Source organism: Cajanus cajan, chromosome 8 (assembly GCF_000230855.2).
Source record: "Cajanus cajan strain Asha chromosome 8, NIPB_CcT2T_4, whole genome shotgun sequence".
NCBI classification, from domain to species: Eukaryota; Viridiplantae; Streptophyta; class Magnoliopsida; order Fabales; family Fabaceae; genus Cajanus; species Cajanus cajan.
In genome coordinates this window covers 1,518,642-1,588,796 of record NC_138524.1, presented here as the reverse complement: position 1 = coordinate 1,588,796, position 70,155 = coordinate 1,518,642, and the positions used below count along the sequence as shown (strand labels likewise).

At 30.6% G+C, this 70,155-nt stretch overlaps 7 protein-coding genes and 1 non-coding gene across 19 annotated transcripts; 3 read left to right on the top strand and 5 right to left on the bottom strand.

Annotated features, from left to right (window-relative positions):
* Positions 1–1,906: 1,906 nt before the first annotated feature.
* On the bottom strand, positions 1,907–11,861 carry LOC109798465 (GPCR-type G protein 2). 5 transcript variants are annotated; one of them, XR_003804118.2, is made up of 13 exons: positions 11,332–11,861; positions 11,049–11,257; positions 10,588–10,838; positions 8,535–8,613; positions 7,866–7,954; positions 7,011–7,103; positions 6,071–6,097; positions 5,841–5,927; positions 4,865–4,936; positions 3,479–3,609; positions 2,539–2,690; positions 2,365–2,427; positions 1,907–2,272 (listed from the first exon to the last, which is right to left on the bottom strand). XR_003804118.2 is itself a non-coding variant. In XM_029271269.2 (13 exons), coding segments are annotated over exons 1-12 (1,407 nt in total). In that variant the 5' UTR covers positions 11,547–11,861; the 3' UTR covers positions 1,907–2,272; positions 2,377–2,425. The 5 variants fall into 5 exon arrangements, 3 of the variants coding, with proteins under 3 accessions (XP_029127102.1, XP_020214363.1, XP_020214362.1); XR_014428430.1 differs by having other exon boundaries at positions 1,907–2,265; XM_029271269.2 differs by having other exon boundaries at positions 2,377–2,427.
* Positions 11,862–14,631: 2,770 nt separating this feature from the next.
* On the bottom strand, positions 14,632–16,688 carry LOC109798708 (disease resistance protein RPP13). The gene is given in 5 exon segments (XM_020359072.3): positions 14,632–15,316; positions 15,319–15,459; positions 15,461–16,010; positions 16,012–16,145; positions 16,148–16,688. Coding segments are annotated over 5 exon segments (1,524 nt in total). The 5' UTR covers positions 16,526–16,688; the 3' UTR covers positions 14,632–14,995.
* Positions 16,689–18,017: 1,329 nt separating this feature from the next.
* Positions 18,018–20,946, bottom strand: LOC109798768 (growth-regulating factor 4). The gene is made up of 4 exons (XM_020359159.3): positions 20,515–20,946; positions 19,484–19,838; positions 18,392–18,798; positions 18,018–18,308 (listed from the first exon to the last, which is right to left on the bottom strand). Exons 1-4 carry the CDS (start codon positions 20,720–20,722, stop codon positions 18,301–18,303), a joined length of 978 nt encoding a protein of 325 aa, XP_020214748.1. The 5' UTR covers positions 20,723–20,946; the 3' UTR covers positions 18,018–18,300.
* A 4,969-nt stretch (positions 20,947–25,915) lies between these two features.
* Positions 25,916–25,994, bottom strand: LOC114915937 (small nucleolar RNA snoR117). Its single transcript, XR_003804201.1, has one exon. It is a non-coding gene; the product is annotated as a small nucleolar RNA snoR117 (small nucleolar RNA).
* A 6,701-nt stretch (positions 25,995–32,695) lies between these two features.
* On the top strand, positions 32,696–40,672 carry EMB2279 (pentatricopeptide (PPR) repeat-containing protein). The gene is made up of 9 exons (XM_083062910.1): positions 32,696–33,957; positions 35,541–35,732; positions 36,156–36,237; positions 36,344–36,535; positions 37,206–37,319; positions 37,884–37,974; positions 38,048–38,205; positions 39,154–39,585; positions 40,194–40,672. The coding sequence occupies exons 1-9, from the start codon at positions 32,855–32,857 to the stop codon at positions 40,602–40,604; spliced, it is 2,775 nt and encodes a 924-aa protein (XP_082919036.1). The 5' UTR covers positions 32,696–32,854; the 3' UTR covers positions 40,605–40,672.
* A 2,381-nt stretch (positions 40,673–43,053) lies between these two features.
* Positions 43,054–55,831, top strand: ORC3 (origin recognition complex subunit 3). Its single transcript, XM_020358546.3, has 17 exons — positions 43,054–43,213; positions 44,009–44,227; positions 44,374–44,545; positions 44,721–44,890; positions 45,002–45,132; positions 45,490–45,763; positions 45,888–45,962; positions 46,512–46,579; positions 46,659–46,752; positions 47,709–47,917; positions 48,307–48,376; positions 50,387–50,472; positions 51,782–51,871; positions 52,800–52,875; positions 53,543–53,670; positions 54,476–54,652; positions 55,607–55,831. The coding sequence occupies exons 1-17, from the start codon at positions 43,139–43,141 to the stop codon at positions 55,710–55,712; spliced, it is 2,220 nt and encodes a 739-aa protein (XP_020214135.1). The 5' UTR covers positions 43,054–43,138; the 3' UTR covers positions 55,713–55,831.
* A 2,990-nt stretch (positions 55,832–58,821) lies between these two features.
* LOC109799295 (DNA ligase-like protein) lies at positions 58,822–61,832 on the bottom strand. 7 transcript variants are annotated; one of them, XM_083062737.1, is made up of 9 exons: positions 61,622–61,832; positions 61,452–61,523; positions 60,338–60,462; positions 60,158–60,246; positions 59,961–60,056; positions 59,773–59,867; positions 59,661–59,701; positions 59,476–59,550; positions 58,822–59,035 (listed from the first exon to the last, which is right to left on the bottom strand). In XM_083062737.1, exons 2-9 carry the CDS (start codon positions 61,498–61,500, stop codon positions 58,925–58,927), a joined length of 681 nt encoding a protein of 226 aa, XP_082918863.1. In that variant the 5' UTR covers positions 61,501–61,523; positions 61,622–61,832; the 3' UTR covers positions 58,822–58,924. The 7 variants fall into 7 exon arrangements, with proteins under 7 accessions (XP_082918863.1, XP_082918864.1, XP_029127246.1 ...); XM_083062738.1 differs by having other exon boundaries at positions 58,822–59,046; positions 59,476–59,559; positions 61,622–61,830; XM_029271413.2 differs by having other exon boundaries at positions 59,476–59,559; positions 61,622–61,830.
* Positions 61,833–62,644: 812 nt separating this feature from the next.
* On the top strand, positions 62,645–64,569 carry LOC109799036 (protein CDI). Of its 2 annotated transcripts, none has more exons than XM_083062729.1 (2): positions 62,645–62,960; positions 63,313–64,569. In XM_083062729.1, exon 2 carries the CDS (start codon positions 63,351–63,353, stop codon positions 64,089–64,091), a length of 741 nt encoding a protein of 246 aa, XP_082918855.1. In that variant the 5' UTR covers positions 62,645–62,960; positions 63,313–63,350; the 3' UTR covers positions 64,092–64,569. The 2 variants fall into 2 exon arrangements, with proteins under 2 accessions (XP_082918855.1, XP_020215102.2); XM_020359513.3 differs by having other exon boundaries at positions 62,651–62,954.
* Positions 64,570–70,155: the final 5,586 nt, after the last annotated feature.

Below are 70,155 nucleotides of genomic sequence, written 5' to 3'. Positions count from 1 at the left end.
TAATTATATTTAATTTAGTTATTATATATTAAATATTAACATTAAAAAGTGGAAATATAAAAAAAATAAAGTAATACATGTTTATAAAATTATAATAATAACACTTTCATAAACATTAATAAAATAATGTTACAAAATATAATTATCATAATATATTTTGTTATTATTATTATTTATTATTATAATTATTATTATTTTCATTTTTATTAATATTAATATTATTATTTATTATAATTAATATTATTATTATTTATTATGATAATATTTATTATTATTTTTATCATTATTTATTATATTTTTAATAAATTATACTTATTAATATAATTTTATTGTAATTATTATTAATTATAATAAATAATATTATACTCATTTTTAATCCAAGGGTAAAAGTGTAAATTATATATTCATCTCTTAAATTTTTATTTTTTATCTATCATTAAATTTAAACCAAATATTTAAATTAATTTATTTTTAAATTAATTTTTTATAATTTTTTTAGTTAAAATCTATATATTTATCTTTTAATTATAATAATTATAAACTTTTTTTAGCCTAAGGGCAAAATAGTAATCTTTCACAATTATCAATTAAAAAATTTATTTTTATTTATCACATCAATCATTTCATTCACAAACTTTCACAAACTTTCTCTACACTTTCTACTCACTTTCCCTTAATCCAAACAACCTCACTTTCTACTCACTTTCCCTTCAAATCTCTCCTTTTCCACTCCTTCTTTTCCATCTTCAAATCCAAACAAAGCCTTAAAGAAAATGCATGAAAGGTACAGCGTGCACGTGTGAGGACTGTGAAACGCGTGTTGCGAGTTGCGTGTGAAGTGACCGGGAACACGTGGGAAAGTTGCGTGAGGGTTGCGTGGGGCAGGAGTAACGCCGCTGTGGCAGGCCTCAATGCCTCACATTTTGCGTATATCTTCAAATTATTTTCTTGCCATATAAGTAACAAACAACGAGCGAGTATATTTGGGCCAACATGTGCGAAAGGCAAAGGGAAATGACCCGAGTTTGAATGTTGAGTTGTGACTCGTCCGATCTCACTAGTCCGGTTCGGTATGAAGGAACTTTTTGCAAGTTTAAATTTAAATCTATTTTATTTGAAGACATGTTCAGTTTAACTCAGTCTTCTTTTATAAAATGTAATTTAATATAACTATATTATATATTAACAATACAATTTCTTGACTTCTTAAATAATATTTTAATTAACATGATATAATGTTTATAAAATTTATAGTAATATTATTTATCTTATTATACATATATTATAAAATATACATTGATTATTAGTGTCAATAAATCAAGTTAACCGGATCCTATCCTAAATATTTTGAGTCTCGATGAAATCCACAAAATTAATCTTATCAAAATCAGACTAGACAGGGGCATGGTAAACAAATTAGAATTTAAGGCCACTTAGGGCACTTGCAATCTTTTTTTTTTTTTTTTTTCATTCAATCTTCATTAAGCACTAGCAAAACACATACACCAAGGCAGCAAACTAATATCGTGTTTGATGTCGCATTTTAAATTTGACTTTTAGAAGCTTATAGTTATACTACTCATCTCACGCACGATTCCTTCTTCCTAAATGAATTTTTAAACCCGCTATGGCTTCATGGATTTCACTTGTGTTATTAGGCACTGGGAGGGTTGGTCACTAAAATCAAAGCAGATTCCTTACTGAGTAAAGATATGTAGGATGATAACACAAAACAACTTATCATTCTTTTTCTTGCTGGACACATTACCGCAAGATGACTTCATATTACCAATTACATGTGAAAAAAGTCTAGACACTCCAATGAGTACCTGATGATCTAGAATAATATGCATATACTTTTAAGTAATCTCGCTTAAGAAGTTGGAGAAGAAATATACCAACATCATAAAAGAAAAAAAATTCAAGACGAACTGCCAATGTATTTGAGTGGAAATTTCAACCCCCGATAATCCAAAATTACCAATTATCTATAACTATGCAACTCTTCTTTAGGTCCATGGTACCGATCCCAAGGGCCAAAACTATCCACATCCAATTCATTCTATGCTTAACAACGCATAAGCAAATATACATTGAAGATATTGCCCAACAATATTTCTGTTCAGAAAAGTCCACTTTCGATAGAAAATCATCCAAAAAATGGGTATTCTAAAAGATTTAGCAGCATGTGCATCTATTGATATAACTATAACGATATCAACCCCTTCACTGGTGATTTGCTCCAGCATCAGATGTTCTAATCAGCTATTCACTGGCACATAAAAATAATGAAAGACCTCTATCAGCTATCAAATAAATTCAAATGCATCCATCTGGAAGATTTAAACATTAATGTTCACTAGCCTGGTATCAAACCTTCCGTGGCATTAGGAACTATACATGCATCTAGCGGGTGTGTTTCTTGTTCTACATTGAAATAAATAAAGAACATGGTAAGTAATTTATTTATCAAGTAGGTAGAAGTCATGATGCTTGAAAGAAGATTAACTGAGATTTAAGTGGCAGAATTACACTCACAATCAATTGGATGTTTGTCAATTTGGCGAGATGTATAATGCGCAGAAAGTAAAAGCAGTGAAAGGAATGCACTAGCCACAAAAATTGCATCAAACCATCGGTGATAAAAGTCAAACTGAATATCACCACCCAACACCTCAGTTATAATAATCCTGCCAAGAGATTCAAATTAGACAACATGAAGATAAATACCTGATGATCTAGGGAAGTTTAATGAAACAAGGTTTAATTAATCTTTTAGTCCTTATATCCATGCTAACTATTTGTTTCAGCTCTATACCAAAAGACTCTACATTTTAGTTTCTATACTAGCAATTTCTTTTTTAAGTTTTAGTCCTTGTGCCTCCATTTTGTGACGGTTTTACACAACCAAAAAGCTAACAATACCGACTAAAACTTAAAAAAATTACCTGTACAGAGACTAAAAATGAAAAGTTGACACAGATGTAGGGACCAAAATATGAAATAATAACTATATTTCTGCATGACAAATTTGCATCAATCAAGACAAGCGCTACAAACTAACAGGCCCAAACTTTAGTCCACAACTACTTTGAGTTTAGTTCTAAACCATGAAAACTATTCTACTGATTGTATAGATATCATAGGACTATTGATGTAATGTTGTTCATTCTTCCATTTCCATTTATCTTCTCCCTTTATTGCTTTATTATGAGGATGTCAGGAAATCTCATGGACAATTTGATTTTAAAAAATGTTTTTTCAAACTAAAATGCCATGCCATCATGTTCTCACTTCTTTTGTTGACAACTTTTTGTCAACATTTCATTGTACCTCTCTTACCTTCATATTGATGTGTTGATATCTCCATCCATTAATAAAATCTAAAATCCAAAATTCTGATTATTCTGGACAGGTTTCTACTTTCTACTATGCAAATAATTTAAAACATAATTAATGAATAGATTACTACTTATACCTGTATTCAGTTGCTAAGCTTTTCCTGATTAAAAGAATAGAAGATACAAAATACATTCCCATTATCTCAGACAAAAACAGAACTACATTGCTTGAAGATCCACTTCCAACTCTTGAAACAGCAAAAAAGAACTGCATGCAACCCCAAAAATGGAAGTTAGTCACATTTATAACAAGTCAAAAATACAGATTACATACTGTATCACTTACTATATTTAGTGAAGCCAAACTGTACCTGGATGCATGATATAGGACTAGAAAAAATCTTAGCATAACGCTCAAATACACAAAATAAATCTCAAATCAACCACAACAGTAGAAACTTCCTTCAAATTATACTCAAAACTGAAAGAAGATTTTTCGTGGTTTACACCTAATAATAAAGCTTGTCCAGTCCAAGCACAAATCCTTCTAAACTAACTATAACCCATATGACATATAGTAACTTGCTATAACTCTAGTGATGTAGTTCTACCATAATTATTCCAAATGAACCTAAAAGCAAACAAATAGAATTCCTAAAAGAAATTACTGTGATAATTATTTATCCACAGCCAATACACTAAAATGTAGTTCTGCAATAAAGAACCCGAAGCACTCTAATTGTGGATTCTGTGTTTCAAGCATCATATGATGATATCATTGTGTCCCTTGCTCGAAAGTTTTCTTCTGTTTGAATTGGAAGTAGATGTTGGAGATTTATGTCATGTGTTCTTCTCTGGGACCACATATGACTGACTGAAATCAATAAATGAAAGTTCTTCATGTTGGATGGCCATTATTTCAGTGCGATGAAGATGGCATCTCAGTTTCAGTTGAAGTGGACATTTTGACATTATTTAGGTATTGATCACAGGCTCACAGCCACTTATTTCTGTTGGTCCATATTTCTACCGGAGATTGCCGATTAGCATGTTTTCTACCTTTTTTCTTATGTAGTAACAATCATTTTAAATATTAAAAAAATTATATGCATTGCAAAAGAATATAAATATTGTTTTAGACTTTGGGTAGGTTTGCTGTTGCCTCTGTTGAGGTAGGTAGATTATACATTTACTGATTAACATACATGCCAGTAAATTATATTGTTTATTCTTCCATGGCATATTGATTCTTTGGTGGATCATCCTAGATTGTAAGCCAAAATCAGGGGCTGATACTTTTCATTTGTGTTTGTGAATTGTGATGCAAAGTCATATTGCTATTATACATAGATTAGCTTCCTTTTAATGGAAATTGTCAGTTCTTTCCTCAGCAGCTCAACTGGCCGACCCTCAATGAAAGCGCAGATTACCAGATTGTAATTTTATCAAGAACACTCTTCAAGTTCTGTTTAACAGTAAAGCGTACTAATATAACAACCACCATTTGAAAGCAGCATGAATACCTTCATCAGATTTGTTAAGAATCCACGCACTGATATCACAACCAGCATTCCGATGAATAGCAAGGAAATGTACTGCACAAAAAAATGCAGAACAAATTAAAATAAAAAAAAAAAACCATGCAGTATCATAAATAAGTTCACAACAAATAATTGAAACATTCACAAAATATAATATTCTAAAAACCTGCTATGTTCTTTATAATTTTTTTTAATTACAAATAGCAAAATATCTACCGAGTCAACTTTTATGGAAAAATCCAAATACAAAAACAGCAAAGACATGTGATGAGCAAGTAACTAGTGGGAACTAGAAAGTACAAATGTGATCTTGCTAGAATGCATTCAGTTAATCAAATAGAGGGATTTGTGAATGACAGAAAAATTCACGAACAAGAAGAATTATTAGGGACTAGCACGCATTAGCACATAAATAGAGCATATTTGATTAATGAATTCCCTACTTTTCAACAAGTCTATTAAATAAGTTGAAAGCTATTTCTGCTTCATCATCTAAAGTGTCGATGGTGATCAGTGACCTCAATATAAAGTTCTGATTACTGATTAGAGAAAGGATCAACCAAAAGTGGACAAAGAAAGTTATCAGACTCAAAAGCAGCAATAGTAAACAAGTCCAAAGCAAACTCTTGAACTTTATAACGTAAGAGGAATTTAATGAGTCATTCTCATAGAAACATTAAGATATTTATTGTTAAGATTTAAGAGAAATTAAGGCAGAGAAAATAGAGTAAATAGGGTGCTCTAGCTTAACTGTAATCACTCTCAGTACATATATTTATCCTAATGATTTTAGGACAAGTACATGCAGTATAATTAGAACAAGCCCAACTCAATAAACTCTATATATAATAATGCCCATTTTGATCTTTAAATAAGAATGCACACAGGTTCGGTGTCACATTGAAAAGAAAGCCACCATTTAATTCTAGAAAGTAATGGCAAGCAACTGGACTCTTACCTGTGATAATAAGGCTGCATTTATTCCTATATCAAAGAACTGAAGGAATATACTTATTATCCTTGTCACAGGATCAACTGAACCATCCTGCCGTAGAAACAAATTATCACCGAAGCACATTAACAGTTTAAGTGTCAGCCCAAAAGCTAGGAAGAAGTAATTATATTAAGATATTTTTGACAACAATGAAAGATGATCAAATTAAAGAATCGTTGAGGAATACAATTTACCTGTTTGAAAACAACACTTTGCAATGACTGCCAAAAGAAAATGATTAAGTTAGCCATACTATCTACAAACTAAAAAATAATAAGAAATCTCATTTGCTAGAGAAATGAGAAAATACTATTATCATCAGACAGACCTCACACACTGACAAAAAATATCATGTATTAAGTCAGCCTCAATCAAACTTTCCAACACAGGAATAGAATCCATAATAGAGAGAAGTAATACAAGCTGTGAGCTTATAAAACTGCATGGTGTGCCACGATAACTGATTACATGCAAAAATAAAAATAAAAAACATTATCCTACTTCCCTAATTACCTATTAATTGCAAGAGAAAAATGACCTAGAAATAGCATTATTATCTAGTATAGGTTGATCCTCCAAGAAATATATGTGATCATTTCCTATTATTATCACAAATTATTTATTACTGTTACTATTGTTTGAATTAAATTTAAAATAGAATAATAAAGAGATAGGACAAGGAATCTTTCTTAAAAGACCAAAACAGACAAGAAAGTTAAATTCATCAAACTCCCGCTATTCAGATGTTAAACACAGAAGGCAGTTTAACGTGTCAAGATTCCTAAATATAGAAATTAGCATGTCACATTTTCAGCCAACAGAATATTTTGGTAATATTACGAATCCCGCTTCACAGGCTTTATTTGGGTACAGATTTAATGAGTCAGATTCCTAATATAATTAGCAATTTACTCATAGTCTTGGAGAATGTTGCAATCAAACAAGTTAAATATTAGTTTTAGCAGCATCATTCAGTAAATGAATTTCCAGATTGATCATGCAATTCTTGCAAATAATCTATACCTTAAGAAAGCTCCAATCCACTGGTTACAACCATTAGCTTTACTAAGAATTATCTTTACTAAGAAAGAGTAATTATAACCTATAAAATATTGATTCTTGACATCACAATACCTTGATCATTTTATACACACAATATACAGAACAAGCGTAGCCAAGCAGATTCTGCATGTGTCCTCTCCAAGTTCGAGAATAAGCAGCAGCTTCCTGCAAAGTGAGTACCAGTTTTCCCAACAATCAGATTAAAGGAAAAATATAAAGTGTGACAAAGTTCAATCACATTATATTTTGATAGAAAAAGAACTCAGCCATTTTTTACGATTTACACACATAATTTTATCATTTACTATAGCATATACATTTTTAAAAAAGAAGTTGGTCACACTGTTTTTCAGTTTCCTAAAGGAAAATGCCACACTTTTTGGTGAAGATAATCATGGTTCGTGCTGGATTACCATTGGTCATCAATTTCACATCCAAGACAGGTTTCCTCCTCACCCTGATATAGATATAAGGAGAGAGAGATTTGTGAAATATTCCATCCTAGCACCATATTATTACCTTGTTGGCTTTTGATCTTGTTGAGAAACATTATCCATATGAGGAACTTAAACCTTGTGGCAAACTTTACATTCCCAAAGGGGTTTAACAAGGAGAAACTTCTTTATATTGGAATAGTGATTGAGAAGGATATATACACACACACACACACATCATTATCAGTAGAAACAAGAGACCAAACTCTTCAAAAAGGAGACATAATTGTTTCATTTATTCTTTAACAAACTTTCCACACAGGCCATTAGCATTTTGAAATGTAATAAAAGCACAACACATAACTATATTGTGCTGAATTTACTTCAATAGAACAAGGCATATAATATGAGGATTGATTAAAGGGGTACAGGAAATTAAATATGACTACATACACAATTCTAAAAAGTAAGGGTAATCCAACATATAGTAAACCTTTGCTTGACGAAGCTCATAGATTTCCAAGAACAATTGCTTTGAAAGCTCTTCTAAGGCCAGAACTTCTGCTTCCAAGCCTTTAATATCTACAAATTCAACAAAATAATAGTTTAAAATTTGTAATTAATAATATCTCTAACATAATTACAGAAAAATAGGATTAGATGGTTAGAAATACCACTATTAAAGAAATTAATTCACAATAAGTATTCAAATAAAATAAGAAATTCACTTATAACCCCTCAAGTAACCAAATTTTGCTTCCGAATTCCAATCAGATCTAAACACACTATCATACAGATTAAAGACAGGGGCAACCCAATTCTCTTAATATCCAATATGGAAATCCCTATAAAATATTCATTAGCCATTAGCCACTAAGAAACCACAAACACTTTTCTCGAAGAAGTTATAATGGTCAGTAAGAGAATTTCATTGAAAACTCAAGCATTAGTGTCCAACCATACGCACCAAATCACTGCATAAATTCGCCCTCATTATATAATTATCAAAAAGGATAGATGCTTTTCAGCCTCCGTCTTGCTACAGTACACAGCCTTTACTTGCTTTGTTGATCATATAATTCTGAACACTTTGGCTCCCCAAAATTTAAATTTCAAAACTGAAAGGTTCAAATGGGCTTTTAAAGAGTAAAAGAGAACTGACCTTGCTCTTTTTGATCCTCATGCACGGATCGAACAACCGTACCAACAATTCGTTTAATTAGAGACCTAGCATTTAACTTCTGCAACAAACAAGTTGAGATAAATCAAGAAAATGGTAGGAAAGAAAATGACAAATAAAACAGGATAATACCACTATGCCTTGACAAACAAAGTAACAAACCTTATATGTTTTTCATACCCAGGAATCATGATTCCTAGGAATGACTATAATTTGTTTGGTTGGTCATAAAAATTCTTTGGAATATTTATATATGTTTCTTAGGAATCAAATATTTTTACGATTAGTTTTAATAGAACTTTACTAGAAATTTTAATTATTTACCACATTAATGAAGGTAATGTGATATTTTTACCAAAGTAAAAGGTGTCTTTCAACTTGGGAAAGTTAGATTGTCACCTCTCCCATGAGAACAAATTTGTGGAAAACATAAGTAAAAAAGATTTCAGGAAATAATGTTTTTCTTTGGAATGTTATTTTTTAAATAATAAACTAAACATGGAAAATGAACATGCTTACTTCAGATTCCTAGACAACTAAAAACTTCTTGTGTACCAAACACCCCCTAAGTAATAGCTTCCCCCTCTAAGGAAAATACACCTTTTACAATTCAAATCAAATGAACTTTACAAAATTTCTTATAATTTATGAAACTAAAGCAAATATCAACATATTTATTTTATATGTGTTACAGATATTGTGAATATATTACAGATATTGTGGATACATATATTATGGTTATTATCCTCACTATCAATTAGGGATATGATTAGATTAGTTTCCATAATATTAGAGATTAGTATCTCTATCATTTATTGTATTCACTCTATAAATAAGATTGGTATGTGTACAACAATACACACAATTCCTGAATCACAACAATATGTAAATCATTAATTGTTATTAAGGCCATAGTTGTCAATCTTGTATAGCAGCAAGTAGTGGCCAACTATGAAAATGCTATAGCAGGATAGCCTGTTTTAAATATTAAATACAAAATATATAATTTATACTACACATATAAATACTCAAAGCAAAAAATGAAGAAATTCATGATAAATAATTAGTCACAGTTTACACACACAACATCGAAGTAGGAGCAATAAGTGCATAGCAATGAAGTCAGAAAAATAAAAATAAAAAAGATGATGGTGAAATTAATAGAAAAAGGAGAACATAACAAATTACACCAAATTTAGCAGAATGTGAACTATGGAGTTTAAAGGAAGAAGAAAAATGGAAAGTCCTGTAAAGTATGAAGGAACAGATGTCAAAACAGAGATAACTTTTTGTGGAATGGTCAAGGAAGAATGGTTTCAAATCCTATTATGTTTCTAAAGCAAAAAAATGCTTAGAAAAGAGGAAAGAGATCTCAATTTAACCCAAAAAGACCTTAAACAACATTGTTTTAGGGGTAAATATGAGTTTTTGGAGCTTATAACATGATAGTGTTGTTGCTATAACATGCGAAAAGCTGCTATTGCAGCTGCAATGGCCACTATTTGAATCCCATATTGGCCCAGGACTACTACTCTGCTACCATTTATAGCCCGCTATTGACTACTATGGTTAAGGTACACATTCACAAATTCCTTTTTAAATATTGACTTGTGCCATACATGGCACTTTTTGATGGTTGACACTTGACACAAACAAGGGAGCTAAATTTTATGCATATATGCAAATGAGGGAAAAATCAATAACTTCAAGGGAGTCACTATACCCTGATACTAGTTACAGGATACAGTCATGCTCATGGCCTCCATTTGGTGATCTACTAATTGTAGCTTTGAGGGAATTTATATATCTAAGAATATAAATAAATTGAACTACTTTGTTGCAATCTGAAGTCACTTCGGCTTACTATGTGTACTCTCATTTTTTTCCCTCGGGTTTCATGTCTGCCCAAGGTGTAGTTTCTCTCCTTTGTTTCCATTAACATATTCTTTCATCAAATTATAAAGGTGCGGTAAAAAAAAAAAAAATTCCAATCATCATCATAAACAAGTTGAAAGGAAAAAGATAAAAACGTAACCTCTTCAGATCCTTGCTTGTGCTCCATCTCCATCTGGCAAAGAATAATTTTCTTTTTCTTTGATATGCAAGTCTCAATCGATTGCATTAGCTGTCTCTCCAAGGCCTTGATTTCAGTTTCCTCAATCTCCCTGATGAAAAGTGATAAATAACTGTACGGGAGGTTTACTGCCCCAAAACCGGACAGGACAGCCATGACAGTAACACCAATGACCCCAATTCTACTCACCAGTTGAGGCATGGTGAAGAAACCTGAAACATTAAGAGTATGTTTGGATTCACGTGAATTATGGTTGGATGTGGATCATCAGAAGTAACAATTAGTTGCTTTTGCATCAATTTTGATGTAATTCTTGTTTAACCATAGATCGTGGATGTGAAACCAAACATGTACAAATTTGGAAACATGAAATAAGAAATAAACACGAGGAAAGAGCACGGGAAAGTGAATTAGTAGTATACCTTTATCAGGGGAGGGCATTGGAAAGTGAATGCCCATGCGCCAAAAGGCATAGAGAAAAGCAAGCAAGAAGAGAATTGCACCAAGCGCAGCCCTCTCGGTTCTGATGCCGCTGTTTTTGAGCATCAAGTAACAGTGGTAATAAGGGAGGAGGAAAACGAGCAACAGAATCAAGCAGAACAAGTCCACCTTCCAGTTCACCACTCTTGCCCTGCACAACAAAATAGAAACAAAATCTAAAATCTGAGAGTGGTTACTTGAGTTTGTTAGGGTTATGTTACATACTCTTTGGAGAGAATGGGAATGATTTCGAAGAGAACGAGCTGGAGAAGATTGCAGGAGAAGGCGAAAACGACGCTGAAGATGATTTGAACGAGGACACGTTTCTCTTCGTACTCTTTGTAGAGACGACGGTTCAAGAACCAGAGACCCGCCCAACCCAGCAAGCACAAGCATCCCACCACCGACGCCCCTTCCAACATTCCCCTTACCCAACCCATCTCTGTCTCAATTCAATTCACTTCTTCTTCTTCTTCTTCCACTCAGTTACTTCTCAATCAAATCAACAACCATCGCATCAGATCCACTGCTCCAACCAACGAGCCCTCGCTCGCTCTTCTGATCTTATCTCGGCTACAATCAACAACAACAACAATATGCGATGCTTTCAATTCATCAACCACCGATTCAAGTAAGTTTAATCACCTCCTTCTTTTCCTTTTCGTTGTCCAACTGCATCAAAGGTTCATACACTTTCCCATCTCAACTCCTTATTATATTTTCGTTTCATTTATTTTACTAATTGTTCATACACAGTCCTATTATTTTATTGCAAACTTTTAAGTTCGTTTCTTATTACCAGTTAGAACTTTAATAAATTTATTTTCTCTTGAATATCGTATCTTTCCATACAAATTAACACTGGAATAAACTTATTTGTATTTTTTAAAATTTAAACTGTTATTTATCAAAAGCAAATTATTTTCTTCATTTCTTAATTTGATTCTCTATTAATAAAAGCTTTACACAGTAAATCAATAAATAAAAAAACTTATTTATAAGATTTTAAAATAATTATTATAAAAATTAGCAAATTTGTCATTTATGTTAGATTGTAATTGAATAATTATATAAAAATTATTTTACATTATCAGTATATTACTATTAAATCCTTATTAAAAAACCTAATTTAATCTTTTAATTTTTTAAAATAATACAACATAATTATTTCTATCAAATTGAAATTAATGATGTTAAATTTTTATAATATAATAAGAAAAATTAATTATATTAAATGTTATTTATGTTATGAATCTTATGATTTAACTGTGACATGCATGTGATATTATGTTCATAGGAATATTCATTAATACATAATTCTTATTAGTTTATTTTAAATGTTTTAGATTAAGCAGAATTTATGAAACTAGAAGAAAATATGTTTTCTTTGATGTTTTCTTTGTTCAACATTTTATTATAGTTGATTAGAAACATAAAGTTAAGTACTTCTGCAACAAATATTGTTTAGAATTGTATATTTAAATTTAATTAAATGTATTGAGTTTATTTTAAACTTTTTTTTTAACAATGTTTGTATGAATTGTAATACTCATGAAGGTCTTACATTTTTTTGGCTATGAACCAAATTGAACAAATTAAGTAAATAAAAGACTTTAAAAAGTAACTTAACCCCCATATTATATGAATTATTAAAATTCATCTAGTAGTTTAAACTTTTAAAAAAATATACATAATCTTAAATTTAAACATTATTATTGTGGTTTCTAAAACTCCTATATTATATTGAATGTGAATGTTATTATAGACTATCTTTTAATAAGATTATCTTTGTTTAATTTTATTGAATGATTGTGTTTTTAGAAATTTTTCTTAACTTATAATATGTTTTTTTTTTTTACTTTTACTAGTTGAAGAACATTTCAACATGTTTTTATAAATTTTTCTTAATTTTTTTCCCTTTTAATGATTATTCTCATTTTAATTCTAAATTAAATTTCAATAATTTGAAATAAATTATTTATTATAAAATTAAAATAGAATTATATGGAAAAATATTTATTTACAATAAATTTTAATTATAATATAATTTTTATAAATAAAATACTTATTTATTATAATTTTTATTATATAAAATAAAAAACTATCTTGTATCTTAAATATGCTAAAATTATTATTTTATTTTATATAAAAAATTATCATAAATAAATACTAAAAATATTAGATAAAATGCCGCTAAACTATAATTCTATCATAAATAAATGTTAAAATTTCATAAATTTTTAATTTTTGTCAAAGAACTTGATAGACAATTTTTAATGAAATCTCCTCTCTTAATCATGTTTTTTATTCAGAAGATTTAAATTGAAAATATTGTTTAAAGGAATCGACTAATATCTGATTTTTAATATTACATAAGATAAATATTTATTTTATATAATTATAACTTATAGTAAATAAATATTTTTAATATATAAATTATAATAAATTAAAGTTTTAATAATAAATAAAATATTTTTAATATAAATTATATTTTAAATTTATAATAAATACTTTATATTATAATATAAAATTATTTTTCATTATTGATAATTTTTAAACAAATATTAAAATTAATATAAAACTAAAAGTAAAATAGATAAATCATAGGAGATGAACTCCAAGCGTGTGGTTCAGCGGTAGGGGTTGATCCACGCTTAAGCAAGATCAGGGGTTCGAATCCTGCCTTATGTATGCAGCCACGTTAAATCTTGGGGCCAACTATCCCACCCTTTCAGGTGCCTCCAACGTAGCGAGGAGATTAGTAACTGCTGTCGGCGGTGGATACTCCAGGGACAAACAAAAAAAAAAAAATCATAGGAGATGAGATATTGAAAAAATAAATAATCTCTAAAAATACTCCTATAAAAACCAAAGAAAAGAGAGTAATTTGGTTTATAAAATACTAGTTTCTAGCATTTTTGTCGACCAAAGAAAGAGTAAATTTGGTTTGGACTTTGAAATGTTAAGATAAATATTGGAAAGAAAGTGCTGGAACTATATATTCATTGAACCTATTATACGAGAAAACCAACAAACACTCCAATGGACTACATCTTACATCCAAAACTAAGAAAGGCTTTTCGTAAGTAAATTCATCAGCTTCATAATATACATATTTTGACAAGTTTGGCAGAGTCACTATACTTCATTATTCTAAGCTCTTAAATGCAAAACTAATCAATCTCAAAAGCTTATGGACCAATTATAACCGAACACTAAAAAAAAAATTAATGAGCATATTAACGCAAACTAGCTCTAGTTCTAATAATCGTTGACAATGACTACACAACCTTCCTTTATTTTCAAGTTCTCTGCTATGGCCTATGGTAGACGTTAAAATTTTTTACAATCGCCTAAGCTGCACTTTTCTTAAGGTAGGCAAAGACGGCAATAGAGTTGGAAAACGAAACAACCTAGGACAGTCATCGATTATCAGACTTTGAAGGCATAACATTTCATCATTGCTTAAATTCCACTCTTCATTATTCCACTCTTTTGATTTATAAAAATGACCCAAATAAATAACATAAAAAGTGGCCCGAGAAAAATAACAGAAAGAGCATAGACACATAAGAGAAGCTATAATTTTTTCTTCTAAAAATTCTTTTATTTCATTTTCTTGAAACAACTTTTTCTGTCTTTTAATTAAAAAAAAAAGTTTTCTAACATACCCCAGATAAAAATGAGGTTAAACAACTCCATTGTTTAAGTACTATGGGAAGAAGGTGGACCTATAGCCAGGACGATGCAGGAGGACTGATGGAAAAAGTGGAGGTACTCTATTAAAATTTTCAAATTTGACTTTGTTGTTATGGATGTTTGTCACAATCATCTTTAATCATATAATTCTGTAGTATTCCTTGTCTTCATTTCTTGGATATTGAAATCGTTATGTTAATCTCCAATACTCAAGAGACAGGACACGGCTCCACAAACCATGAGCTCTATTCCTTGTTTCTTGTATAAATCTTTCAGCAACCCATCGATGCAGCAATGGCCCAACAGGGATTTCAAAGTCTTCAGGGAATATCCCAGGATAGAGAAAGCATGGTTTTAATCTCCTTGGATGCAGCAATGGCCCAACAGGGATTTCAAAGTCTTCAGGGAATATCCCAGGATAGAGAAAGCATGGTTTTAATCTCCTTGGTAGGTTGTCGTAGCTGAGTTTGAGAACTATATCCTTCACTTGGGTCTCATCTCGAGTAAGATATACCAGTTGACATGACTTACCACTTTAGACCATTCCCTGTATGACTTTTCCTTGTTGGCTAGCAGTCCCGTTAATACAACAATTGAGAGTGGCAAACCGCGACAACTTACAACTATTTATTTGCCTAGAGGCTCCAGACCAAAAAGAGCACTCTTCGCCTCTAAACACTTTCCTAGAAAAGAGCACCCTTTCTTTTTCACTGAGAAATTGAAGGTAGTGAGGAGGATGAAGACTAGTATGCAAGGCCACCTCTTTCACCCGACTAGTGATCAATATTCTACTGCCTTTGTTGTTGTCGGGAAAAGCATCTCGCACCTCATCCCAATCTTGTGTTTTCCATAGGTCATCGAGGACCACTAGATACTTTTTAGTCTCCAAGCATTCCCGCACCATTTTCTTCAACTCTTCTTCACTCAAGCTAGAAATGTCTTGCTCTTGAGTGTGTTTCTTACCTTTCTTTTTGCCTCTACTTAGATACTCAACATTTGGCATCAGATTCTTAACAAGGCCAAGCAAAAGCTCCTTGGCTTTGTAATCATTCGACACGTAAACCCAGACGTGGCAACTAAAGTATTGTTTCACTTTGTTGCTGTTATAGACCTTTCGAGCAAGGGTGGTCTTACTCTTACCCAAACCCCCCATGCCAATGATGGAGATAACAGTACGTCCCGAACCACCTTCCAAAAGCTGCCTTGATGATTACATTGGAGTCACGGACAAAGCCCACTACATCTTCCTCCTCCACATTTCTTCTTAGCTTGTGGAGTGATAGCACCCTTCCTTTCTCCTCTTATTCTTCTGCTGCAGATTCAATATTACTTTCTTGAAACTGTGTTTGATCTTGTTTTCACGTATCTAGTTGAGAGTGGTTATGATCTTGTCTATTTTCTTGGATACGTCATGGAGCAATATTGCTTGGTCGAAGCTATGGAGCAGCCTCCTCAGTGTGGTTCTCCTTTTATGAATGGCCACTTTGGCAACATACGTGTCAATGACATCCTCAGCTTCATGGGCCACATCTCTGATTTGGCTCACCACTGTTTTTTGAATGTAGTTGTTGGTCTTTGCGGCTTTGAGGAAGTCGTGGATCATTTGGAGCTCATTCTGGAGGGACTTCACCTTGTCCTCCACACCACTCAACAACCCAACTTCGTGTGCCACCAGTTGGGACTCGTGATCTAAAGCGAAGGAAACTACGTTGTCTACCATTTACAGCAGGGGGGGATGTATGCGTACTTGTAGATACAAATTTAAGGTTGGGGTTGGTGAGGACTCGGGAAGAGATATGATATGATATCCTCCTTCCTTGGATTGAAGCTTGCAAGCACATACTATGGAATCGAAAATATATGGTGTGGAGAGTAGTTGCAATAAGTTTTTTTACAAAGACTTGGGGTTAAGAGTTCTATTTTCTTTTTTTATTTTATTCTTGACAGTTACTTCGCTACAGCCATTTTTATTTTTGCAGTCTTGGCATATACGTTGCAACAACCATTTTTGTTTTCGTATCTTGGCATTTACCTTGCAACAACCATGTACAAAATTCAACTCCATCTTCCCCTTAGCTGCATAATTGCACCTTCCATTCACTTGCCTTAGAATATTCATAATGATACATTCATTTGCTCTAGAATATTTGTAAATGTTCAACCCACTTTATATATATATATATATATGAGGAGGGTTATAATGATATTGGTATAATTTTTATTAAGTATTATACCACTCAATAACTTTATATTAAATTTGAATTTTAAAAATTCAACCGTTAGATTGAAAGTTCATATCTCTTAGATCATATATACAAAAATTTATATTAATCCAAGATTATTTGATTCTTCATTCTTATAAAACAAAATTGACATAATATATTCATTTCAAAATATACTAAAATATGAACACTTTGATTACTTTCAAGTTGTTATTTAATTTTAACAAAATTTGATATACACATATAAAGTGATATGAAATTTCAATCTAACAGTTGTATTTACAAAATTTAAATTTAATATAAAGTTATTGAGCAGTGTAATATTTAGTAAAAGTTACACTGATAATATTATAACTCTCCTCTTTTTCTCTCTCTCTATATATATATAAAAGTATGTATTTTATTAGAAGTATTGTATTTGAGATAAACCTCGTAAAATCCAATTACACCTTCGCGTTAGGTGCTTCATTGCAACTTCGTCCCATTTGCAATAGAATATTTATAATGCTACAACAATCAAATAGAATAAAAAATATAAGCATCCTACTTCTACAATTAACTGGTATTAAGTGTAGAAAAACCAATTCCAAAAGCCAATGTAAGCACTATCCTACAACTTTATCTTTTGCGTTTTTGGACTTCCCTAAATTTACTTGATAAAAAATTATTTTGGTTTCCTAGGAAATTTTCACACCGCATGGATTGATGGGAAACTAATCCCTTGATGTGCAGAAGGATTCATATTTCTCGCAAGTGACATCATTACAAACCTTTGCCCCTCCATCTAAAATGAAGCTTACAATTGCCAAGGATGAAACAATTTTCTTCATTTTCATCCTTGTACCAACTTTTTTTATTCATGTTGTTCCTATAGTGCAAAAGTAAATAAATCAGTTTGAAGGTTTCACCCAAACCAACGAAAAGGGAAGCCCGTGCAAAGCAAAGCAAAGGACATTTGAAGTTCTAACTTCTAAGGGATGCACTGATTCATGAACAAAACCACTAACTTTATTCAGCATAAATTAATACAGTACTAAGTAATTATGTTCGTTCATTAGATACAAAACCAAGAATGTTCCGAGGTTCTACAAATATCCACCAACAAGATAAGATGTTGGTCTTGCTTACAACAAGAAGCCGAGGATCCATAAAGTTGTACAACAACTCAGCTTGAATAACAATACTTGAACATGGGATTCCTTTGGACCACTCATATACTACTAAACTCGTTGGATCCTTTCATAACATTGCACTGAATCTTGAAGGACTGCCCTCAGTTATCTGCAACGATATAATTAAAAGATTCAGCTATACCATCCATACTTAGAAGCTGAAACATTACCTAAATTGAATCTCATTCTTACCATTTGGGGACTGAGAGCTCATTGCAGAGAAGTCAGAAGACATAGACATAGGAATGGATATTGAGAGTTGAGTTGTCGAGAAGGCTGTTTGGTTGGATCTCTCATCTTCCAAACCAGACCATGGCTCCCTACGTTTAGGCCATTCATTAAAAAATGGTCGAAGATGCTGGCCCTCCTTAACATGTTCTCCCGATGCATATTCCCCCGATAAAAATGAATTCTGGGGATAATCACTATGCAACATGGAATCATTACTTGACTTTGATGTAGAAAAAGAGGAAACTCTGGTTGACATCAAAGGCCATGCGTTTTCCAACTGTGATTCCATTTGGAGAACCTTGTTGCTTCCTGAAGCTTCAGAAAAGAAGCAATGCTCACCCCCCTCAGATTTAAGTCCTTGAAGATACCTGTTTGGTTCAAGTAAAATTGCTCACATGGTCATATTTAATCATACAAAAATTTATCATTACAATAGAACAAAAATGCCTTATTGGCAAGCCAAGTAGTACAAATAAATAATCAAGATGGTGATTACATGAAATTAGCAAAAAGAAAAAATTGAAGAAGAAAAAGAGCAGTAGACTAGACAAGGTCACCACCAATGCTATTGTAGTTACAGATGTACTATTATTCAATGAAAGCATAGCTTTTGAGGCCTGGTGATTTTGAATAAACTCACATTGAAATTATATGATGGAAGCAACAATGAATTAAAGAAAAAAAAACTTATATTGTTATAAGATGAAAATACTAAATTAAGGCCCTAAGCTGGATGAAATGAAACACAAGCAAGAAAAAAAAGGTCCTAATTCAGAGGAATAGAAATAATTGTCTTACATTCTGCAACTTACGATTTCAAAAAGAACAAAGTAATATGGTTGTGTGGAACAGAACAAATTTCCCAACTATATTCAAACAAAAGCGTGAAGAGAAAGTGTGAGACACCCTTCTTTTGATAACATTGAAGGAAATGCTATTAAAGATATTATGGCCTTAATTAAAGATAAATTTTCTGTTCTATTCTTTATTGGTGAAGTATTTTTCAAATCCCAAGCAAACAACAGGTGCGAAATATGGTAAGGATTTCAATACCTGTATTCTTTACTTGGAATCGCATAGGGAATGGAATCTAAACGATAATTGGTTTGGTCGGTTCCGGAATCAGTACCCTGGAGATTACAAAAGGCATTTGCGGGAAGGTTCTGAAAGTTTAGGGTTCCACTGCTGCCACCGGTGACAGTGAGTGATGTCACAGTTGAAGATGATTGTGTCAAAGTTTGTGATTCCACAGGCTTTCTTGAACGGTTGCGGCCACGGTGCATGTGGCGCTCGCAGTACTTGGAGTCTGGGTATGCTTCCTTGGAGCACCTCCACTTTTTCCCATCAGTCCTCCTGCATCGTCCTGGCTCTGGATCCACCTTCTTCCCATAGAAGGAACAATAACTCACTGCAAAGTTAGTCATGCACAGCTATTTCATTACCAACATTCCAAACACACCCCAGACCTTAGTGAACAAGAGACATTCATTTGGCAGCAATAAAGACAAAATGGAAGTATACATAGCTAATAGGCGAAAAGCTGGAGATAAGGAAAGAAACCAATCAGCCATTCTTCTGTGTCAATAATTGCATCCATAAAGGTAAAAGAAAATCCCTATGAAAGATGACTTATATGATTGCAAATGTATTAAGTTAGTGTATTTAATTGCAAAAAATCAAAGGAAAAAAATCCAAAAATGGAAAGATAACATGTTCTGGGTCAAGCCACCTTCTTAAATAACAATCCAAGAAACAAGCTTCACACATCCTTACCATAAATAAGCCCAATGGGTCATTCAGGGTTATTATTATAGCTACCGTAGCCATATGCAGTCTTTAGGGTTGAAAGAAAAACATTGATGTTACTTGCACATAAATGGCATCTTTACTTGCGGTTACAGACAAGGCAACACCAAATTAAAAGGATCCCTAACGAATGCCGAATAAAGAATAAAACTTTTAAAACTCTTATGTTTTTGGGGCACAGAATACTTGAGCTTTAAAACATGGGCATAGGTAAATAATACCAAAACGAGTTCTTTGTATAGAAAAATAGAAAAGCAAAGCAAGATTTAAGAACTCACGTGTGGGATGGTGAAAGAAGCCGTGTGAGAGAGAATCGAAGCTCTTCTGAATGGGGAGCACGAGATCAGGAGGCACAGGAAGACCCGCAACCATGTACTTGAAGATCAAAGCTTGGTGTTCCAGTTCCTGCCACTGAGACACTGTGAATGGGGACCTGCCATAACTGTTACTCAAACCCATCAAAGTCCCTCCGCCACTGCTGTTCATGTTTTCCACTACTCTTAGTCCTACTATTAATAACGCAACAACACTCTTCTTTCGGTATCCAAATCAAACATAGTCAGACCCAAAAGATAACGAGATCACACTCAGATCGAGTTTTGTCGGAACCATTTGGGTTTGTTTGTTGTTTCTTTCCTTGTGACACTGCGCGCGTGTCGATTGTCTTGTGTTGTGTCCGGATGGCGATGCTCCAAGTTTAAGTAAACTAGCATTCATGTCATACTTAACATTCACTGCTTCCAATTTCATCTCTTATTATTTATTTATTTTATCAACCCAATTTCCCATGGCTAATTTTTTATGCTCAATTTTATCCAAGACTAATCTCTATTTTTTTTTTTTTTTTTTGGTTAGAATGTTCTTCCGCTCACATTTTTACATTCACAACTCGAATTGATTAAGTGATTGAGTAAGAACTATTCATATTGACAATTTTTTATATTTTTTTCTCTTATTTGGTCAGATATATATTTTTGTCTTATAGTTTGTCTTTAGGAAAGTTTTAAGAAAATAATATAACTTTTTTGTCATTAATGGTATAAATTTTAATATGAAAAAGTCCTTAAATAAGGAATTAAAATATGATTTAAAGAGTTTAATTGAAGTATATTGATAGTATAAAAAAATCATACAATTCTTTAATTACATTTTTTTATGTATAATTTATGTAATAATTATTTTAAAAATTATATTTAGAGTCATTTTTAATAAATCAACAATATAATATTAATAATTTTTAAAAAGTAAACTCTTATTTAAATTGATGAAATATCAATAAATTGGGGGTGCTTTGGAATAATAATTTTTAAAAATAAATAAAAACCTTGAAAAATAAAAAAATTATTTTACACATAAAATTGTATATAGATTTGGCTTATCTAAAATTAGAAAAATGTACTTTAGAAAATAAAGTATAATAATAAATGTTTTATTAAAAGATTAATGATTAATATTATAAAAATTTAATTTTACCACAATTTCTTGATGAACATTATAAGTAAATTACACCTCTTGACTTTAAAAAAGAGCCAAATCCATATAATTCAAATAGAGGAGGTGTTTATTTTTACTCTTTTTCCTTTTGTTAGATTTGGTCATTTACTCATTTTGTTGCGAGCATCATCTACTTTTATTATGCTACCCTTTAACGGACAGCAACAACGCGTGATGGGCTGGAGTAAGGTCGGGCCCAGTGGCCCAAAGCACCAAGTGACAGATATTTTTGAATTTGGCCACCGTTGGAGGAAACCATTCACTAGTTGCCGGAATGCGGGTAACATTCGATGTGGGGCTCAATCTCTTTGAGATTGGAAAAAAAGAAAAACAGAATCGTAAATGTGGTCCAAAGCAAAGCAATGCAAATGCGTGGAATTCCAGTTTTAGGCTTCTTGGTTCTGTATCATTGCCCATGTACCCTGTACCTGTAGCCGCAGGAACTATATTATTGGAGATGAATGAACTAAGGAACACATAACTACAGAAGAACTCAAGCAACGTCTCTTACACCTCATGGTCAAGGATGGTTTAATTATTCATTGGTTGGTAACCCATACTTCATCATACATGGTCCACACCCCTATGCCCTATCTTCCACACCTACTATCCCTTGTGGTTCCTGTTTGTGTTTTGTCTTTCAAGGGTGTACTGAATAACAGAATACGTAGATAAACATTAACTGATTGCATTCCTTAAGAAACAAATGTTACATTTATATGGCTATGCTAAGGAGAAAACTTTGTTCCAAAAAACAAAACCTACTCTAACAATCTCTATGATTTATAAGAAATAAATTTCTGAGTATCCATCCATATTTTGGTTCAAGCCAAAGAAAATTGTCTATGCTAAGCATGACAGTTACAGAACACATCACAAAAAGTCATGTTGTTACATTGCTTCCTCGTATATGAAAATAAAATTCTGAATTCAGTCAATTGTAAGCTTGGAGGGTTGCCACTTGCCAGGGTGCTTAAACCTAAAAGTATTACAATGGCAAAAGTCGTAGGGACAATACAATTTAAGGAATATATACTTGCCGAAACTATATCATTTTGACTATTGGTTGTTGCTTCAAAAAGTTTGTTGTGCTTATGTCCTTGATATCAGATCACGTGTAGATTCTTACTTTTGTCGGTCATTTTTTCACCATCACTATTTGGATCTCGTACATTTTTTTTTGTCAAGTATCGTGCCGTGGCTTGCTTCGGTTGTAATCAAAGGCATTTCTTCATTTCATGATTTGGGTAAACTCGCAAAACATCAGGGATGGAACCCTCGATTCCTTTTACTTTATTTAACTATTATTAATCTCAATTAATCATGTTGTTGATTGATCAAAAAATTATTTGAATGGATCAGAAAATTAATCATGTTGTTAAGTATCTAAATTTGATTTTTATAAAATTAAATTCTAACACATTAAATAAATAGTTAATTCATATACTTATTTTTATAATTTAATCATCAATTTTAAATATTGAATTTTCATTATTTATTCTTATGTAACTACACAGAAATAGTGAAATCCTTATTTTTTTGTTAACTTAAAACACTTGAGTTCATCATTATTTATCAATGATATATATATTAATATATAAAGGAAATATACATTTTAACAACTACTTTGATTTTTATATTTTGTTAAACTATTATATCTTTTTTATTTAAAAAAAAGTATTTTTAATCAAATTCAATACCTTAAAATTAATAAGTTAATTATAACATCAGTTACATCATTATATTTTATTAATTTATTTTAATTAATTTTTTTTTTAATTGAGACAGAAAATGTCTCGATCCACTACATATAATGTAGATGTCATTTTTTTTACATAAAGTTTAAAAATACTCATGTAATATATGAAGAAAAAAGAAACTATCAAACAATATAACTTTTTCGCCAATTTTTATTTTTCTTTTTTGACATTATCCTTGCACAATTTCTAGATCTACTCGTGTCCAGAATTCAAATTAACTACGAAAAATTATGGTTTGGCTAATTAACTCAAATTGAATCCACCACGCCAATGAAAACCTACTGAATTTGGTCCAACTCACAACAAACGCGAGATAAACTTTGTTTTCATCTTTTCATTCTCACGATGATGAATTTTCAACACGAGTCTTTTAATAATAATAAACCACTTGTGATAACAGTGCTCTGTATATTGAATGACATAAAATGCTATATAGGCCAAAAGGAGACATTTGATGCAATAAGTAACGAATTATTTCTCATAGAATTCTTATGTTCATATTGTTAATTCAATGTTAATTTTATTTACAATGTTGAGAGTTTAAATATTAATTTTGTGAGTTTTTATCTAATTACCACCTCGACATTACAGCCACGACAATCAAAATTTACTTAAAATGGTGCTACTAGGATTTCATTAAAATATAATAAAATAAAACTTACCACGCCATAGTACCAATAAAAATACGTGTTCGATTTACTATTTTTCAGTTGTGTAAGAAACAACGTAGGGTCACTAGGTTCTCAACCCTATAGTTCATTAGTTCTTACGGGTATTGAGTATTGACTATTGAGGCAGCCTATTGATTTTGCTATTTATTGCTTACCTATATCCTTTGGATAGGGTCCGAAACAATAATATTCGTAAATTCAAATTTTGCGACTCGAGTTCTCAAGTAGAAAAATAAATCCCTTATTCGTTACAACATTCTTAAAAACCAAAGGAAAAGTAAATGGAGATTCTATGTTTTAGTTATTGCCATTTTTCTTTTCCTGTTGTGTAGAGTAGAGTAGGAGCAACTCTAGTATATGGGTGCTTAAAAGATTTTCTTAACTTTAAAATATACAACTAATTCATAAAAAAAATCTTAATATACAACTTCAATATTTTTGACGAAAAGACACTAAAGAGTGAGATAGCTGGCCCCAAGATTTAACGCGGCTGCATATAGAACGCAAGATTTCTGGCCCCAAGATTTAACGCGACTGCATATAGAACGCAAAATTTGACTAACGTGTATATGTTTCAATATTTGGTGCGTATTCATAAAATTGTATAAAAACTGATATTCCTACTATCATTTGTAAAATATTGTACTTTTATCTATCTCACGTCGCGTTATTTATAATTTATTATATATTAAATTTCTCTCTTTCTCTCTTAATAAAACAAACTATATTATTGTACAAACGTCCGACCATTTATCATAAATATTGATTAGATTTTATAATTGAACTTTAAAATAGAATTTATTTAAAGATTATATATTTATAAATAACACATTCGCTACAATACTAAGTTGAATGATGAAATCATATTATTATTAATATTAGTATTTTAATTCAACAATGATAAAATCATTTTAATAAATCTAATTATTTTTAATATTTAGATTGAAAAATAAAAACTTAAGCCAAGTCATGAGAGTATTTTGAATTATTTTTTTACTTCTAATTATAAAATTATTATCTTGTTTTCACCTTACTTATTACTTTTAAAATTCATTTAATATTTCTAGTATTTATATAAAAAAAATGAATTGGGAAAACATATTCCCGGTTAACGGTACAGCGCCCTAATAATAAGTTTGATTCCTATGTATATCCAATTAATTTGTTACATAGATCTGGGCAATATTTGAAGATAATATCAAGTTTGATTCCTATGTATATCCAATTAATTTGTTACATAGATCTTGGCAATATTTGAAGATAATACCAAGCAAATCATAGCCGCTTGAGTGATTCTAAACTTAACCTAATCATCATCTTTACCAATAAGGTCTGAAAAAATCATTGCAAGAACTTGAGCTCATCATTTGGTAACTCATCTAATAAAAATTTAAAACAATAAAAACATTATAATTAAAAATTATGTGCCAAAACGATTCCACACAAAAACAGAGAAAGTGTATGAGCATCTGAATGCATGAGCCTAAAGAGACCCACACTAATATCTCAGCTCAAATTTTTATCGGCAACGTACAGCGCTGAAATCGCTATTGAATAAGCAACACAGAGACTCTAATTTGTTGCCTTTTCATTAACAAAAGGCAATGACAGGAAAATTTTCGATAAAAACCAAATAACCTGAAGATCAATCTTAGATCAACGGTCCACAATACAATTATGCCATCGCTATAAAAAAAAATTAAAAAGAAAACATTTTTTTATTCCAAATTGATAAGAGAGCAACGCGGTAAGGGAAGCCTCAGATTCAATAATTTGAGCATTCGTCAGAGACAGAGTCTCAGATGGTACGGACAAATTGATGCATCACAGGCCAAAGACAATGATCGCAATGAACAAAGATTTAGAATTAAACAAAGAAAACTAAAGACGGAATTCACCGCTGTGGAGCAAGCGCATACAAAACAGAAGACAGCAGCAAGTAGCGTAGCTGTAAAGGGATGAGTTGCAGATTAAATAGGCGACAATGAAATGAAACCCTAATTCTCTTTGGTGAAGTTACCATTTTATCCTTCATTCTTTGTTCTGGCCCAGCCCATATCCAGATATCTCGTTACCCGTTGTCTATGGGTATTCAAGGCCTCGCGATAAAGCCCATTGTTGGTGGCCCAAATTAAGACTACCTCCTTGCCCCGAGGCAATAAATAAATATAGATAGATCTTAGTTTTTCAAAATGTTAAATATAATTTGGTTTTTATATTATTATAAATATTCATCGTATTAACGAATATTTATATCCTAGTTATTTTATTTTTCCAAAGTATAAATCAAATTTTAAGAGCACGAAAACACGTCTAAAACAACTTAATTAACGTAAGTAATAGTTTGAAATATAATTTTAAAAAAAATAGTTTCAAATTGATTGTTTTCGTTCTTTGCCAGTTTTCTAATTTAATACACGTCTATAATTTTTTACATTAGACGCTGAATATTTGTTTAGTTCCTATAATTTTATTTATTTTATTTTGTAGTTTTTATAGTTTAAAATAAATATTTTTAAATTTTATACTTATAGCTTTTTAGTCTTTATTGTTAATATTTTTATAATATTCTTTTTTTATTGGCGTAATAAGAATATTAATTTAACTTTTTGTATTTCTTTTGTATCATTATTTATTATGTTTATTATTGAAATACTTTTTTTTATTCTTATCAAATTGAAGACCATCAACACAAAACAAATAGTATTATTAGAAATAAATTAACAATAAAAACTAAAATAATTTAAAAAAATTATAAGCTAAAAACCTAATTTGGTCCCTTATAATCTTTTTTTGTTTCAATTTAGTCCCTCATTAATTTTTTGTCTCAATTTGGTCCCAAACTAATTAATTGGTTTCAATTTAGTCCCAAATTAATTAATTGGTTTCAATGTGGGACTTTCCGTCCAAATTGTTTTAACGGTGTTAACTTTTGGTCACGTGGACGCCACGTAGATGCATACGTGGATGCCACGTGGATGAGAATTTTTTTTAAAACACCTGGACCCAGAACGGCCCGTTCTGAAACCGAAACGGGCCGTTCTGGGTGCACTTTTGGTGTGTTAATTTTGCATCCGGAACGGCCCATTCCAGGTGCAAAATTAACACAACGAAAATGCAACCAGAACGGCCCGTTCCGGTTTCAGAACGGGCCGTTCCGGTTTTATTTTATTTTTTATATATATAAAATATTAATAATTTTATAAAATATATATTATTAATTATATTTTAATTATGTTATTATATCTAATAAAATAAATATATTAATATTTTTTATATTTTATTTTATTATGTTTATTTTATTAATTTTTATCATTTTATTCTTTTAATCTTAAATAAGTTGTAAAAAATTATAAAGTGATATTTAAATATTTCTTCAAACAGAAAGAGAAAGAAAACAATTATTACTTTATTTATAAGATAATTATATTTTATGAAAATAAGTAATTTTAAAATTTTTACCATAAAAAAATATTTTTCAAAATTATTATATTTTTTAATAAAATTAATCAAGAATATTGGTTTAATTGCATTTTTTATCTCTCAAGTATTACAATTGTGCAGTTTTGTGATCTCCAAGATTTTAATTGCATAATTTTAGTCCTTAAAGAATTACAATTGCGCGATTTTGGTCCTTCAATTTTTAATTGAACAATTTTAGTCCCTCGAATATCATAATAGTATGATTTTTGTTTCTCCCATTAAAAATTAATAATTTTAATATATATATATATAATGTTTTAAAATTAAATAATTATTTATTTATTCAAATTAACGTATATTATAATTTTCGATATTATATCAATAATATTATTAATATATTTATAGATAAACTAATAATTTGATAAATATAACTTGTTATATATTAATATACTTTTACAAAAATATAAGTATATTAATTAGAAATATATATATGATCTTATATATTTATATTTTTGTAAAAGTATATTAATATATATTAAGTTATATTTATCAAATTATTAGTTTATTTATAAATATAGTAAAAATATTATTGATATTAATTTATCAGTAATATTAAAATACTAATAATATATAAATTTTATTTATTTAATAATAATAAATATATATCATTTGATACATTAAAAAAAATAATATACGTTAATTTAAATAAACAAACAATTATATAGTTTTAAAACATTATATATATATATATATATTAAAATTATTAAATTATTAAATTTTTAATGAGAAAGACTAAAATTGAACAATTATGATATTTAAGAGATTAAATTTGTTCAATTAAAAATTGTGAGATTAAAATTACACAACTATAATCTTTTTAATGACTGAAATTACTCAATTAAAACTTTAGAGATCAAAATTACATAATTATAATATCAAAAACACAATTTGGAACGGGCCGTTCTGAATCCAGAAAGGCCCGTTCTGAGTCCAGAACGGCCCGTTCTGAATCCAGAACGGCCCGTTCTGAAAGTAGAACGTGCCGTTTTGTTTTTAGAACAGCCCGTTATGCGTCACTGATGGTGTTTTAATTTTGCAACCAGAACTGCCCGTTCCGGTTTCAGAACGGGCCGTTCCGGTCCAGGTGTTTTCAAAAAAAATTCTCATCCACGTGGATGCCACGTATGCATCTACGTGGCATCCACGTGGCCAAAAGTTAACTCCGTTTAAATAATTTGGACGGAAGTCCCACATTGAAACTAATTAATTAATTTGGGACTAAATTGAAACTAATTAATTAGTTTGGGACCAAATTGAGACCAAAAATTAATGAGGGACTAAATTGAAACAAAAAAGATTATAAGGGACCAAATTAGGTTTTTAGCCAAAATTATAAATGTAAAGACTAAAAAATTATCTTAAACTATAAGAACTAACAAATGGAAAAATGTAAGTATGTAGACCAAAAATATCTATTTTAAACTACAAAGATTAAAAGACAGGTAAAAAGTAGTTAAGTAAAACACACACCGACACACATACATATATATATATATATATATATATATATATATATATAATTACTAACATAAAATTTATAGTAATAATTTAATTAATTTAAATGATTGGACAAGCAAAAGGCAAAGTTTGTTCAACAAAATTGATTGAATATGTAATTTGATTGTTCAATTAGAAATGTCGAGCATAAAACATTCACTCCTTCAAGCTTAGTTTTTGAAAAGAGATGTGGAATATTGATTCATCATAAAACACTTACACTTTTTAAATTTAACATTTGAATGCTCTATATTATCTTATCAAAGTTTATTAAGTATAACGATTACTTTTATGATTACTATGAATTATTGAATTAAGCAAATGTCTATATTTTATAGACTAGTTATTAAAGATTGCGAATTATTTAATTAGTTAAGTCCTTCACAAAACTCTCACCTTTTAAGTCTTAATACTTGAATAATTATGAACTATTCATAAGCCAAATTGTATTTACTAAAAGCATGTTTAGATTCACTTAGAGACGTTTTTTTGGTGCCTTTATACTAAAAATAACCTTAAGTTGATAAATATTCAAAAACGTTTACAATTTATATTGAAATAAACTAAAAATAAATACAACTTCCTTTGATACATCCTTTAACCACATAAAAATAACTTATTATAATCTTATATGTTTTAATTGTTGATAGATAGTGATATGAGATAAAACAGATATTTTGTTTCATTATTTATTTTATAAAAAAAATGGAACATAAAAAAAAAATACTAATTCATTCTATTACTTAACCTCGATTTTGTTTTCCTAAAGTGCACTTAATGGAACAAACTTTTACATTATAAAATATTTATTTATCATTACCATTATAAATACTAAACTAATATTTAAATACACCATTTCATTATTCTTTAAATAAGAATAATTTTACCTAAAAAAAGAAATAATATTTTAAATCAATATACAATAATGAACAATGATTGATCGGTGAATAAAAATACTTTTTTAAAAGCAAAAGTATTATCAAACATTTTTATCGTTGGTTAAATTAAACTTTTATTGACAGTAAAACAGTAAAACCTGATGTATACACGAAAATATTCTTAAAAATAATTATTTTATACAAATTATTTTTAATTTAATCTCTCATGTATAAAAAAATTAGGGTAAATTTTAGGTTATATTATAGTTTTAGTTATTTATCTTATTTTTTAAATTTATTTTAATATTTTATTATAAAAATATTTATTTTAATTTTCCATCTATTATATTTAGATCAATTAAATCTTATTTAAGATTTTTTTTTAAATTTTGTGACTTAATTTTAAATTAATTTTAAACTAATTTAATATGTAAAACTCATAACAATAAATTCACATATTTCATGAAATTTAATTGTTGGAATCTAAAAGACTTATAAATACGATAAAAAATTAAGTGTAAAATATATTTCATAAGTGATTTAAAAAATAATGTGAAATTATATTTTTTTAATTTTTATTATAATAGCTGTTTGTTTATATATTCTCTTTTCCCGTTTTAGGCTAAAAACCTATTTTGGTCTCTTATAAATTTTTTTTCTTCAATTTAGTCTCTCATTAATTTTTAGTCTCAATTTGGTCCCAAACTAATTAATTAGTTTCAATTTAGTCTCAAATTAATTAATTAGTTTCAAAGTGGGACTTCCGTCCAAATTATTTAAACGGAGTTAACTTTTGGCCACGTGGATGCATACGTGGCATCCACGTGGATAATTTTTTTTTTTAAAACACCTGGAACCGGAACGGCCCGTTCTGAAACTGGAACGGACCGTTCTCGTTGCAAAATTAAAACACCACCAGTGAATCAGAACGGGCCGTTCTGACACCAGAACGGGCCGTTCTGAATCCAGAACAGGCCGTTCTGTAACCAGAACGGCTCGTGCTGCTTTCAGAACGGCCCGTTCCAAAATTGTGAATAAAATATTCTTTACTTAATTGTGTTTTTGATATTATAATTATGCAATTTTGATCTCTAAGATTTTAATTGAGTAATTTCAGTCCTTAAAAGATTATAGTTGTGTAATTTTAGTCTCACAATTTTTAATTGAACAATTTTAATCTCTCAAATATCATAATTGTGCAATTTTAGTATTTCTCATTAAAAATTTAATAATTTTTAAATTTTTAATATATATATATATATATAATGTTTTAAAACTATATAATTGTTTGTTTATTTAAATTAACGTATATTATTATTTTTTTAATGTATCAAATGATATATATTTATTATTACTAAATAAATAAAATTTATATATTATTAGTATTTTAATATTACTGATAAATTAATATCAATAATATTTTTACTATATTTATAAATAAACTAATAATTTGATAAATATAACTTAATATATATTAATATACTTTTACAAAAATATAAATATATAAGATCAGATATATATTTCTAATTAATATACTCATATATTTTTTAAAGTATATTAATATATAATAAGTTATATTTATCAAATTATTAGTTTATCTATAAATATATTAATAATATTATTGATATAATATCGAAAATTATAATATACGTTAATTTGAATAGATAAATAATTATTTAATTTTAAAACATCATATATATATATATATATTAAAATTATTAATTTTTAATGGGAGAAACAAAAATCAAACTATTATGATATTTGAGGGACTAAAATTGTCCAATTAAAAATTAAAGGACCAAAATCGCGCAATTGTAATTCTTTAAGGACTAAAATTATGCAATTAAAATATTGGAGATCACAAAATTGCACAATTGTAATATTTGAGAGATAAAAATGCAATTAATATAACTTTATAATTTTTTGCAACTTATTTAAGATTAAAATTACTTATTTTTATAAAATATAATTGTCTTATAAATAGAGTAATAATTTTTTTTTTCTCTTTCTGTTTGAAAAAATATTTAAATATCACTTTATAATATTTTGCAACTTATTTAAGATTAAAAGAATAAAATGATAAAAATTAATAAGATAAACATAATAAAATAAAATATAAAAAAATATTAATATATTTATTTTATTAGATATAATAACATAATTAAAATATAATTAATAATATATATTTTATAAAATTATTAATATTTTATATATAAAAAAATAAAATAAAACCGGAACGGCCAGTTCTGAAACCGGAATGGGCCGTGTTGGTTGCATTTTCGGTGTGTTAAGTTTGCACCTGGAACGGGCCGTTCCGGTTGCAAAATTAACACACCAAAAGTGCACCCAGAACGGCCAGTTCCGGTTTCAGAACGGGCCGTTCTGGGTCCAGGTGTTTTCACAAAAATTATCTTCCAAGTGGCATCCACGTATGCATCTACGTGGTGTCCACGTGGCCAAAAATTAACACCGTTAAAGCAATTTGGACGGAAAGTCTCACATTGAAACCAATTAATTAGTTTGGGACCAAATTAAAACCAATTAATTAGTTTAGAACCAAATTGAGACAAAAAATTAATGAAGGACTAAATTGAAAAAAAAAAGATTATAAATGACCAAAATAGATTTTTAGGCCCGTTTTAATAACATTATCAGAAGAAAAAAAGTGTCCAAAGTTCACATAGACATAAGAATTGGCCCAAGAATTGCATCGTGATATTTTGAGCGACCATGCTGGTTTCCCAGTGTGAGTGAGGTGCGTTGGTCGAATGAAGCAGCTTCGTATTACCTCGTCCTCCGTAAGTACATAACGTCGTACTGTTTATTATTTTTGAGATGGGAATTGTCGGCTTTGAAATTAACGGGAATCCTGCTTCGGCTTCTGCTTTGCATTATGGTGTTAACTCGTTCTCTTCCTATGCGGTTCCTATTTCTCTGAGACCCTTTTTTGGGATCGCTTTGAACGCCAGGAAGATTCGGGTCTCTAATTCTCGAAAGCCGAATTTCGGGGCAGTTACTGCTTCACTGAATGGTGGCTCCAATGCTGGGTTGATTAGTGACCCGCTTCTTCCCACGGACTCAGAATTCAAGCCATCCTTCGACGAGTATTTGAAGGCTATGAAATCTGCCAAAACTTTCAGAGGCAACAAGCCTGCTTCCACTGCTCAAAAACAGAAGACGATGGAAAAGGGTGATGGAAGGAGCAACACCAAAAAAATTGATAGTGTTGGTAAGAAAATTTATAGAAAAGATGGGCTTGTTGGTGCAAAAGAAGATGGGGCATTAAAAGTTGATGGAGCTGTTGTGTACAGAGAAGGTTCCTCCAGAAGTAGTGGTAAGGTCAGAAGAACACCAATTAAAGGATTTAGAAGTGAAAATGTAAGGAAAGGAAACAACTTTGATGTGAAGGCAGAGCAAAAAAATGGGTCGTTGAAACGCCGGAGTCGTAGTTTAGAACCAGAGTTTGATGATCGCAGGGGGATTGAGAATCAAGACAAAAGTGGAAGTGGAAGGACGAGTAAGAGCATAATTAGGTCTGGTTTTAATGGTAGCCATGGGGGTATCAAAGAGAGAGGAGTTACTCATGATTTATATTCTTCAAAGACTTGGGGGGAAAAGGTTGTTGATAACAGACAAAGGGATTACAACACACAGGGTAAATTCCCTGATGGAGATAAAATTGTAGCTAGACAAGAAGTTAAGGATATAGGATTTGGTAGAAGAAATACTGAAAACGGAAGTTTGATAAATAGAAATGGACTGTCAAATGTCAAATTGAATGGAAGCCGTAAGCGTTTCATTGATAGGGGTTATGATTCTGACAACTTGGAGATGGACCGAGCAGCATTTGAGAATCTTGATGACCCAAAAAGGGTTATCAAAAAGTTGCAATTTTCACACAAGGAAATGGAGGAGAAAATCCAAAAGCTAGCCAAATTGTATGTAGTCTATTCTTTCTTTCATGCTTTTGGGATACCTAAAATGGACAATAATATGCTCAGGAGGATTGAAGTATATGCATAACCTTTTGTGTTATTTTTTGTTTTTGTTTTTGTTTTTTTTTTCTTTTATGAACAAGTTTTAGTAAATTGCTGCCTCAGGGAACAATTGAAGCAATGTATATAGGATGCTTAATACCTAAAATTGCATATGATATTTGGGCCAGCCAGGTCTATGATTTTTTTGGCTTCAAATTCATTTAATACTTTAGACATAAATTTATTCCTCAGAGATTTTTCTCAGATCCAACATTTGCACTTTGGTGGCTTTTCTTTTAAAATGGAGTTGAATCAGTGTGCCACAAATCAGTGTAGGAAGAGTAGAGTTAGGCCATTGCCTCAACTGTATGCTTAACATCAAATTACTTTTATGTTAAACGTTCCGTACTTCCGTTCAAATTTGGTAGTCTGGGAATTTAAATCTCTAGTTTTAGTTTGGAGTTGCACCATGCATAATTTGCTAATTTGCACCTTGTCGGAGTTAGAGTTTGGTTATTGCATAGATTCTTATATTTATGCCTCATGTCAGTCAATAATTCATGAGCTGGGGAAATGGTACTTATATCCCTTGAAATATCACCTTTTGATTGAGATTTTGAGAAGAGTTGCTCTTTGGAGAGCACAGTACGATGTAAGTTGTAAGCTGTGTTCGGGGGGGAGTTATTGTCTATCGTTGGCCTCTATGGTAGAATCAATTGAGGCCTGAGAGGCGGTGGTTTACCCTATGGCGGATGTCAGCGGTTCGAGTCCGCTTATCTCCAACTCGTGAACTTAGCCGATACAAAGCTATATATGATAGCACCTAATTTTTCCGATTCGGCAGTTTGATCTATGCTATGATTTATCATTCATGGACGTTGATAAGATCCTTCCATCTAGCAGCACCTTAGGATGGCATAGCCTTAAACATGACATGCCCCTTTGGGAATGGTTGGTGATTTCACTCAGTTCATTTTCTTATACTGTATTTTTTTGTGAGACTTGTGCTTCGTGGACCTCATATTCTCCTGTTATCTGAATTCATGAGAGCTCTGCGAATCTTGTATTATTGCATTGTTTGTCCCTGCATTTGTGTGTGTAAATTACTGTTGATCCCAAAGAAAATGGAGAACTAAAAGAGCGTGAAAGGAGTTCTATATTTCATGCAGGAAGAATATCATTCTGAGTTTCTTGACAAGCTCCTAAAATTTATGATACAAATAGTGATACAAATAAATATCTCAATTGCCATGGGAATATTTAATGTTTTAAATTTTAACTTAATCTTAAAAATGGTGTCTTGAAGTTTTTATTTTTCAGCGTGCATAGGTTGCTTCCTTCTTAAATTTCTTTTAGATATCACAGATATCTTGTTGGTAAATGTTACTTCATGAGTGGAAGTATCATTTTTCTTTCTTTTCTGCCTTAAGTTGGTAATCCAATGGCTCTTTTCAATGTGTAATTTTAGGATTGTTTATTTTTATTTTTTTTTATTTTTATCATTTTAAGTGTTTATTTTCTGTATTGACTATTTCCTCAAACAGGTTAAATGGTGCAGATATCAATTTACCTGAATGGATATTTTCTAAGACAATGAGAAGTGCAAGGATTAAATTTTGCGACTATTCCATAACAAGGGTTATCATAATCTTGGGAAAACTAGGAAACTGGCGGCGAGTGATACAGGTCATCGAATGGCTTCAAAAGCGTGAACGTTTTAAGTCCCACAAGCTAAGGTACTTTAGTATACTGTAGAACATGGTATGACTAATACTTGAACAAGTACTTAGTTGCCTGTATAGATATCTTAGAAAATGATTTTAATTAGCCCAACCATTGAAATATGCGTATCATGTAACTCGTTGATGCCAAATTATAGAAATTTTAAAATACTAGACATGTGTGATCAAATGACGGGAGTATTTGTTTATTTGAAAAGTATATTACACTTTGATTTTGATATGTGTTGGAGTGAACAACTTTGGTTGATATGGAATTTTTTAAGCACTTACTTTCAATATAGTAGTAGATTCCCAAAATATTTATCCTATAAATGTTATTCGTTGGTGTAAGACACACACACAGAGGAACCTTTTGACATGTAAACTTCTATTCTATCTCCGGTTAGTCAGTGTTAATGTGCTGATCTTTGACATTAGGCATATATATACAGCTGCTCTTGATGCACTTGGAAAGTCAAGGAGACCTGTAGAGGCACTAAATATATTTCATGCAATGCAGGTAATGCATGTAACCCATGCAAAATGTTTTTTTCTACTGAAATATGTGACTCAACATGATGTGGGAATATGGAAAACTTCACTAACACTCTTTCCTTTTCTTCCAGCAACATATGTCCTCATATCCTGATTTAGTAGCTTATCATAGTATTGCTGTTACTCTTGGACAAGCAGGGCACATGAAGGAACTCTTTGATGTAATTGATATTATGCGGTCACCACCTAAGAAGAAGTTCAAAACAGGGGTACTGGAGAACTGGGACCCAAGGCTGGAACCTGATATTGTAGTTTATCATGCAGTAAGTTGTTTAAAAAAGAACTCAGTTTTAAGAGGTTTATGCAATAGTTTTTCTACTCCATAAATTTGAAGTCCATCTCTAAACTGAAATCTATGGGTTTGGGATCTGACATATCATTTTGAATGTGGAAGTTAAATTCCAAAATTATCCTTATGGTTAAATTTATTTGTTGTAATGTGATTGTTTCTACAGTTAAATAGAGAATAGATACTTTAACAACATGAAAAAACCAATTTTATGCAGCTAATTCTTTATTAATCGTGAAAATATTAGTTTTTATGACTTACTAAAATATTTTCTCTTTGTTCAACAGTTGTTTTTTACAAATTTATTTTTTCTTGTTATCTTTTTGGTTGTGATAAGAAGGTTTTGATGATCCATCATCTTCCTAAGAAGGTTTTCCCAAATGAATTTTGCCATTCAAAGTTGCATAGGAGTTCAATTCTTCCTTGAATGGGTAATTGTGCTAAAAGGCCTCATGGTTGCGTATTTTATGTTTACTTTTTTGTTTTGTGAATATCTCGTGCTATCTTCACTATTGTGATTGGGTTTCTTATACTCTATATTCTCTGCTTTAATTTTCTATTTGAATTTTTTTTTATAACTTTCGTAGTTGTCCAATTTATAATTTAGGCATGATATAGTATTTATATATTGATTGGGAATGCAGGTCCTTAATGCTTGTGTTAGGCGGAAACAATGGGAAGGGGCCTTTTGGGTTTTACAGCAGTTAAAGGAGAAAGGACAACAACCTTCTGCTACGACTTATGGCCTAGTTATGGAGGTAGTAGTCACCTCTTGTTTTTTTTATGATTTATATAACATTTGAATATTTTATACAGTCTTGGTAAATAACAAATCTTTTTAATCAAGCTGGGAAATAAATTGCGTAGTTTTGTTGTATTTTTTTAAATTTTTTTTTAAGAATATGGAGATTCTATTTGAAGCAAAGTACAATGAGTTGGGATGCAATATCTCCAAAAACAGAAGATCTTACAGAGTGCAAAGAGAAAATAATAAGCAGTAAAAAATAATACATCAACTCAAAAGACTAGCCCACTTGCTCATTCACACTCGTATTTGGAGGCAGTATTTAATTTTGCTAAGTGTGGATGGCTCACTGAGAGGAAATGTGATAATTCAATTTTTGCTTCAAAAATAAAATAACATAATCCATTAAATTGGAGATCTTTACAAGATTTAGGACAAGGTTCCTGCTTCTGGTTGAGTTGAATTATACTTCAGTTGGGAAACTCTGATTCGATGGAGAACACAATAATAGTAGCAATTATGTACATATGAAGGTTGGCTTGCACATAATTCATGAATTTGTGTAATACTGGAACAGGTGATGTTTTCATGTGGCAAGTATAACTTGGTTCATGAATTTTTCAGAAAGCTTCAGAAGTCTTTCATTCCCAATTCATTGACATATAGAGGTATTCTCATTTATTTCATATCTATGTCAATCACTTATCTTTGTTATAATCTTGACCTTCCTGTTATATGCAGTTCTTGTAAATACACTTTGGAAAGAGGGAAAAACTGATGAGGCTATATTGGCTGTCCAAGAAATGGAAATACGTGGAATTGTAGGTTCTGCTTCTCTTTATTATGATCTAGCTCGATGTCTCTGTGCAGCTGGAAGAAGCCATGAGGCACTAAAGCAGGTGCTTTTTTTGTTATTTCTGTTTTCTTTCACCGCTTCCTTTTTAATAGGGTAGCCATGGTGATTTCATTTCATTTTCTCTGAAAATTTTAATTGCATGAATAGCAGTGTTATCAATTGGGAATTGCTGAAAGCCAATAATATGCTATATCATATAGCAGATAGCATCTTGGGCAAATAGTGGAAGTTGTATAGCTGTTAAAATATATGATATATATCAATTGTATATGTATAAAAATGTAAGTTGTATGCATATAAAAATAAAATGCATAAAAATTGACATAATATTTACTCAAAAAGAACAAAGAACATTCAAATGATAGAGTCTGTTTGAATAAACTTCTTTAAAAACACTTTTAGAAGAAAGAAATTGGAAAGAAAAATAAAATAAGTTTCCCTATAAGCTAAAACTAGCTTATGCACAATTAATTTGTAATTTTTTGGAAAAGTTATGAGAGAACTTCTATAAATCAGCTTATATTATACATAAGCTAATTTTAGCTTATTGAAAAGCTATTTCATTTTCCCTTCATATTTTTCTTCCTACAAGTGCTTTTGGAAAAGTTTCTCCAATCAAGTTCATACTAGTTGTGCATTGACAAAACAAGCAAATCTAAATTGCACTCTTGATCTTTTTCCAAAGTTTCCCCTTTTTATCAAAAGCACGTTCATTTTCCCGACACACCTTCAAGTTGGCCTCAAACAGCAAGAATAATCAGTGTCATGGATGCAGTATTTGCACCTCAGGGAAGTGTAAACTAGATTGCCATCATTTCATTTGACATAAATTGATTGGATAGAAGTTGTTGACTGTTAATTCTGTGTTAAATAAATTCTCTTGGTTCAAAGAGAAGCGTCCTGGTTATTAGAAAAATAAGTTTAGTGTGCAACGGTATTTATACACTTCTAAAAGGCCTGATTACCAAAGGTATTGTTCATCATTTGACAGATAGACAAGATATGTAAGGTTGCAAATAAACCATTGGTAGTTACCTACACTGGCTTGATGCAAGCAAGTTTAGACTCTGGAAACATTCAAGATGGGGCTTATATTTTTGAGAAAATGAAGGAAATTTGTACTCCAAATCTGGTTACTTGTAACATAATGCTGAAAGCTTACTTGGAACATGGCATGTTTCAAGAAGCTAAAGCGTTGTTTGAGCAGATGTCAGAAAATGCAAATCATTTGAGGAGAAATAGTGATTACAAAATGCTGGTGGTACCAGATACATACACATTCAACACCATGTTAGATGCATGTGTTGCAGAGAAGAGATGGGATTATTTTGATGATGTCTATCAAAGGATGCTGTACCGTGGTTATCACTTCAATCCAAAACGTCACCTTCGAATGATATTGGAGGCTTCAAAAGCTGGAAAGGTAACCTTCCAATTCCTTTTGTACATATTCATTTGCTTATGAATGATCCTTTTTGTGATCATGTGAACAACATTTTACTTTTGGGCATGCATAAAATGATTTAGGATACATGCTTAGTAAATTAGGAGTAAATAGGATGAAAAGCTTGCTTGGTTGCAAATGAAGACGAAAAAAATAAAATGGACTTCACATTTTCTTGAATTCCTCTTCAAAATTTGTCTTTCAATGTTAATTTGAAGGTGAACTACAAGAGTCTAAACAAAATAACTATATGTTTAATTTAGAGATGTGAATAACTATAATGTTTTTTGAGATTTCCGTATTCTCGTACATGTTGGAGTAGTTGCCATTATATTAGTATGGGCATGTCATTTTGGTTCAAAATCTTACAGCATCGTTATACCAAAACACCTATTGACATCATTATAGTTGAATTTTCTATGGTAGCTACGTTTGTTTTGATGTTGTCATGGTGCATAGCTTGCTTCTATTATAAAATCTTGGTTCTAGGTCTAGTTTTCTCGTCGTTGATAGAAACTACATAGTGAGAAATATTAAGTTTATGAGGAAATCGATGATGTTGTTAACTTTTGGAACTTGGGTTCTAGGAACGGCCTTTGGAGATAACATGGAAGCACTTAACCGATACAGATCGCATTCCATCAGCTCCTCTGATCAAGGAAAGGTTCTGTGCAAAGCTTGAGAAAGATGACTATGTTGCTGCTCTCACATGTATTACCAACAACCCCCCACAAGATTTGCAGCCATTTTCCAAGTCGTCTTGGTTGAATCTATTCAAAGAAAATTCTCAACGGTTTCAGACGGACACGATTGTTAGACTAATGAATGAGGCTAGCAATATAGTTTCCAATAGTAGTTTGCCGAATCCAACACTTGAGTATTTAATGCAATCATGCAAAGAATTTTTGTTTGCCACTGATCTCAGTGCAGCTGACACGGATTCACTGAAAAATGTATTTACTGTAGAAAGTCAGCTGGTAATAGCCAATTCTAGATGAACGTTTCTATCCAAAGCTTTGTAATATATTCTTAACCAAAATCTAATGGAAGCCTTCTATTAAATGCATTTCATGCACGTTTACGCAGGAAGCATTTCATGCACGTTTACGCAGGAAACACTCGCCCGAATCTCAACCTGACTTTGTTGTATTTTGGTTTACAGATAGATGATAGATAATATGTGCTTTTTACTAGTTAATAGAAAACGTTTTCAAATTTTTTCTTTTAAATGTGCGCGATTTTTTTTTTTGGTTGCCTTTCACATAATATCTTCATTAATTGTTGCACATGCCAGTAAAATAGATTTGTTAAACTTAAAAAAAATCTTTAGACAAAATGACCCTGAAGTTCGGGTTACAAATAGGTTATTTACATTATAACTAGAAGATTCACATTAGTCCTATTAAAATTTTATAACATGCATAAAACTAAAACTTTTATTGCATTCCGTATTTATTTTTTTAAACCAAGTATTATATTTTAGTTAAGAACTGTTAATGCTACATCCATGATAATTACCAGAAGAAAAATCAGTTAAGTATGTATTGAAAATATTGAGTGTTGGACTGTTGGGTGTAAGAAAGTGGGGGAAGAAGAGAGATAAAAAGGGGAAGAAAGAAAAAGTCACAAATGTAATTAGTAATGTCAACAAAAAATGAAGAAAAATAAAATGTGGTGATGGAAAAATTGAGTTTATACAATATATTTGCTTCGTATGTATTTCTTATATGAGCAGAACTAAAATGTGTAATTTATTTGTACCAATAAAATGTGTATTTTTATTTGAAAAAATTGCATATTTTTAAATCATGTTAATAAAAATTTGGCAAAACACCTAATTTAGTCCCTTATAATAATTAATAGTTTCAATTTTGTCCCTCTATAATTTTTTGTTTCAATTTGGTCCCCAATAATTTAAAAAATGTCAATTTGGGACTTTTTGTCCAAATTTCACAAACGATGTTAAATGTGATGACGTGAATGCCACGTAGATATATAGGTGGCATGCCTCCTCACCCCCTTTTTTAATGATCTAGAACGGCCCGTTCTGAAATCCGAACGGGCCGTTCCAGATCCAAGGATTGTTCATGATTTCTTAGTTCTTTCCCTATTAAAATTTTGACCAGGGCAAATTGTGAACCAGGATTGATTTTCTTTAGACTTTTTAATATAGAGTATCGTCTCAATTTGGAGAAATTCAATGGTATTTTTGGATTTCAAAACATAAGGGAAAAACAACCCAAGATCATTTAATCCATACATATTTTGGGGATTGTAACAAGTCATACACAATGGGAGGCTGGTAGATGCAATTCATCTACATTTAGTCACTCTACCATTAGAATTATGCATAAGTTTATTGCATCTACTGTTCTAGGTTATGGCGGCTCAGACAGTAAAGTACGTCTAACTAATTTATTATTTATATGGACAATAATGAAAAATAGGAATAAGAATATCAACTCTGATGCATATTTTAATATTTGAATTTATGTTATGCTATGAATTTTTGTTTTTAATCTTTGAACTACATTGCTGCATTTTGTTGAAATGTAACACTTAAATTTAAATATCAGTCAATGCTCCTTTAATGTAACACTTAAATTTAAATTAAAATATAAATCCTGGTTGGCGTCCTGGAACGGCCCGTTCTGAAACCAGAACGGTCCGTTCTGAAACCAGAACGGCCCGTTCCAAAACCAGAATGACCCGTTTTGAGGCACTCATTGTGTGTTACATTTGCATCTGGAACAACCCGTTTCAGATACAAAATTAACACACAATGAGTAGGATTAGAACGAGCCGTTCTAGTTTCAGAACGATCATTCCAGCTACATTAAAGAAGGAGTACGAGACCTTGCCACCTGTGTATCTACGTGGCATCCACGTCATCTACAATTCTACATTTAACACCGTTTGTAAAATTTGGACGGAAAGTCCAACATTGACATTTTTTAAATTATTAGGGACCAAATTAAAACAAAAAATTATAGAGAGACGAAATTGAAACTATTAATTATTATAAGGGACTAAATTAGGTGTTTTGCCTAAAAGTTTTATGTCTCAATTTGATATTGAGCAAATAACATATATTATTCATTTTTAATCCTTTAAAAAATTGGAACTTAGCTAAATCCTTCCCAAAACAATTTTGTTTTCTATTTTTAGTCATTTGTTTTTAGGATATTTAATTTCATTTTTGAGAATAACATTCTCAGAAAATATATTGATGGAATTGAGACATTTCTGAATATTTCAACAACAAAAAAATATTGTTAGTGAACAATTAAAATTTATTGGAAATCTTTTTCATATTCTCAGGGTTAATAAAAAATTTGTTTGGTCTACATTATATTTTCCTATAAACATATAATATAATCATCGAAATATTCTTATTCTATAAAAGATAGGATTAATGTGTAATTACCCTTGTGTTTTCCCGCCATAACAAAGGGAACCCGATCTCATTTTCTTGACACAGTGCCGCTACTCTCTCTCCCTCTGTTCGCGCGCGTGTTCATAGCAGATTTCAATGGCACCGTTTCGGAGTGTTTCTGATTCGATGCCTCCGTCAACAACACCCGAAGTCATAGAGAACGATCTTCAGGTTCTCTCTTTTCCTTTGCTTTTTTCCATAACTCTCTGATTATGTACATATCTTAACGCTTTGCCTTTGTCCTCTTTAACACTGTTTCATTTCGCTAATGATTTCTAATATTGCTTCACTCTATATGGCTAGTGATTCTTCTCCATGACGAGTTTATTAAGTTCTGGTCCTCAACAATGCTTAATAATATCCTTAGATATAACTTAACAAGTTTATTAGGTATATCTTATCGATGAGTGGCGTGTGCTTTTGTCCTCGATTTTGTCTTATTGATTTTGGTTTTAACTGCTCCGGTTAGTTATTTTGGCTCCTGGATTTATATTCGGAGAGAACATTAATGTGCCTGTGAGTCTTTTTGTTTTCGCCCTTTCAACTCCTAACTAGGTTTTACTTTTTCGTTTTAATATTTGGTTGGCATTTGAAGTTGAAACTGTTGTTTTAATTGAGAATGTGTATCGGTAATTCGATCAATTTTAAATGAACGACGAATTTTTATAAATGTAATTATAGTCATTATTTAAGACTAATTCGTTTACGCATCATAACAATCCAATAATATGAAATCTAGCCTCTATAAAAATATTGCCATGATGGACGGTGTATTCAATTCATTGCAGCAGTGCTAGTTACATTTTTTTTTAATTTGTGTATTGCCTATTGGTTTATATTCATTGCATACGGGAGAAGCTAGAAAATAACAGGTCTAGAAATTGGTTTTAGTCTTAGTATGATTTGACCTCAAAGCTAATATAGGCAGAGTGCTGATTTAATCTTCATTTGGGTTCCTTTCAATAGCCATTCTTTGTTCTTCATAAAGCTTCATTCCGGAGAAAAGATAGAGCACCAACAGCACAGGCAAAATTGTGCAAGAGAAGTAAGTTATCTTCATCATCACCTGAAAGTGTGAAGCAACTGGAAGGAAGCGTGACCAAAGAATGTGATCACCATTTGTTTCAGCAACCGCAGATTGAAGCTTTTGACATTGTTTGGGCAAAGATTGAATGTACCATTAAGGTCCTCTATTTATCTTTTCTGCAAATCTTGTACCTTACTATAATTAGTTTTGCCGCATATTTGTGTGGACATTAAAATTTATTTTCATTCTTTACCCTGGAGCGATCCAGCAAGAAAATTAGTGAAGAGTCTTCTTTCTACTGCAGGATGTTTTAAGAGATCTAAATACTAGTGTATTTCATGATATTCAACAATGGGTTCTGGAGTGCTTCAATGCTACTAAGTTGCTTGGAGAACCTACTATTTCTGAAGCAACTCGGTCTTTTCCTGTTCTAAATAATACTCCTGGGAAGCTGTTCACTGCGCTAGTCAGTACCAGTAAGTATGTTCACATTTCTGGTAAATCCCTTGAATGCTTTGATTTTTGAAAACTGGGTATAATTAAGATAGATGTTCATCAATTCCATGAGCATGTGGATTACTTGAGTTGCTTTGGGTCATCATACTCTAGTTATTTCCAAGGAAAATGTTGAGATTGAACTGTGATTGGCAGGAAACATAGAGTACGTGGATGATATATTGACATTTGAAGAGCTTGGCAATTTCTTGAAATCCCATGGATCCCATGTGGCTATGCTTTCATCACTGGAATTTTCATTAAAAAATGGGATTGCTGGTTGCTTGAAAGCTTTATTGCGAGAGTTTCTGGGGGGTGCTATCGATGTGGGTGCTTCTTCCAGTTCTGTACTTATTTATGTATAATTAAATTGATTGATTCTATCAACTTGTACTGTCTCCTTTACTTTTTCCTTTTCTTAATGCTGATGTGAGCAGTCAGCTGATATATCAATCTTAGCATCATGGTATAGAGAACAAGTCAACTACAATAAACCACTGGTGCTGATCATTAATGATTTGGAGAGATGTTGTGGATCAGTCTTAACTGATTTTATCTTGATGTTGAGGTATGTTTATGCATCTCTTGCAAGAATGTTTATGTCTATATTTGTAATGTTGTTTGATATGCGCTTCTTGAATATTTTATGTGGTTTTTCTATTGCTTTGGGACAACTATGGTTGAGGCCTCACCATGTATATACACCAACAAAGCATTTTCCCATTTAGTGGGGGTTGGCTTCGCAAATTAAATAATGCTGTTGTGTTCTCTCCAAAACCGTTGAGACCTCCCTACTTATATTTTCCTTGTATATTTTTTATGACATATATGGAGATTGCAATATTTGTTTATTCATTTTAATGTATAATGGTTAGTTTGGCTTAGATGATAGGAAACGACATTTATCTTCCGCTTTTTCTACCAGTGAATGGGTTGTTAAGGTACCAATCATCTTCATATTTGGAGTTGCAACGACAGTGGATATTCCCCGGAACATTCTGTCATCACATGTTCTTGAGCGTTTGTGCCCCTCTAGGTTCATGCTTGGAACACCAGCTGAGAGAATGGATGCAATTGTTGAGGCCGTTCTTGTGAAACATTGCTCCACGTTTAGTATTAGTCATAAAGTGGCAGTCTTCCTGAGAAACTACTTCATCAACCAGGATGGGACAGTAACATCCATTATTAGAGCTTTGAAGGTTAATTGTGCAGTTTTTGGTTTACTAAGTTTTATCTGTATCTTCATTGCATGAATTATGTACACAGTAACTGGGAATATGACCTAGTCTTTTGCATGTTATATTTTTTTACTATATCTTTCAGGTAGCTTGCTTGCTACACTTCTCAATGGAACCTCTAAGTCTCGTACATGGGCGAATGCTTGCTGAAGATCAGAAAGTCTGTGCCTTGAACTCTTCTAATATTTGAATTATCTTTCCTTTGAGTTTGCTCTTTTAAATTGATTTCATACTTGCATAGCTTTTAGATCTAGTGTTTTTGTTGCGTGTTTTAGGTTCATTTAGCCCAATTTTTTCAGTTGGTCAGTGATTGATCCATGTAACTCAAATTTTTTACATTTCATCCTATGAGAATGGGTACTTCATCCAAGCTTCAAACTGCAGAGTGTTGTTGTTATGGAGTGGATAAGCAGTATAAGCATCACTATCTCCTTGACTGTTTCATTTATTAATTGTAATCAAGCCATAAATAAGAGATTTAAGTGCACAGTCTATATATGCAATTTTCTCACGAACACTATTTTAACAATATTGATTGGAGTGTTCACTTCCTTCGCCTCCAACCAATGCCAATGTAAAGATTAAATGACGTATCATCAGAAACTTGCCTAGAAATTTTATTGTCAAACCTTTTAAATCATTCTTATAATCTTATTCATTTTTTTTTGTTGTTTTATTATTTTAACGGTTGGTTATAAATGGTTGTCAGGAGGGAAAATCTGCACTATCACCTGAGACTATGTTGAAATACATAGATGAACTTCCTCTGTATGCAAGGTATTACAGTTTACACATTTTATTGTTCTAATTTAGATTTGCTTTGCATGAGTTCACCCCTTGGTTAAAATTAATTTAGGAATCAAATGGTTGATCATCAGACTAAAAAGAACATGGCTGAGGGTTTGTCAGATTTGGTGGCAAAGCAGAAGCTATGGAGCACTGCAGTTCTGGTAAGATTTAGCCGTTGCTTTTCATCCATTCTTATTGGTCAATGACTCAAATTCCTTTGCTTTTAAAACTCGCTTTGTTAATCTTTTGTATTATAATTGATCATTTGATGACAGTAAAATCCTAAACAATTCAATAGGTAGCTTTTTGGTGCATTATGTAGTTGCCACCGAATATTTTTTAAACCGAGTAGGAAAGGAAGCTTTTATATGGACATTAAATTGATAAAGGAATTCATGTAGTCAAATATATACTGCAGAGAGAGAGAGAAAAAAAAAACAAAATTAGATCTGAAATGTTTTCGTTTCATTATTCTAAATGTTGGTAGAGTTTATATTATAATGGAAGCTTGTGCCACAAGCTGAGATGATAACTAATTGTACATCAAAAGTTATGATGGATCTAACAAACAGTCATCTGTGACAAACGTAACTAACAGGCAAGGCAACTGTCTAACTGTATTGAAAGTCTCTAGAAGATTCCGGTAGAGTTGCGCCCTGTACAAATAACCTGTAGACGCCTAGAGTATGGACATCCCAAAATAAAAACTAAACCAAAATATGGAGAGTATTTGATCTTTAAGGTTGTGCTTTCTAGATACTAAAGCATGGTGCCCATATATTCGGAAAATGTGTATCATAGTTATTTAATGATATTATGAAATTAATATCTTATCTTGGAAGGATTTTTAGACGTTCTTTTTTATATTTGTTTGAGGTTCTCCATGGCACTGCTCCATTTGAGATGCTTTTTCCTTGATTATCCCCTTTTTATGGCAGATGGACAGTCTATTATATTTGCCTTGCAAGTAGCTATGATTTCATCTGTCGATAAAAAAATTGGAAACATTTTTTATTCATTGCAATCTGTCTATAGTTTTCCGAATGAAATTGTTTGGTAATTAGTTGTTGACGTGGCTAACTTGCAGTTAATGATCCTGATATTTCCTTTTGTTCAGTGCCTATATGAAGCTGGAAAATATAGCAAAGTGCGACTATTGGATTTGTTTTGTGAAGCTCTCTGTCAAGATTTGTACCTGTCAAGGGTTTCTGATTGTCATGTGGGGGGTGAAAAAGATCGTGGTTTGTCCTCAACAAATGATCCCTGTCAACAATATTCCGTCATGCAAAGCGGTGGTTTTATTGGCCAGATAGTACGAAAAGTGAGGTAGCTAGGAATATGATTCTTGTCTTTTAGAAAAGCATGTTGATTTAGAGCAACTTATGCTCCTAAGAGCATATTTAAGCAGAAAAGGCGGAAGGATAGGTAGAGCCATAATATCTATGTTATAAAAGATGACACCTAAAGCATACAGCTACCTCCTTATATTGGCAAGACCAAGTCATGAAGTATTCTATTGCCCGAAACAAATAGGAAAGAAATAGAAAATTATTAACTTCAAAAAAGAATAGGAGTACCAAATATTGTTACAAAAAAATACGATAACATTACAAAACTACAAAAGACATGTTGATAATCATTAAGATTAAATTGAAATATTCCTTCTTTATTTGTCTATTCAAATGCTTATATAATTTTGATTGGAAATTGTGCAGGGATCTTCCTACAGGAGCGCTATATCAGTTGATTGAGAGTTGGGAAAAGATTACTGCAGATATTTCAGAGGTATGCTTAAACTTGACTATATGCTTTGCTTTCTAGGGATCATAATTTTTCTGAATTAATTTTTTTTCTTCTCGTTGAGACCATCTTTTGAGAGTAATTGGATCCAATTATTAAATGTTGGCATCTGAGACGATGAAATTGCTTATGCACTCTTTTTAATGGCTGCCAACAGAAGAAGGCCAGCAAGCTAAAGTGCATGCATTGACTTTAGCCTGCTGAAAGTGATTTTCTCTCCAAAGTTTTTCAGTAACTGCAATCAACTGTGATAAATTAACTAGTATGCTATAAAGGAGCAGTAGATCTTGGCAGAGTTGGTAGTAACCGATAAACCATGTAAAAATAATTTTAATTTCCCAACAAGTATGAAATTCTGTACCAGTCATTGACAAGTAGTAGATCAGTGAATTACATCAGGATGGAGATTATTGGTGTTTTGAGCTTGAAATGCCCTATTTTCGCCTGGAGGTTTTTTTTGGGGGGGATCACAATTTGTAGGTTAAAAGCTTAAAATCTTCTAGTTTAGTAACAATTGAATAGACGAGAAAGTAGATATGGTGAGTAGGCCACTGGTTTTAAGATGGTCAGTTAACTCGTTTCTGATTTGGATACTGCATCCAGTTACTGGCTTTTCTACTGGAATTCAACTTATTTGGAAGTTACTCTAGGAGTACTCTGCAATTCTTGCTTTTGCATCCACATGTTCAAAGGGTTTCCAAAAGTTTGGATCTCATGTGCCTTCTTATTTTCTTTGGACTATCACACTACTCTCACTTAGGCATGTGTTTTACGACCCTCCTTAATTATTGTTTTTATTTCTCTTCAGGATTCCTACTAGGGTTCTATAGCTAACTAAGAATCATGAATTATTTTTATTGTTGTTGTTCTTGTTGTTGTAATCGTCCAAAATTCAAATCTTTGTATTAATTGATATGTGGTTATATAGAGTTTCCCTATTGGAAGTTGATAATTGCCTATACTTATTCACATTGGGTTAGGTTAGCCAGGGAGCCTATCATGTTGAATAGACTGGGTTGATGCTAAGCAGATGTGCATGGCTGCTCATCGGAAGCATCTATCTTAAAAATATGCTTCCTTTTTGGAGTTGGAATCACTGCTGGTTTTGCTTGACTTATTTCTTCAATATTCTTGAGTGGGTTAAAAAAACTTGGAATTTGGATTCTTATAATGTTTGATCTTGAAAATTTGAGTTATAAAATTCATTCTGGAAATCACAATAAATTCATTACTGGCACTCTTCAACAAGAAGTTGCAAGTTGGGTCTTTTAGGTTATGGCACTTAGCTGGATAATTACTGATGATTCTTTGGAGATTTAGACGCCATGTAGAGCACTTTTGATGTGTTATAAGCCTTGATGCTGGAAGTTTAACACCCTCACAGTGCTAAACTTCGTGGTCTAATTAGTGTAGGAATTTTGGAAACATTGGGGAGCATCCCAAGTGTTTGGACAAATCATTGATTCATTATAGAATTTGAGGGGTTGACAAGGAGAGCACTGCTCAAGACATGACAAATTGCTTTATTTTTCTTCCATATGGTGATCCACTAAGTACTAATGATTGTTTCAAAGGTTCCTGTAACTTAGGTATTTTGCTTCATTGATAATGTTTCTTCCTTGCAATGTTATTTCATGGATAGCGAGTGAATGGTGTCATGTGACCCATATAACCAACCTCACTTAGTGAGATAAGGTTTTGTGGTTGTTGATAATGTTTCTTCCTTAATGGGAAAAATATATTAGATGGTTGGTTTATTCGGTAGATATATTTGGAGCGTTAGCAAATGTAGAAGTGACGTATGTAACCACTCTTGTGATTTAGAGACTGTATTTTACTGCGTTGTGTTTGAAAGGACAATTCTATCAATGTTCTACCTGTATCATTTTGATAATTCCTTGTTTTGTTGCATCCCTGGAGATTGCAAATGCATAAATATTGTGCAACTTGATTCCTGGTCAAAGCAAATATTTACCAAATAACAATTTCTTGCAGATTCATGAGAAATTGGAAACGTTGCAATCCTCAGTAATATGTGAAGATGGAAAGAGTCCACGCAAGAGTTCCAAGGACATTTACAAGTAACAGTTTAATTCTTTCTTGTTCTTTATTATTTCCTTATAGATCAAAATTTAAATGTAGATATTGTTAACTGGACATGGGCGATGGGGAATTTCTGCTTTTTTGTCATGCAAAAGGAGTGACTCCTTGGCCTGGGAGATGGATTCCTTATTAATGATGTTTCGGTACCTTTACCCGATCAGCACTAACTTTTTCCGGAAAGAAAATGACAATTTTTAAATTTTACCATAAATCTTTATCAGTATATCTTTTATTGAATGATAAAATCCATACATTCAAGGTTGTCAAAATTCTAAACTTGCAATAGTTTTTTGATTCATAAACTCGCAAGAAATTATTTATTATAGAAATAATATTAAAAATCTATTAATGACATATATGCATGACATAATACTTTTGACACAATAATAATTCAATACTTCAACTCCATAATAAAGCTAAGTAGCAAATACACTAAAAAAGTGTTATAGTCTAAATAAAATTAAATTACATAAAAGATCAAATCATTAGTAAATTCATTAAAACATAATTCCTAAAGTGAAAATATTTAAAAAAGGAGTTGACTTCAAATCTTGAGTCATAATAAAACACTAACACTATGGTATCTATGGGGGCAAAAATTACATTTGATTTCAAACTCGCCAACTTGAGAGTTTTACATGAGTTTAAAGAGTTTTTCCGAAAAATAATTTGACAGAGTTAACTAGTTTTATAACTCCATCTCTAAAGAGTTTATCGGTTAACTTGAGAGTTTTACCTTGCATACATTAATAAGAAGTGAAAGTTGCATGATTTATAAAATGGACAAAACTTAGATGTACTCTTCATGTACTTTTGGGTCTTGTTCTCCAATTACAATTGAAATTTTACTGGTAATTTGATCATTAATGCAAGTCTTTATATGTGCATTACACAGGTAAAACTTTAATTCTAATGGGAGAGCAGTACTAAAAGCACAAGGATTTGCATCTAAATTTTGTCCTTAAACAATATATTTACCATTTAGAGTATAAACAAGAACCATCATTCATATTTTAAGGAAAAGTGTACAGATTGATATTAAATTAAAGCCTTTCTAAACATTTGAGTTAAGAAGTGATGCATCAAGGAAGGGTTATCCACTGTTATCTTCATTTACAAATTTGTTATAAAGATTTTTTTAATTAAAAAAAGTGATTGGTTTTGATATCCACTGTTATCTTCATTTACAAGTTTGTTATAACAAAGATTTTTTTAATTAAAAAAAATGTGTGATTGGTTTTCTATGCTTTTTTGTGTGGATAATTAACCAACTATTTATATTTCCAGGAGATCTGCGTCCAAGATTTCAATAAACATTGACAAGGATGCCAGAATGTTAAATTCACAAGCTATCTCATTTCTAGATTGTATAGTTAGGTAATTTTTTTATTATTTTTTTTTATGTATCATAACTGTTTTTTTCCTTATTTATGCTGAGACTCGATATTTGGCAGTGTTATATATTAAACTTCGTCATTGTCAAACACTGGGTTGTCTGAACGATGCAACAGATATGAAATGGAAAGAATAAGGCTTTGTTTGAATAAATTTCTTTCAAAAACCTATAGGAGAAAAAAATTAGAAGGTGAAACGTATTGAGCATTTTCATAAACTAAAATCAACTTATATTTCTTAACTTTTGAAAAAGTTAAATGAAAAGAGTTTCTATAAAAATTAAATGCATAAGTTGATTTTAGTTCATGCAAGAAGCTCAATTCATTTTACTTTCTTATCTTCTTTTTCTAGTAGTACATGTGGGGAAATTTATGTAAATAGGATCTAGCCCTTTGAAAAGGGATTTGAGTTATAGTCTTGAATAAGTGGGGAAAAAAAGTTGGCACAATTTGTTGGTTTTCCAACATTGCATATTCTCACGTTCCTTTTTCTTTGTTTTTCATAAACAAATTTAATTAAAACATGACTATAGTTTAATCTATGTCTTACTTGGATTAGAAAACAGTTGATGCATGCCCAGCTTTCCCATCAATCATGCGAGATTCTATTATTTTAATATTTATATTTCGAAGCTGATATCTCTAACTTGGTGATATTTATAATCACATAGCCTCTAGCAATAATATTAGCATGGAGTAATATAAACACAATCAGGTAACTTCTAGTAGATTGTGTTTTTAATCGGCTTCTTGACATCATTTATAGTGGAAATATACGAAGTTCTTGACTTGTTGCCCTTGCTGCATTGAAGTAAAATAGAAAAGCATTCTTTATTAGTAAGCACTTAATCTGTCATTTCCTCATTGCTGGTATTCTAGCATTGTTACTTGTCAATCTTTTCATGGAACAGAAATTTTTTGAGGCCCATCGAAGGCATGCCTTTCCATGAAATTTTCTGCTTCAAGAATGTTGAAAAGCTTCAATTGGTAAGACATCCAAAGACTATCTTCACTGTATGGATCATTTACTTTACTCACAGAAGTACAGATGGATTTAATTGTGGCTTGATATTACTTATAGACACATCCAGGTCATATACAACTTCTACTGATTGATGTTATGACCATAGTTCATTACCCCCTTTCTCTTGTATGACGACTTCCTATTCATTAGGTCCTACTCATGCTTACTACTAGGACTAGGGTGTTAATCCTTGATTTGTTTGTTCATTAAAAGCTTCATAATATTTGTTGTTAACCTGGATAAAATGAACTTTCATTTGTGGGTAACCCACTGTCACCCTTATGTCCATGCTCATGAGTCATGAGGTTCCATTTTTTGAGAACTTGAGATTCCTTAGCTTGACCTAAGCGCTGTCTAAATTTCATTTTTCTTTGGCATGGTTAATGCATCATGAATCATGAATAAGATGGAGGTGCAGAATGTATCTTTGTGTGTTATTGCATTTTGAAATGAGCATGTTGGGTACAGATCTTCATTTATATGAACTGCAAATAGTGATTTCATTCCTGCATAAATTTTATTATATATGAGATTTCTATAATGCATATAGGTTTAAGTTTAAGACACTAGATTTAAAACTCTACAATTTTTCTTTGTTCTTCAGCAGTTTTAATTAACTCTTGCTTGTAGGTTTTGATTGGAGATCCAAGAAGAAGAATTCAAGTTGATCTATTGGAGTTCCATAAGATTTTAAAGTGCAGTTGCTGTAGCAAGAGTGGCAATGCCCTATTGCCATCCAGGCACGATTCTTCAATTGTGTAAGTATCTAATAGAGTGCTTGCATACAGCATACCAATTTTTGCATCTATTTGATAATGTTTCCCTTTACCTTTTTCAGATAGCTATTTCCTTATATTTATTAGGATAACTGTTGTTTGATTGGAGTATATCCGTAATTGCATGTCTGCCATGTCATATATGAGCCTTTCTAGTATATCCTCTCCTTTATGTCAAAGCACTATACAAATACTGAATATACTTTATGCTATACAGTTTCACTAATGTGGATGAGTAAGAATTATCTGTGCCTCCATACTTTCTGAATCCCTTTCTAGTATTATCCTGTTATATATGAAGTTGTGCTCTTTGTTCTATGTTTTGTTTACTCAAATTCATTGTTCTATTAGCTTCTTATGGTAATAAATTATCTCTTTAATATGCCCTAACAATGGTGATCCTTGGCCTAACATTAAGGTTGTTGCTTTGAACATCTCTGCTTTTAGTGGTGAGGTTGCGTACATCTATCCTACCCAAACACCACCTAGTGAGAGCCTCATGCATTGGGCCCCCATTTATAAAGCATGCCCCCAAACCCCCCTCTTAAAACTTTTGTACAACCCCAAAAGAAGTGTCTTTCCATTTTAAAAGTATGTTTGGATACAATTTAAAAGGAATTTTCAGGGTTTTTCTATTAAAAATAAAAAGTATTTTTGAGTTTAGGGTTTAGTGTTCAGGATTTAGAGTTTGAGGTTCAGGCTTCTACGAGCTCTGAAATTTTTCTTTCATTTACTTTGAAGTCTACTTGTAGGTTTGAGTTGATGTTAATAATTTTTGTTTTTACAGGTATTCTCTGGCTCAAGAGCATGGAGATCTTATCAATATTCATGACTGGTTCCAATCTTTTAGATCAATTGTTCTTCAACATAAAAATAAACGTAAACAAAAAGCAAAGCAGTCCCCCTCACCTAAGAAGAGAAAAGTTATGAATGGATCTGCAGACCAAAACGAATCATCAATTCAGTATCCTTTATTTTCCATTTCACATAGTATATTTGATAAAGTGGTTACTAAAGTTATTTCATCACGTGTCATTTTTTATTGCATACACGCATACATTCTAACTCGACAAGAAATAATGGAACAGTTACAGAACTATATGACATGCTTGATTGCCATCGGTACAAGATTTCTTTACAATTATAAAATACATTTTTCATACTTTTCATCTAGGAAAAAGTCCAATTTACCTCGTCTTACTTGGGATCTGTGTACTTTGTTCCTTCAATTTTTAAGAATGTGCGATGCAACACTTTCTAAGTTGTACAATTTAGTCCTTTGTCATTGTCATTTTCCATCAAATATTAATGGAAATTGTCACATCCAAATCATGTACAGGTTTGTTGCAAAGTTCCTGACGGAAAAATTTAATTTACCACCTCCAACTTAGGCTCAAGTGCACTTTGGGCTTAAATTAATGTGTCAATTTTCATAAACGTTTGATGGAAAATTAGAGTAACGGACTAAATAAAACGGACTTTAGGAATCATGTTGCATGTTTAAAGACTAAAGTGGATATGACTCAGTTTGAGGGTAAAGTTGATCTTTTCCCTTTCATTTATGATAGTGAAGTGTTCCATCTTATCCAGCCTATATTTAAATTGATCCAGAAATGTTACTCCCATATTGAAGAGCCATAATATAAGATCTTGAATGGAAATATTTTGGCCAATAACTTATATCTACCATGAAAATGCTTTAGAGTCAAATGTTAGACTAAAAGGCACCTAGTGTAAGCAGTTTTTCTTTAAATGATATCAGTACTTGATGATAGTTCATATCCTAGTCTTGATCTTTATATGATTTTAGGTTGTAGGCTATGTATTATATTTTGTATTTCCATCTCCCTAGTTGCAGTGATTGTAATGCCGTTTATGGGTCTCGGTCGTAATCCTTAACTTTGGTTTGCAATAATAGAGCACGCTTTTGTAGGGCAGTTACGGAGCTGCAGATCACTGGACTGGTTAGAATGCCCAGCAAGAGGCGCCGAGATTTTGCTCAAAGAGTAGCATTTGGACTTTGAATACAAGATTCACTGCTCTACTTTAAAATGAACTATAAAGAATTATCTGTCATAAAAGATATTTTCCAATTATTTCTTAAAAGTGCTCTGTGCATATTATAAATAAGTTTCTTCACACTCTCAGGATTATAAAGGCCATTTATTTCTTTCTAAAAAAATTTCTCAATCATGGTTCTTACACGTTTGGTTTACGTGAAAAGGAAAAGGAAGGGAAAAGATTAAAGATTATTTCGTTCTTTTTTTAGTATTTTTAATTTAATTATAATTTAAAAATATATTCCATAAATATTTAAAATTATAAGAAAACAAACACAACTAATTTAAATAAATAAAGTAATTGGTTTAAGTTAAAAAAAATGTTAATTTAACAGTATAGATAATTTTAATTTTGAGATGAAAAATATTTATTATAAAAAAGAAATTAAGAAAATATATCTGGATTTGAAGGGGGAAACTAAATATAAAAGAAATTTGTAAAGTTAACTAGTAATTTGAGTTTTTAAAAATAGAACAGTTTATGATACCAATAAAAAAATTGTACATAAACTAACAAATTGGAAAGTGTTTGGAAAAGAAAGAAAAGTTAAAGTATATACAAGTTAAAGTTATTTAGACTTTCAAAGGAGAATATAAACGGGGGAGGAGTTGGAGGTATTTAGAAATACAGAGAATAAATTCTATTTTTATTGCAATTATCTTTATAAATTTTTTATTAAAAAAATTCTCACATAAAAGTGATTATTATGAAAAAGGAAAATGAAACTACTTAGATTTGAATGACCGTAAAAATTAGAGTGATTATTAAGAAAGAGGAAAATTATTTTAAAATAATTTTCCGTTTTTATCAAAGATTCATATGAAAGTTTTTGAATTAATTAATTAACTCTTAGACATGTATCGATAAAATTTGTAAATATTTGATTAATTTTTTATTTAATTTAATTTTTATTTATCATAATTATTTATAAATTAAATATTAATATTTTAAAATAGTATAATATATTTATTACAATACAAATTATATATCATAAATCTAAAATATAATTTATATATTTAAAAATATTTGTGTACTAATTTTAAATATAATCTATATATTCAAACATAATATTTATTTATATATAATTTATTAACTCCTATATATAAAATACATACCTTTATCTTGTCTAAGAATATTTTTAGGAATTTTTCTTTAATAAGATTTGAAAGAATTTTTTTATTATCTTATCTAATTCAATTTTTATTTATCATAATTATTTATAAATTAAATATTAATATTTTAAAATAAATTATAAAATTATATATATATATATATATATTTATTGATATAATACAAATTATTTATCACAAATATAAAATATAATATATATATATATATATATATATATTAAAATATTTATATATACTAATTTTAAATATGATTTATATAATTTAAATATAATATTTATTTATATAATTATTATAAATTTTAATTATATATAATAAACATTTACGTGTGCTCATACTAAATATTAAATACTAATTACTAATTAAATATGTAATGACCATACAATTAGAAGTGTCTTGAGTAGATCTCTGATGACTATGTCGATAAACATAAGATTCACACAAGTTTGATAATTGGTCATTTGACCATTTAGATCTTTGATGACCATACAATTAGAAGTACCATAAAACTACTTTATTTAAACCTTTCGTATCTAGATATTTTTAAAAGGAATTATGAAATTATGGAACTATCTCAATTCTCAATATTGGAAACTAAAACAAACCATTAGCCAAAAACATTTTAAAAATGAAATTACCCTGTAAAAAATTAATTATTTGCTGTAAGCCAATTACAATTTGTACCTTGTGTTAATAAATAGAGGTTAATGAAAATGTACTCATAATATAAACTATTTTTATGTTATTAATTAATTAAACATTATTGTTAAAATATTTTTTATTTTATTGTAAAAGTCAATAACTAATCATAAATGATGATTTATGATTGAATGATATTATAAAACTTCTTCACATCGTTAATACATCATTTATTTTTTCTAATAAATAATGCAATATTAGATTATGAAAGAGGCATACAAAAAATTAATGCAACTTATACTTAATTAGTGGGAGAGAGATACTACACGTGACTTTATTATTTAAAAAAAAGTGATTAAGATTTACAAATAGTAGAAAAAATATAAATTAAATAAAAATAATAGAAGATAATAGTTTAAAAGTTGTTATAAAAATAAAATTATCCAAAAAAAAATTATGTACATCAAAATAAACTATTATCTTTATATATTATTATTTATAACATATATAAAAGATAGTTAAATTTGTTGTACACATTTTTTAAATGATTTTATCTTTAAATTTTGAAATAATAAAAATAATATTAGAAATTAACCATTCTTATAAATATAAAATTTAAATTTAAAATTTTAAGATTTTAAAATCAAATACAATATTAATTAATTTAATATAAAAGTGTAAAATGTCTTGACTTTACTAATTATAGATGATAATAATTTAATTAAACTAATTGTAACATGACTAAAACAAACTTAAATTTTACCTATAATTAAAAATAGTTGAACTTATAGATAACTATCATTTATTTTTTAGTCTTTATAAATAAAAAAATCTTTATATATATATATATATATCATTTTTTATTTTATTCATAAATAATTTCATAAATTTTATATTTTAGTCTTTATAAAATCAAACAACAAAAATTTAAAAAGAATAAATATATATATATATATATATATATATATATATATAAAGACTAAAATAAATTATTTTTAATTATAATAACTATAAAGTAAAGTTGATGAAATTATAAAGACATAATTATAATTAAATCTTTAAAATATTTATACCATTCCGAATATACATTTCTTTTCTTTTCTTTCTCCTTCTGTTTCTTTTTCTTTTTCCTTCTCTTCTTTTCTTTCATTTCCGTTCCTTTATCCTTTTTATCCTTTACTAAACAAAGCATAAAACTGCTTGTATCATGATCGGAGACAACGTTATGGAGCTGTCTCCCTCATTATAGTTGTCAGTCGATAAAAATTGGAATTACGAGTAGTATTATAAACAGAAGATAACAAGATAAAAAAAATTAACAAAGATCCTATATTTAAACAGTGCAAGAGCGCTGATTATTTCATTTGAGCAAAAAGAACTCCAACCTGGATTCCATTGTTACTCTGCCATCAGTTGATCTTGGGACGCAAGTAATACTTTGGGTCCCTGAGAAACCTTGAAACCATCTCTGCCTTGTCAGTGGAAAGATCAGTGTTCTCTAGAATTTGCTCTTTTGACGCCTTGGCAATTGCTTGGACAGAACCAATAGCTTGACTAAGCTGAATTGAGTGATCAGAATAACAAAATAACTCAAGGTATATGCATGGCTACCATGGTTTCACCCGTGACAAAATCATCATTATGCGGTATACTATCCCAAAAACTAAATGTGTGTGTTTTGCTTCCTCTTCAAAACCATTACAAAATTCGTACATTAATTTGTTATTTTCATTTCTGAAGGGACTCCCATCAATGTGTGTGTGCGCTATATCTGTGTGTGTTGCTTCCTCTTCAAAACTATTACAATTCGTACATCCATCAGTGTGTGTGTGTGTTATACCTTAACGAGTTTTAAACATCTATATGATAAAGAATGCTGAGCTTTAGCAACGTTGGTTGGAGGCACGTAAAGATAGAAAAACTAAATTGAGTAGTTGCCGCATAATATAGAGGAATTTACCGCATTTGCATCATGATTGTCAATGCCTGGGATGGATGTAACCACCTTAAGGTAAAAGTTCATTCCTTGCACCAACTGCTTTCTCTTCAAAACCATGGCAAAATTCGTACGTCAATTTGTTATTTTCATTTCTGAAGGGACTATACCCCATTAACATTGACTGGATGCAGAATCAATTAACTGACCTCAGCTTTCAATTTTTCTCCAATTTTCTCTTGCTTGTATACTGCAAATTAGTTGGAGGATGAGAAATATAAATTCGAAAAACACATTATAGTTGGAAGTTTCTGGTTCTACCTCCAGAAGAATGAGCTATTTTTACCATCTTTTCAAATCCCATCTCCAAGTCCTGAACTGGCACAAATGTAGGTTTGCCAATCACCATCCCAAATCTTCACACATCCACAACCACGATTCTTGTTTTTTCATTATTCAAGTCATACATAGCAAATTATATCAATCAGAACATAAGTAACAAAACTCACTTGAAATATGACTGAATAAATGAATCAATTTGCTCTTTTGCTGGGAGTGTGATAATGACGTAAAAACGAGCAAATTGCATCTTCAGTTTCTTCACTCTGCATGGGAAAATTAGAACCAGACATAAAACTCATAACTAACCATCAAACATACCCCCAAGCAATGACTCCAGTCTCCATAACAGCAGCCTAGTAGTTACCTGTTGAAGATTGGAGCAACATTGTTGCAGTCCCAGTTTGTCACAAAAATGAAGGCCACAGACAATCCCCCACAATTGAAAATAAAGTCCTACAAGGAGACTCCTCAAATTTCAGCGTTGAACCACTATTTGAAAGGAAAGAAAAAAGAACACGGGGAAAAACACAAAACTGCCAATTACCGGAGCGATTGGGACAAAATTTAGGCGAAAAAAATTTGCAGAGAGAAAAGTGGAGATAAAATTGATGAACGATGGATGTTGGTCCCCTTTCCACGCATTTCTCATCAAACAGACTCCAGCTGTAGCTACAATAGTACGTAATAATGGCCTCATTCTAAACAAATAAAGTAATGCACTTTATAGTGATTGAAAATATAAAACATACAGCAGAGCTCTCCGTCAAGCTGTCATTGTTAAGTACAGGATTAAGACAATATATCTATAACTCGATGCATTAAGATAAGAATAAGAAGCATTACCGCAAAGTTTCCACAATATATGGTAGTATTAAGTGAACCAGAATTCTCACAATATTTATATGAGTACAAAAAATCCAAATCAAACCGGATCCAATTTAGATAATAAAAATCCATTAATTTTATAAAAATTGTTTGATTAACCAATTTATTTTTTTATAAAGTAGATAAATTTGATTTAATTTTTCCACCAAATTGAATCGAACAAGATTTTAAAAATCTGATCCATTTTTTTAAAATATCAAACTAATACACTTTATAAAAATCGGTTTAAATTTTGAAAGTATCATATCCATTAAAAGCCCTCAACTATATATATCCAGGGATCGATCTGATAGGAATAGCTCTCTTTACAACAATTTTCCTAAAATATGATCAAAAGCCTCAAACCACTCCATCATCCTCTGAAATTCTAACTTAAAGTTGAAACCAAGAACATCATATTCAAAGAATGAAAATCAAAATCTAACAGGAAATAAAACCAATAGATCTCTCTCTTTCAAAAACGAAATTCCATAATGATTTTTAAAATATTCTTCTACCTATGGAGGACCATAGGTATTTTTTCTACCTATTCCGGTTGCTCCTTTCTTCTTCTTCTCTAAATAGAAAGCAGCTCTAATTATCTCAAACGAAAATTAGATAATAGAAAGACAATAATAGCATGAACCTCTACTTCAAGTTAGCAGAGAAAAGTCATAGTATTACAGCATCAAAAAACATGAGTTCAATGTGATTTACAATTCTAACAAAAAGAATAACAGCAGTAAGAAAATTGTGATAAACCAATCTGTTTCGGTTAATTAAGAAACAGTTACCGGAGAAGGTGGCATGCGAGGGAGTTGAATCTCTGAGGGATATATCCATGAGCGAATCAATCGCAGAGAAAACTGTGAATGGAGAAGAAGCGCTCAGTCTGTTTTCACTTTTCAAAACTTGATTCATTTCCCTCTCGCGAATTCAAATAGCGAAATAAAGAGAGTCATACCTACGGCGGACGCAGGTTTCTGCCACGGCCGCGCCTGGTGGTTACGGCCACAGAAATCTGAGCGAACGGGGCGGTGATACGAGTTGGATCGCAGTTTGCGTCACCAGCACGCAAAGTACGTGTTTCCCGCCATAGTTTAAACGAATTTATATATATATACCCTTTTCGTCATGCTTTTCTTCTTAGAGAAATTCAACTGAGTCTGAGAGTGAGTTTGAAAAATATCCGTTCCTTTTTTAACTCATTCTTTTTATTACTAATCAAAATTTATTAAAGAATGTATTATTACAAAATCGTCGAGTGTATTTTACAGAAGTGATCAGATTTCATGAGTAAAAAATTTTCAAACTAGAGTTTAACTTATGCTTTAGTAGAATACATATTTTTATTATGATCATTTTAAATATATTAGTTATTCCAAAAAAAACAATAATTTTATAAACAATAATTTATGATTGGGTAATAATATAAACATAAACAATATTTAAATTAAAAGTATATCTGTGGTGTTGGTGCATTAGTTTTTTTCCCGTCATATTTATGGTTTTTTTTTTATAAAGTGCCGACATTCTTATAATTACTACTTAATTTCTAAAAAGTTTAAAAAGAATTAAGATATATATATGTATATAACATTAAGTTACGTTAACTTATATAGATCTCTTCGAATAGCATAGTATATTCAATCACATAAAAAATTACTTTTAATCAAGAATACAGAGATTAATTGATACCACCCATTTATTTAACGCTAACTGCGCTACAAGAGAAAGACATGACAAAAATAAAATATATATGGTGTAAATAAAACAATAATAAAATATAAATATAAAAAACAATATGATGTGATAAAAAAAATAATAAATATTAATAGAGTGTTTATATGCCCGTTAGTTATAACAAATACTGTAATATGCATGAGAGATATAACACACTATACTTTTTTGGAGCATGAGAGAATTGTTGATTTTGTACGAAAATGGTGGGAGAAAATCACTGGGCTAGCGGATTGCAAGTGGATTTACGTCGGCCCCATCCATCGATAAACTTAAAGTGCTTCATTTCAACACATTTTTATTCTTCTTTCGTCTAGATTTCTGTTCAAAAATAAACCCACACTCCCTCTCGACCATGCATCACAGCTAAATCCTCGCTACAACGCTAAAGTAGATCCCTCTCTCTCCCAATCCCCGCGGTTGAAATCGTTGGAGTCAAAAAAAGAAACACCAACAACTTCCTTTTCTTTTTTACTATAATTAAGAAGCACCCACCTTAGTTGTCTTCTTCCAAAATCTGCATTATCATACAAGCTTATTCCTCTACCAAACCCAACGTCCGTGTATTATCCTCTTCCCATAGATTTGATTTACTTGTTTCACCTTTCAAGTTGAAATTAATTTATTTGACTCCACATTTTTCTTTTTTTTAATTTGTTTTATGCTAAATTTTTTGTCTGGTACTTTTGTACGATGTAGTCTCTATCTCCTTTCCACAGCTAAATTTTTTGATCTCATTCTAGATTATGAATTTTTTAACTTGTTTTTCTTCTCAATTTTTTCTGGTTATGTATGGAAAGTCACTAGACTTGTCCTTTATTTTCTATAATTTTTCCGTAACTCAAATGTCTAGTTGTCATCTTGATCTCATTGTAGATTAAGAATTTGATTTTATTATTGTTGGGGTATGAACAGGAAGGAACATTAAATTCAACTCAATTGTCTGCTAAAAAATGAGTTCGACTAATGAGAATGCAGTGAAGCCCTTCAAGATCTTCGTGGGCTATGATACACGTGAAGACATTGCCTTTCAGGTTTGTCGCCACTCCCTCTTGAAGAAATCTTCGATCCCCCTTGAGATCATACCAATCAAGCAATCAGAGCTGAGAGAAAACGGCTTGTATTGGCGTGAAAAGGACCGATATGAGAGCACCGAGTTCTCCTTTTCAAGATTTTTGACTCCACGTTTGGCCAACTTCGAGGGTTGGGCAATGTTTGTGGATTGTGACTTCCTCTACTTAGCAGATATTAAGGAGCTGAGAGACTTGATTGACGACAAGTACGCTATCATGTGTGTTCAACATGACTATGCTCCAAAGGAGACCACAAAAATGGATGGGGCAGTGCAAACTTTGTACCCCAGAAAGAATTGGTCTTCTATGGTGTTGTATAATTGTGGCCATCCCAAGAACCGTGATCTCACTGCTGACACTGTGAACTCACAAACCGGTGCTTTCTTACACAGGTTTCAGTGGCTCCAAGATGATGAAATTGGGTCCATTCCTTTTGTTTGGAACTTCCTTGAGGGGCACAACAAGGTTGTTGAGAGTGACCCTAGTACTTTCCCTAAGGCTGTTCATTATACTCGTGGAGGGCCATGGTTTGAAGCATGGAAGAACTGTGAATTTGCTGATCTTTGGCTGAATGAAAGGGATGAGTACCTGAATGAGGCCAAAAAGGCAATTACAAATTAGGTTGAATTAATCTCTCAGCTGTGTGAGGGAGTAAATTATTATGATCACGTGTCTTCTTCATTTCAAGTTGCCTGTGGAAGTTTCGTATGAGTGGTGGAGAATAAACCTATGGCATTGCTGTTCTATATAAAGTTAGTATTGGTATTGAACTACGTAGCCACAAGTTCAGATTAAATACTTAAGTTTTTTTTTTTTACTTAATCACCTATAGCAGTCAATCAGAACTGTTAATAGTGTCTTTTCATATGTTCATTTAATTAAATTAAAATAAAAAAGATCCTATTAAGGCTCTGATTAACTGTCAATATAAAAAAATTTATATTGACAGTATATAGGTGATTAACTTATATTTTTTTATACAATATTGACATCTTATTGGTCTTTTAGATGTAATGTCCTTTTAGGTGGTGTAAATAAATAAAGTCGATTATGTTGTGTGTATAGAAATTAAGTTTTAGTTATGTGTACATTTTAAGATTATACTCCCACCTCTTTAGATCGGGATACAAACAAAATAATTTAATTCATATAGGTTAAAGGAAGTTAGTTAAATACATTTAATTTATATAATTTTGTATATAATATATATTATATTTTTTAAAATATTTTTAAAAGAGTGAATAAAATATTATTTTAATCTTTAACTTTGTAAAATAGTGATATAGTAGTTTTGAGTTAAGAAAAATGAAATGTTAATCCTCAATTTTGATTTTCATCACACAAATTAATTTATATGATGAATGTTTTAACTTTTTTTAACTCAATAGTTGATACATTATATGTCACATATTATGTATCACTTTAGTGTAGAATCATTATTAACTCATCAGGGATCTTAATAACGGAATTTTATTTTATTTGAGCCTAATTTGAATTGATGAAAAATTATTTAGTTTTTTTTCAATTTTAACCTAGTCTTTTGAGAGTTAAAGACCCTTTTGATTTTCTCAACACTAGTCTTCCATGTTCAACACTAGTTAGCTTATCATTCCTATATATATTGTCAAAGATAACCAACCATACCTAGTGCTGAAGAAGCCAACATAGTCTAGAATTTTTACATTCACCAAGACTACCAGAACACAAACGCAAAGTTTATTAAGAAATAGAGAAAGTAATGATGGAGTTCAATAGTTGTTAGTGGTGGTCTTGGCTTTCACCTGCAAAAGTGATGTAGTTGTTGTAATAACAAATTTGTAAAGAAGAAATAGAAAATGTAAGCGAATCCAAGTGTCACAAGTTTGAGATATATATGATTTCACACTGCAATACACAAAAAAGACAAGTAATCAATTTCAAATTTTGATTAATTTTATAAAATAAAATAATAGTCCAAGGGCAAGTGTGTTCCCGAATCCTTTTCATTAAAAAATTATATAGAAGAGAATCAAAGCACATTACTATGTTGTATGGAGATAACAATAATATTTTGAATAGGAAAAGAAATGTAAGTAGGGGTTCTCTTTCATTCTATGATGATGGGTCACAACCCATAACTCTCTACAGGCAAGTGCGTTTGAATCCCTCTTTCATTTCCAACCCCAACACACTATCGAAGGAATCAATAACTTAGGTGAAGCCTTCACACCACGTCTAACAACTCTCAAAGCCAACAACGGTAAAGCCTCCGCACCACGTATCACAGCTATTGAAGCCAGTAGCGGTGAAGTGTAACATCCGAATTTTTGTAATTAATTATTTGTATAATTTTTATAAATTATTATATGTTTTATTGTAATGAATATGAAATAAATTATATGTGAATTTATTGTGAATGAAATATATGTAATGTTATTTTCCAAAAAATTTCTGAATTTAGTAACATGTATTTTATTGTTAAATTTGACTGTTTTGTAGACAACGTTGTAAGAAAGTCGTAATTAAAATGTGAGAAACTAAGTTTAACAAATTTAAGTAATTTATAACCTAAATGATAATTTATTGAGTGTAGATTAAAAATATATAGGTAGTGTTTGGTAGTGGAGTGGAACAAAACAAAATAGAACAGAATAATAATGTATTTATATTTTGTTTGATAACAATATAACAGAATGGAACATGTATTTTATTCTGCATTTGATTTTTGTTGAACATAACAAAATACCATGTTTAATTACATATATATCCTTATCTTGTTTAATGTTTGGTTGAATATAAAAAACTAAATAGAACATAATAGAACATTTTTCATATTTACTATTTTATATCTATTATTATATAATATTCTTAAAATTTATTAATATATTAATATTTATATTTTATAAAATATTTTATAATTATTTTCTAAATACGTAAATATGAAATATTTGATTAAATATAATTTATAAAATATAATTAACTTAAATATATTGTTATTACTATATAAAAAAGTTTCAAATAAAAAATAATATTAAGAAGAAGAAGAAAGGAATATTAATTATGTGACACATAATGTGCTAACTAATCACTTAACAATAAGAGTTAATGTCACAGTCACGATAAATAAATAAAAAACATTAAAAAAAAACTAATTTATGTGATGGATATTAAAATTGAAGATTTATGTTTTATTTTTCTTAACTAAGGACTACTGTAACACGAGCCCACAAAATCATAAATTATTGATACAAAGTATATATCAACTTTACCAATTATTAATTTTCATCAGAGAATGAGGCCAATCAAATCTACTTTGTTATTATGTTTCAAATAAAATTTCAAAAAAAAAAGGTAAATTTGAGAGTTGAAATTTAGAGAAAAAAGAAAATAGGGTTTTTTTTAACTGTCTATTTTTTTAAAAAATTAAACAATCCAAAATTTCATTATATTTTCTGTCTATTTTTCTCTCTCTTTTTTTTTTAACCTATTTTCATTTATCTTTTCTCACCGTAAAACATAACGTTAAATAATAAAATAGTTACCATTTGTGTGGCGACTTGTTATAGTTTAAATATTTTAAATATGACAGTGATATTCAAATTAAAAAAAAAATGGTAAAATAAAAATACCGTTGTGGTGTCTTGATATCATAGCCCTCTTTGTAGAGTCTACTTAGGTAAGATGCCAATAAGATTTGGTATATATATGCAAAACATTTCACAGGGGAGTAAATAGATACGATGAATTGTCATATCATTTAAAGTTTAAATATGTATTTGTTCGGATATGATTAAAGTTCAATATTCAAATAAGAGGATAATATAAATTTATATACACAATCTTTATCGATAAAAGTCATTTTGGTGATGATGAAAATAAAATTACGAAAACTTAAAATTTAAAATAGATAATATCTTAATAATATAAAAATATTGTGCATGAAAGCTGTCCGGTACACATCAGTACTGAAATTTTATTTACGAAATAATTAAGGTAAGATCGGCACGGGAAGTATTGATGATGATATTGAATAATGTTGAAAAATAGGAGTAAATAGACAAGGCGAGTTGCGTTATATCATACATGTACTCAATATAATGTAGTCTAAGAGTTCAATATGCATTCAAGTTTTATTCTTTATATGATAATATAAGAGATCAGGAGTGGAAGCAGGAACGGATCCAGAAATCCATAAAAGGAGGATCGAAAGGAAATAAAATTTAATAATAAATATTAAATAAAAATTAAATTACAAAAAATAAATATATCGTACCTCTTATCAAAGAAAAGTATAAAAAATGCATTCCTTTTTTTTTATGTAAACTTATAACATATTATATTTATACTATAATATGATATAAATAAAATATAAAATAATTATATATATATATATATATATATATATATATATATTAGGGATGGGTATATGGATCTGGGTCCGCGGACCGGTCCGTAAGCCTGCGGATTTCGCGGATAACAGGTCCTTGTTTTTAAAATCCATATGATTATGTTTGATTTTTGAGTCCGGCTGTGAAGTCCGCGGAAGCTCACGGGCTAGTCCGCAAACTTCACTATTTAATATTTTTAGATATTAAGACTTTAATCTTAAGTTGTGTATTTAATCTTTTAAATTATTATGACATTAAAACTATGTTTAGTTGGTATGTATTTGTCATTTGAATTATTTTTATGACATTTTGATTTTTTATTATTGAAAGTTTGGTACTATTATATAAGTATTTGCAATTATTTTTATTTTAATATTTAATATTTTAAACTATTTTAACTGTTGATAAATTTTAGTGTGATAAAATTTAGCTTATAAATAAATAAAAAAATCTTCTAATATTATATTTTTTATTTTTAAAAAAATTATTTTTTGAAGCATTATTTAAATCCGCGGACCGGTCAGTTATCCGCGGATTTGGGCGGGCCGGATACGAACTTAAAAAAAAATTCATTTATTTTACGAATTGGACTTATCCAGTCCGTATAATACATGAATTTTACGGACTAGACCTTAAACAGGCCAGATCGGTCCATATACCCACTCCTAATATATATATATATATATATATATATATATATGTTATGTTGATTTTTTTCTAAAAGTGGGGGGTTAGAATCATTGTTTGCCCTTGTAGATCTCTGAGTAGAAGTATTGATTATTTATATGATAATTTCTTCTAAATTAAACTTATGGAAGTTTATTAAACACAATTTTTTAATTGAATTTTCAGATATTTATTTATACTCTATTCTTTTTTTATTTTTTTATCAAATATTTTTATTTTTAATCTATTTCTTATTTATTATTTATACTTATTTTTCTTTTTCTTTTTTTCATTTCTTTTCTCTTCAGCGAAGATAAGCTAAAAGTAAGTAAGATATGACACATTTAATGAAATTGTATATTTTTAGAAAACGTCCAATCTGTCTCCATTTAGCAGTAGGTGCCACTCAATTAAAACTCTCATAATTTAAAACAGGCAAACGCTAAAAGTTCCGTGTTTAAACGAACTTAAAATTTTGTTTCTGACCTCAATCACATAGATAGTGACTCTGATCTTAACCAGCTTTTTAAATTTTTTTTAAAGAAAAAAAATTAAGTTTTCGTGTTACTTCGTAGTATTTGCTAAAGTGGATGACAAAAAGAATACACATCATTCAAGACAAGGCAAAAGGTCGAGACGTGTAAGGCAAAAGATTCGGAACTACATACTTTCCACAGATGGACTAGTGATAGGGATTCTAAATCAGAAATAGGATCAAAACAAAGCAACATTTGCTTTTCCTTTAATTTTTTTAATATTTTTTTTATTTATATTCGTTGATTTTTTTAGAAGTTTAGCAATAGTCGGAAAAGAAATAAAGTGCGACAGTGTCTTCAAATGTGGACACTATAAGTAAAAAATCAGTGATTATGGATAGTGATGTAGTGATAAGGACTGGGAACAGAAATAAGAACAAAACAAAACGGCAATTAGTTTTCCTAAATGTTGTGGCGTGGCCACTGATGAGTGGTGGGACATTGCTCCGTTGCCATGCGTCCACGCGTTTCATGCCATATCATCACGCTGCAACAGAGATAACTGTCGCCAGGATTCGGGTATTTGGAGCAGCATTGTGTTTGAAATCATCGGAAACAATTTTATTTTAAAATCAAGTGTTTTCAAAGTGTTAGCGCTTAAATCAGGTGTTAAATTTTTTACCCAAAATGGTTTTAGAAAAAAAATAATAAGAAAACTTTACCCTCTCAATACCTTTTTTTTTCTTCCTTTTACTGTAATTGTTAAGTGATTTGGAATTGACAGCTACTTTTTGTTTGGCTCATGATATATATCATTAATCCTTTTGTTTTCTAATGCTCAGAAGATGTGGTCCAAGAATAAAATTGGTGGTTAATTAATGATATCACCGCAATTTAGATTTGAATTTTAAGTTATTCGTCACTTGACCTTTAATTAAGAAAGTGACATTCAATGACTACAAGTGCTTATCCTAGGTTTTAATATTCACCATCAATTAATGACATCACTGCAATTTTGATTAAACTGTTTAATTCATTAAATATGAGATAATTTTATCTCCTAAACCAAATTGATGTTACAATTAACTATCATCATTTTTTAAAGTTACTAAATTTAAAATTGACATCAAAGTTAAATTTGTTATACTTAAAAATTTAAAATATATTTAAATTTTA

Coding starts and splice junctions, on each gene's coding strand:
- ORC3 (XM_020358546.3), top strand. CDS start 43,139: ATGGCACCGTTTCGGAGTGTTTCTGATTCGATGCCTCCGTCAACAACA. Junction 44,546..44,720: donor CACTGCGCTAGTCAGTACCA/GTAAGTATGTTC, acceptor TGTGATTGGCAG/GAAACATAGAGTACGTGGAT. Junction 52,876..53,542: donor ATGTTGAAAAGCTTCAATTG/GTAAGACATCCA, acceptor TCTTGCTTGTAG/GTTTTGATTGGAGATCCAAG.
- LOC109798768 (XM_020359159.3), bottom strand. CDS start 20,722: ATGAACAGCAGTGGCGGAGGGACTTTGATGGGTTTGAGTAACAGTTAT. Junction 19,839..20,514: donor CTTCTTTCACCATCCCACAC/GTGAGTTCTTAA, acceptor CTAACTTTGCAG/TGAGTTATTGTTCCTTCTAT. Junction 18,799..19,483: donor ATTCCAAGTAAAGAATACAG/GTATTGAAATCC, acceptor TGAACCAAACAG/GTATCTTCAAGGACTTAAAT.
- LOC109798465 (XM_020358773.3), bottom strand. CDS start 11,546: ATGGGTTGGGTAAGGGGAATGTTGGAAGGGGCGTCGGTGGTGGGATGC. Junction 10,839..11,048: donor AATGCCCTCCCCTGATAAAG/GTATACTACTAA, acceptor TTAATGTTTCAG/GTTTCTTCACCATGCCTCAA. Junction 3,610..4,864: donor TCTTAACAAATCTGATGAAG/GTATTCATGCTG, acceptor GGTTGCATGCAG/TTCTTTTTTGCTGTTTCAAG.
- LOC109799295 (XM_020359840.3), bottom strand. CDS start 61,500: ATGGATATATCCCTCAGAGATTCAACTCCCTCGCATGCCACCTTCTCC. Junction 60,463..61,451: donor CTCGCATGCCACCTTCTCCG/GTAACTGTTTCT, acceptor GTACTATTGTAG/CTACAGCTGGAGTCTGTTTG. Junction 59,868..59,960: donor TTTATTCAGTCATATTTCAA/GTGAGTTTTGTT, acceptor GGATGTGTGAAG/ATTTGGGATGGTGATTGGCA.
- EMB2279 (XM_083062910.1), top strand. CDS start 32,855: ATGGGAATTGTCGGCTTTGAAATTAACGGGAATCCTGCTTCGGCTTCT. Junction 36,536..37,205: donor ATATTGTAGTTTATCATGCA/GTAAGTTGTTTA, acceptor TTGGGAATGCAG/GTCCTTAATGCTTGTGTTAG. Junction 38,206..39,153: donor GCCATGAGGCACTAAAGCAG/GTGCTTTTTTTG, acceptor ATCATTTGACAG/ATAGACAAGATATGTAAGGT.
- LOC109799036 (XM_083062729.1), top strand. CDS start 63,351: ATGAGTTCGACTAATGAGAATGCAGTGAAGCCCTTCAAGATCTTCGTG.